Below are 72,089 nucleotides of genomic sequence, written 5' to 3'. Positions count from 1 at the left end.
GAAGCAGGGCCCTGCTGTATAATAATTAGCAAGAGTTTTTCTTATTTATTTTACAAGGTTCATCAGTATGTACTGTTTTATATTGATTTCTGCTTATGTGAATTCACATTTTGTGTACTTTAGATGTTTTTGCATCACTATTATGTGTACTCATTCAAGTTGTGTTATTTCCACTGCTTGTTTATTTGTGTATTATGTTTTTATAGGTTCTAGGAATGCTCAATATTGCTCGGTTAGGGTTACTAAGTGTTCATAATATAGAATATAATACAGACCACCCTCTTCTACTTCACATTCTCCATACTCTTAGTATTCGTAACAAAGCTATATCCTCTATGCTGACGACATACAAATGTACTTTTCAACCCCCAACCTTTAACCTGTTGCACAGACCAAAAGTTTCTGAATGTTACTCTGGGATATCATCATGGATGGCCCTCCGCCGACTTAAACTCAACTTAAACTCAACATGGCAAAACCAGAGCTCCTTATACTTCCTCCCAAACCTGGCCCTACTACCTCCTTCCACATTACTGTTGAAAGTTCTGTCATTCACCCAATAGCCCAAGCACGCTGCCTAGGGGTCACACTCGATTCCTCTCACATTCAAAAAGTTTCTAAAACTTGTCGCTTTTCCCTCCGCAATATTACAAAGATACACCCTTTCCTCTGTTTCACGACAGCTAAAAAACTTTGGCTCAGGCCCTCATTCTCTCCGGTCTTGATTACTGTAACCTCCTGCTGTCCGGCCTTCCTGCCTGTCACCTGTCTCCCCTACAATCTATCCTAAACGCTGCTGCCAGAATCACTCTACTCTTTCCTAGATCTGTCTCAGTGTCTCCCCTCCTGAAATCCCTCTCCTGGCTTCCGATCAAATCCCGCACTCAATTCTCCTCCTCACTTTTAAAGCTTTACACTCTACTGCTCCTCCTTACATCTCAGCCCTAATTTCTCGTTATGCACCATCCCAACTCTTGCGTTCTTCTCAAGGATGTCTTCTTTCTACCCACTTTGTATCTAAAGCCTCTCCCGCCTTAAACCTTTCTCACCGACTGCCTCGCACCTCTGGAATGCCCATCCCCTCAATACCCGACTAGCAACCTCTCTATCCACCTTTAAGACACACTTGCTTAAAGAAGCATATGAATAGCACAGTGGATAATACTGGACACATGATACATAAAGCTTGGCCCCCTGCAGACGCACTTACCAAAATGCCCTCCTACTGTCTCTGTACGTTCTCCCTACCTACTAATTAGATTGTAAGCTCCTCAGAGCAGGGACTCCTATTCCTTAATGTTACTTTTATGCCTGAAGCACTTATTCTCATGACCTGTTATTTATATTTTATGGCGCTATACAAATAAAGACATACATACATCACCACGTGTATTACTACTGTGAAGCGCTATGTACATTAATGGCGCTATATAAATAAAGACATACAATACAATAGAACAGCTGATTCTGATGGCCATTACAGGCTATATAAGGTACATGGAAAGCCGTATACTTCATTCCCCTGACGAAGTCATGTGTGTGACGAAACGCGTAGGGACCCGTATGCTGAGACGTATTACGTCACCACGAGGAGTTAGTGTATCGAAACACGCATTTCCAGCTGGTAGTAGTTTACCAAGGACACTTTATAGCAAAAAAGTTGCAATTTCATCTCATTGCCCTGCTCTGATTGTGGAGGCTTAAGCACTGCTACATTTGTTTCTACACTACCCTCGGAGATCTGATGTAGAGTTTCCTAATGCTGCAGGAGATGTCCCAGATGAGTGTCATCTCGTAAGAGATTGACTGACTAAATGCTTCCATTTAGCTACACGTGAGTGTGCTTTTTAATTATCTACATTGAGAATAAATACACACACAGATTTATGCTATGTGGCACACACCTTCTCTTTTTTCTGATATATATATATTATTGAGGCTCGGCTAACACGGTACAGATAATATATATATATATTTATTATCTGTACCGTGTTAGCCGAGCTTCAATAATCAAAAATGAATAGACGATACCGTTCTGTGGCTAACGAAATGCTTTTATTTGTGCGAGCTTTCAAGATACACTGATCTCTTCTTCCGACGATGTTACAATGAATAAAGCAAGCAAAAGGTATACTTAAAAACAGTGTCTCTTGGAATGTTATCTGTAAATATCCCTCCCCCCCTGTGTAGATGTGATTTATGGCTAGAGGTGTTAAATGGTCCCTTAATGTTAGTGATGTAAGAGTGTGTGTGTGTGTGTGTGTGTGTGTGTGTGTGTGTGTGTGTGTGTGTGTGTGTGTGTGTGTGTGTGTGTGTGTGTGAATATAAATGAAGAGCCCACAGTGTATACAGCGCTTTACAAAAAGGTGTGTGTGGAGTGGGAGTGTATATCAACGGCGTGGGTGTGGAAATGTGAGAGTGTTGCATTACTAAAAGTGTGTGTAGATACTATGTGCTCCCTATTGGTATATAGGGATGGAATAACATGGAGTATTTGTATGTGTAAGAGACAGCTGTGTGTGCATACATATAGCACAGTATGTACAGACATGGCCTTTAGCAAGTGAACAAGTGAACTCTCTTCCAATGAGTGCTAAAGGCCATGTCTATACATACTGTGCTACATGTATGCACACACAGCTGTCTCTTACACATACTGTATAATTACTCCATCCCTATATACCAATAGGGACCATATATATATATATATATATATATATATATATATATATATATATATATATATATATATATATATATATATATATATATATATATATATATATATATACACAGTGGTCGACAAATCACGAAAAAATCTACTCGCCGCCTAGTACCACACGTGTGCTGCTTGGGCCAATAGGAGCTCGCCACGATGTTAAATCCACTCGCCCGGGGCGTGCAAATGTATAGGTTTGTCGAACACTGTATATATATATATATATATATATATATATATATATATATATATATATATATATATATATATGTATATATATATGTATGTATATATATATATATATATATATATATATATATATATATATATATATATATATATATATACACACACACACACACACACACACACACACACACACACACACACCTCCATCGCCCTTTTCAAGGGCTTCAAGGGCCCACCCCTATGTTAGTGGCTTTGGAAAAATGTAATGAAGGATCTTCCTCCCAGATTCAATAAGCAGCATCAGTGAAACGAATACAACTTTAACCAACACAGTAAATGGCATTATTGTTCCCCGAGTAAACTTCATGTTCACTAAGCCGACTGTATCTCCTGGGAAACGAGTCATTAGAACATGGTTAATGGTAGGAGTTTCCTCCGTGTGTACATGCACCAATAGTTATCAGGTCTACATGAAACCACTCGCTTTAATACAGAACTATATCATAAAGTCACTAGGATTATTATGCCACGGCGCGCCTTAGCCACAAATATCGATATTTATATCCATTTATTTTTTTATAGAGGACATACAATGAAGTATTTTTATTATGTGGTCTATATATGGTTCTCAGTAATGTGTCAATACAGAGGTTCTAGATGGAAATACTGAAAATGGTTCGTATTTTTCTGACTTTGGGACTATTGCTTTAATGATTCAATCATTTCATAAATTCCTGATTATTCTTACAACAACTCTACTTTCTCCAGGACTGGAACAGTGCAAATCTGTTAATTACAACAAAAATAAGGAGGAATTCATTAACATGGCGTTCTTATACAGCATTAACCAGTTACTACTTCATGAATCTGGAATTATTATTATTTAGCATCCCATTTTACATAACGAGAGTTAAAAATAATCCGTTCTTACGCCAATGAAATGATCATCTATTTGTGTGGAACCAGCACTCCGCAGTGCAGTACTGGTAACTGCACCGCTGCAGTACTGGTAACTGCACCGCTGCAGTACTGGTAACTGCACCGCTGCCGAACTGGTAACTGCACCGCTGCCGAACTGGTAACTGCACCGCTGCAGTACTGGTAACTGCACCGCTGCAGTACTGGTAACTGCACCGCTGCCGAACTGGTAACTGCACCGCTGCCGAACTGGTAACTGCACCGCTGCCGAACTGGTAACTGCACCGCTGCCGAACTGGTAACTGCACCGCTGCCGAACTGGTAACTGCACCGCTGCAGAACTGGTAACTGCACCGCTGCAGAACTGGTAACTGCACCGCTGCAGAACTGGTAACTGCACCGCTGCAGAACTGGTAACTGCACCGCTGCAGTACTGGTAACGGCACCGCTGCAGTACTGGTAACGGCACCGCTGCAGTACTGGTAACTGCACCGCTGCAGAACTGGTAACTGCACCGCTGCAGAACTGGTAACTGCACCGCTGCAGTACTGGTAACTGCACCGCGGCAGTACTGGTAACTGCACCGCTGCAGTACTGGTAACTGCACCGCTGCAGTACTGGTAACTGCACCGCTGCAGTACTGGTAACTGCACCGCTGCCGAACTGGTAACTGCACCGCTGCCGAACTGGTAACTGCACCGCTGCCGAACTGGTAACTGCACCGCTGCCGAACTGGTAACTGCACCGCTGCAGAACTGGTAACTGCACCGCTGCAGAACTGGTAACTGCACCGCTGCAGAACTGGTAACTGCACCGCTGCAGAACTGGTAACTGCACCGCTGCAGAACTGGTAACGGCACCGCTGCAGTACTGGTAACGGCACCGCTGCAGTACTGGTAACGGCACCGCTGCAGTACTGGTAACGGCACCGCTGCAGTACTGGTAACGGCACCGCTGCAGAACTGGTAACTGCACCGCTGCAGTACTGGTAACTGCACCGCTGCAGTACTGGTAACGGTACCGCTGCAGTACTGATAACGGCACCGCTGCAGTACTGGTAACTGCACCGCTGCAGTACTGGTAACGGTACCGCTGCAGTACTGATAACGGCACCGCTGCAGTACTGATAACGGCACCGCTGCAGTACTGGTAACTGCACCGCTGCAGTACTTGGTAACAGCACTGCTGCAGAACTGGTAACTGCACCGCTGCAGAACTGGTAACTGCACCGCTGCAGAACTCGTAACTGCACCGCTGCAGAATTCGTAACTGCACCGCTGCAGAACTGGTAACTGCACCGCTGCAGAACTCGTAACTGCACTGCTGCAGTACTGGTAACTGCACTGCTGCAGAACTGGTAACTTACGCAATGGTGAATAATGCATTCATTAGCGAGTGCACTATCAGGGGTTAACGGCCCATTAAAATATGCTAGCACTGCTTATTTAATCTGGACCTTATATTCTAAACTGTCGGGGAAGAAATATCCCTTTCCAAGTCCCTGTGGAGCAGGGGTTCCTGCTAACATCATGCGCTGAAGATAAAGTGTAAGCTTTTCAATAGAAAGAGACTACCGTTTAGCGGTTTCTGAAGGTGAAATTGAAATAGCCACAACGGTCCGCGTAATAACCGCTTGTATCGGAAAATTAACAAGACAGAAGAACCCTGATGCGACATTGAACATGACAAATCGTATAGATAGAGCTGCAGACCAAGCAATATCCTACCTGTGAGTTTTGAAATAAATCGGTTCTGTACTATGAGACAAAGCATTTTCTTTTAAAACAACTCTGAATTACATTTTTAATGTATTATGATATAACAAGCCTTTTGTGTTTCTATAGCAACTATTTACAAAGTCAATCCCCTTCCTCTTCAGAAACAGGCTCTGGCACATCCCTTTTTGAGCCCTGCCCTCCCTCTAGCAGTGCACCAATTGTATCTAGTGACTGCCTGGTCACATGATCTTCTCTACAGAACTTTGCATCTTTGGTCCTCTTCTGCTGCACCGACAGCCATTTAGTGAACCCCCGAGCCGAATCTTCGCCTTTCGATCACAGGAGAACAGATCGATCGGTAATTTAGTTAATTACTTATTGTTTGGATTGTATTGATGCACATATTAAAAAGGAAAAAATATTTTTAACAACGGTAGCATGGACGGCTACTTTAAATACCTATCTGTTTTTTTCTCATAAGCGAGGGTCACTTAGTTAAATTATTTAGCCAAAGCATTGTAAGCTTGCAGACCATATCAAGGTGTGCCCTCTTTCTGCAGGTAATCACACTATCCCTGCAAACGTTCTCTTTACCTAATATGAGGAAGAAGTCTTAATAGACAGGTCATTCACAGCTGCATCTCAGCACTTGCTATTTAAAGGTGTGCAGGCACGCTTGGTAACAGGGATGAGGGGTCACAGACCTCCAAACCCTTGTTTATCAATGGTTGTCCCCAAACGTTACCCCTGTTGATTTCATGAACGTGAGCAGTCCAGGTCCCTGAACCCCCACATTTCCATCACGTTTATTGGAAGAGGCAGGGGGTAGCGGCTGTAGTACTTACAGAATCTGTCCCTGCTGCTTACCGGATGTGCATTTCCACCATGAGTCAGCATTGTATCCTGCCACAGGCGCTGTTTAAATACACACAGTGCTGATTTGTTTACATTGGGTTCCACTGGGTGAAACGGACATGGCTCTCTGATGGCTACATGTACAGGAATACGAAGAGTAACACCGGTCTTTATGAAGGGTGTGGATGTTTTATAATATATGTGCTTGAAATACCCAACACTGACTGTTCTTTTATGATTTTACCTCTAGTGCTCTTGATTAATTAATTAAGATAAACAGAACACATCAGCCGGTAGCGCCATCTTTACATTGAAAAATAAAAAGGGGAAATGGAAATGTCCTGTCAGGGAAGGTACATGTGACCAAAAAACCCACCTACAGTACTTGTCAAATATCATTACTGTATACCAAGCACACATTTAAAACAAATATAGATCATTAAGTCATTTAGCCAATTGCTTATATGGAAAAAAAAAAGTATTCAGTTTGTTTGTACCTACGTTAAAGATGCAAATAAGAGTTAGAAAATAATCACCAGGTACTAGCCAGTTCTACAGATTTATACTACATATAGCAAGCTTTACAATCCCCCACAGCAGGCAGGATGTTTGTTACAAAAGGTAACAATTTTTATTTAAACTAGAGTCTGCACCTTAAGCAAAAAAAACCAGTGGGATAGAAGGGGGAACACGTGAGTAACAATGTACGTCTTGGAACAGCACATCACTTCCTAGGGCACTTCTCAGACTTCCGGCTCACAGATAGCTCTAGTCCATAACCCATGCCACAGCTCTAAACAGGATACAACGTCCAAAAGGAACAGCAGCAAATGAGGTGCGTAGTATTGTTCTTTTAAGCCCAGGAACTGTGTTTATGTTCAGAAAGCCAGGATTACAGTGCTGGCAGAACAATGAAACGGAGTGAAAGAAATACTATCCACTCGCTCCTCTGAACGCCTCTGGAGGAAATCTCATACGCTCGCAGACTTCCTTCACTACAAATTTATGCTGTCCTGTTTCAACTCTGCCCTCTCTCAGGCTAAACAAACCTACTTTTCTTCACTAATCAACACGCACAAGTCTAACCCACGCCGACTCTTTTCTGTCTTTGACTCTCTATTCGGACCACCTTCGGCTTCCTCCATCTCACCTCAGGACTTTGCTGACTTTAAGGAAAAGGTGGAATCCATACGTCAGAACATCCCATCTGTTGCCTCCTCCCATCCCATACCGCTTCCTAACTCTCCTCCTGCCTTTCTGGACTCTTTTTCTGCTATCTCGGAGGAGGATGTGTCACTGCTTATCTCCTCTTCTCCCTCTACCACCTGCCCTCTTGATCCCATTCCTTCACATCTCCTAAAACCTCTTGCTCCTTCTATGAATCCCCATGCTCACACAGATCTTTAACTCTTCCCTCTACTCTGGTACTTTTCCATCCTCCTTCAAACATGCAACCGTGATACCATTGCTCAAAAACAGCAAGCTTGACCCTACCTGTCCTTCTAATTATCGACCTGTCTCCCTCCTGCCTTTTGCTTCCAAACTCCTTGAACGTCTTTTATTCTCTCGATTGCTACACTTTCTCAACACCTATTCTCTTCTAGACCCTCTACAATCTGGCTTCCGCACTGCTCACTCCACTGAAACAGCCCTCATTAAAATAACTAATGACCTCCATGCTGCCAAAGACAGAGGTCATTACACTCTGCTCATATTACTCAACCTCTCTGCAGCATTTGACGCCGTGGACCACCCTCTTCTCCTCCACATTCTCCATACTCTTGGTATTCGGAACAAAGCTCTATCCTGGATCTCCTCTTACCTCTCACATCGTACTTTCAGTGTCTCTTTTGCTAACACCTCCTCCTCTATCGATCTCTCTGTGGGGGTACCCCTGGGCTCAGTCCTGGGACCCCTTCTCTTCTCTCTTTACACACTCTCTCTAGTTGACCTAATCACATCTTTTGGGTTTAAATATCACCTCTATGCTGACGACACACAAATTTACCTTTCAACCCCTGACCTTACACCTGCTATACAGACCAAAATGTCTCTGGAATATCATCCTGGATGGCCATCCGTCGAATGAAACTTAACATGGCAAAAACAGAGCTCCTTATACTTCCTCCCAAACCTGGCCCTACTACCTCCTTCCACATTACTGTTGGAAATACGATCATTCACCCAGTAGCCCAAGCACGCTGCCTAGGGGTCACACTCGATTCCTCTCTCACATTCTCCTCTCACATTCAAAACGTTTCTAAAACTTGTCGCTTTTTCCTCTGCAATATCACAAAGATACGCCCTTTCCTCTGTTACTCGTCTGCTAAAACTCTGACTCAGGCCCCCATTCTCTCCCGTCTCGATTACTGCAACCTCCTGCTGTCCGGCCTTCCTGCCTCTCACCTGTCTCCCCTACAATCTATACTAAACGCTGCTGCCAGAATCACTCTACTCTTTCCTAAATCTGTCTCCGCGTCTCCCCTCCTGAAATCCCTCTCCTGGCTTCCGATCAAATCCCGCATCTCACACTCAATTCTCCTCCTCACTTTTAAAGCTTTACACTCCTCTGCCCCTCCTTACATCTCAGCCCTAATTTCTCGCTATGCACCATCCCAACTCTTGCTGTCTTCTCAAGGATGTCTTCTTTCTACCCCCTTTGTATCTAAAGTCCTTTCCCGCCTTAAACCTTTCTCACTGACTGCCCCGCACCTCTGGAATGCCCTTCCCCTCAATACCCGACAAGCACCCTCTCTATCCAAATTTAAGACCCACCTTAAGACACATTTGCTTAAAGAAGCATATGAATGGCACTGTGGATAATCCTGGACACATGATACATAAAGCTTGGCCCCCTGCAGACACACTTACCAGAACTCCCTCCTACTGTCTCTGTACGTTCTACCGACCTACCAATTAGACTGTAAGCTCCTCGGGGCAGGGAATCCTCTTCCTTAATGTTACTCTTATGTCTGAAGCACTTATTTCCCATGACCTGTTATTTATATTATTTGTTATTTATATGATTGCCACATGTATTACTACTGTGAAGCGCTATGTATATTTATGGCGCTATATAAATAAAGACATACAATACAATACAATACTATCTAGATACAAAGGGAGTAAATGGAGAATTTACTCCTGGGTAGGAGCGCGCCGACAGGACCAGGATATCCCCCAAGGTCAGCAGTGAGTAATTCATTTACTTCATTTATGTGATCAGTCCCTCACATTGCCCAGACTACCACACAAGATCTACCTATACAGGCTAGTGGCAAGCTTATGGGAGTGTGTTTATTGTTGGACTATTTGGATTCCTGAGTCTCATGAACTGTCTCATGCAATGAAGATGTTTATATATTATAAATAAGGCATATGTCTGCTCCTGGTTAGCATCACAAGAGGGAGTTTCCCCTCCCCTTTCCTTTTGCATAGATACAAAGGGAGAAAGACATTCATCTGTGACAGCAATCGGGAAAAGGGGCTACACGTTTTTACCTTATACCTAAGGCAACTACGCGTGCTGCTGTACTGTACCTGTCTGCTCACTGGAGGCCTAAGGCCTCGGACATGGTCAAAAAGACCGTGCTGAGGTGCGCTGAGCCGCGCTGAGGGGAAACATTATTCCCATCAGCGCGGCTTTAGACGGCGCTTCCGCAGGCGTGCGGAGGCGTGTGGAAATGCAGGAGGGAAGCGCAGGGCCGGTCACGTGACTGCCAGAAGCCAATGGCAGTTCGTGCTAGCCCCGCCTCCCGCCCGGCACACAAGCGCGCTCGCTGACGCTCATGCAGGGACACGGAAAATCTCCTGCTTGAGCAGGATAGCATGAGCGTCAGCGCTGCCCAGCGCTCTTCACTACACTATGTCCCAGGTTTAAGCCTCCGCCTCTGGGAGCCTGGGGTGAGCTCTCCTTTGCGTGCAGCACCTCCACCTATGAGGGATCCCAGCATTGGCGGATAACCCCTCACAGGAACCAGTACACAGTAATAAGAAATACACCACACAATGTATATAACTAAGCTTTACTGTACACAACACCAACACAGATAACACAATATCAAGTACCAACAGTATAATGCAGTGACCCAAACACTTGGTGGTTCCCCCAAAGCACTGAGGGTGCCGTGGCACCAATAACCCATGGTGTCCTGTCCCAGCAATCCCACCCAAATTTGAGGTAGCGCTACCCCCTGCAGATGTAGGTGCACGTTGGGTACCTGCCTGGGTACTCCAGTACCCAGGTGCTGCTTGGAGTGGTGTGCTGGACCGGGTCCCACGTAGCAGAGCCTCAGACACAAATCCCCTCTCCTAAAGGTCCTGATCCTCCTCGCAGTGTGAGCTCCAGCCGGAAGGTCTCACACAATGTCTCAGGGTCCTGTGGCATGGTCCCAGGCTGCAGAGCGCCGTGTGGCCGTCCGGTCACTGGCGTAGTAATAATACTACTGGGAAGAGTCCCTACCTGGGGCCTTCCCCACAACACTCCTCTATAGGTGTCTCAGGGCCTAACTGGGGCCTAGGGGCAAAGTCCAGGCCTAGTCCAGGAAGCACTGATCCCTGGACACTACCTTCTCCTTTGGCTCCTCTGTCAGGACTGCAGCGCGTGCACCCCGCATGCAGAGGATATTCTGTTCCACACTCCTACGTGAATCCCATTGGCTGGGACAGTCCCATGTGTCCAGTCCCTCCCTCTAAGGATTCTGGGACATGTAGCCCCCTTGCTGCATATGCGGAGCCAAAGCCAAAATGGCAGGCGCCCTCCTTACTGCACATGCGCGCCTCGCATCTGTGCGCATGCGCGACACAAAATGGCCACCCCCACCACCTGATCGCGCGTAATTCCGGGTGATAGCTGGGCAGATCCCCCATACCAGAGGCAGGGTAGGGGACTCTGCTACCAACACAACATGGCCTACCCTGGGGGAAGTATAACAAAGATCTACCCTGCGCCCCGCAACCAACGCAACATGGCTACCCTGGGGCAAGTATAACAAAGATCTACCCTGCGCACCGCAACCAACGCAACATGGCTACCCTGGGGGAAGTATAACAAAGATCTACCCTGCGCATCGCAACCAACGCAACATGGCTACCCTGGGGCAAGTATAACAAAGATCTACCCTGCGCACCGCAACCAACGCAACATGGCTACCCTGGGGGAAGTATAACAAAGATCTACCCTGCGCATCGCAACCAACACAACATGGCTACCCTGGGGGAAGTATAACAAAGATCCACCCTGCGCAATGCAACCAACGCAACATGGCTACCCTGGGGGAAGTATAACAAAGATCTACCCTGCGCATCGCAACCAACGCAACATGGCTACCCTGGGGGAAGTATAACAAAGATCTACCCTGCGCATCGCAACCAACACAACATGGCTACCCTGGGGGAAGTATAACAAAGATCCACCCTGCGCAATGCAACCAACGCAACATGGCTACCCTGGGGGAAGTATAACAAAGATCTACCCTGCGCAATGCAACCAACACAACATGGCTACCCTGGGGGAAGTATAACAAAGATCTACCCTGCGCACCGCAACCAACGCAACATGGCTACCCTGGGGGAAGTATAACAAAGATCTACCCTGCGCATCGCAACCAACGCAACATGGCTACCCTGGGGGAAGTATAACAAAGATCTACCCTGCGCACCGCAACCAACGCAACATGGCTACCCTGGGGGAAGTATAACAAAGATCTACCCTGCGCACCGCAACCAACGCAACATGGCTACCCTGGGGGAAGTATAACAAAGATCTACCCTGCGCACCGCAACCAACGCAACATGGCTACCCTGGGGGAAGTATAACAAAGATCTACCCTGCGCACCGCAACCAACGCAACATGGCTACCCTGGGGGAAGTATAACAAAGATCTACCCTGCGCACCGCAACCAACGCAACATGGCTACCCTGGGGGAAGTATAACAAAGATCTACCCTGCGCACCGCAACCAACGCAACATGGCTACCCTGGGGGAAGTATAACAAAGATCTACCCTGCGCACCGCAACCAACGCAACATGGCTACCCTGGGGGAAGTATAACAAAGATCTACCCTGCGCACCGCAACCAACGCAACATGGCTACCCTGGGGGAAGTATAACAAAGATCTACCCTGCGCACCGCAACCAACGCAACATGGCTACCCTGGGGGAAGTATAACAAAGATCTACCCTGCGCACCGCAACCAACGCAACATGGCTACCCTGGGGGAAGTATAACAAAGATCTACCCTGCGCACCGCAGAATAGAAAAAAATTATACAATTACCGGTGCGCCTGGTCCAGGGAAACCCTGCCAGTGATCCAAAATCTGCAGGAAAAAGGAAATCGGGGCACCACGGGTGTGCTCCAAACTCATTTATTTAGCCAGCTTTGCGACGTTTCCACCGATGCAACGGCCTCACACTTTCACTTGAGAAAGGCTGTCGCATCGGTCGAAACGGCGCAATTGTGGCAAAATAAATTCGTTTGAAGCAAATCCGTAGTGCCAATTGACTTTTTCTGCACACTTTGGGGGAAACCAGTAAGAATTACTATATTCTGCTGTACTATAACGTCTCCGCGCACCTGTGTTTCTTATGATTACGTTCTTCAGATGACAGGCAAAAAAAATAAATGATTGTAGGAATGGTGATGTGAAACACTAAAATGTCAGAGGTCATTTCGTTTTGAGATGCAGACATAGAAAGCGTTAAGAAAGAAGATTGCCATGACACCTGGAAAACGTTGGAGCTAAGCATGCCGTCCAGGCGCCCAGCAAGATCACCTGACTAAACGGAGGGATGGTCTGTGGTTTTAGAAGGTACACATTGGTAATACAGCTGCCAGTCACAATACAAAGTCTAGGACATTTAGCCGCAGGCATTTAGATGCAGCCGTTTCACCGCCACGACATTTGGTCACAGGGACATTTCGCTGCAGCAGGTAATGTATTCCATAACCCCTTACCCTAAAAAGCTTATCCCCTAATCCCAACAATAAATCACCTACCTAAGGGATGAAACGGCCCCTTTTGCCAAAGTTCTGCCCCACAATGCTCTATAAAAAGGGCTTCGGCAACTAGAACAGTGACTGACAGCTGTTCCACCAATGTGGTCTTCGCTGGCCATTTTGTTTTTTTTTATTTTCCTGGCAAATAAAAATGGAACATCTCGGAAACAGGGAGGTCCAGAGAACAAGATTTATATTAAAACAATAAGAATAATATATATATATATATATATATTTTTTTTAAATAGCCACTTTAAAATTTTATCAGCCCTTCGATTGTGAGAACGTTCGGTGGCACACTTTGCCATGGACAATATTGCCAGGAGATAACTATTACAGGGTTCTGCATCCTAAGCCTCCCCCCTCTGCTTTAAATTATAGTGCATATCCTTCTCTTTCATTCATATCGCTGACACATCTGAGAGCTGAGGCAGCAATCAGCCGCAAGAACACGCGGACACGTGCAGTTCTTGAACTCCACGCTTATGCTAATCTTGGATCAAAACAAGGGTACCACAGGGCTTTTCAGTCACATTGTAAAACAAATGGAGGGGGTGGGGGAATATATTACATATCTGCAGGCAAGTGATGGTAAGCCATTATGCACTGTGTTGGTTTGTCAGTTGTACAAAACCAGTATGGTTGAGGGTTGCTAATGTTTGGGAAAGAGAAAGTTTTGGACCAAGAAACACCAACCTACAGTAAATAAGTACTTTGCTGCTTTTGGACTTGAAACAGCAATCTCTAGCAAATTAATGTCAAACCCTCCAAATTTCAGAGCTGAGGAGGGGCTGCTCCTTTAAACAAGTTATAAATATGCATGCATTTACCCCAGAGCTAAACGTATTCCTTTGTCGCCTCTTAATTTACATTTTTAAACACAGGCTAAAAATAACCGATGGTTTGTGCTTTTTTTTTTTTTTTTAAATAGATCTTAAAAAATGAATGTTGTTACTACTGATCAACCCTCTTATAACGCTGTGCTTGGAGTCCAAAGAATGACATTGCGTTATAAGCGGATCGCGTTAGAAATAATGTACAATTGTATGCATTGTACAATAAAGTATTTAAGACACCAATAATCGCGTTGTAAAGTATTAATAAATACGAAAATTGGGAGCCGCGCGTGCATCGCGTTGTAAGCGAATTCGCGTTGCAATGGATCGCGTTACAACGGGGAATTATGTATTATTATTATGTTACTTAATAAAATATCCAACCTACAGTAGCAGAACCCACACAGCTCGTCACAGTTTCATTCTGACAGTTTAGGATTTACAAAGCTATAAATTCAACCGCAAATACACTACAGCTGTAACCATCCAAATCTGCACTGAAATATAAAAAGGCCATTTAATTTATTCCAGTAAAAAAAAATATATATATCTTATTATGGAAATTGAACATACTATGCAAGTAATTAGCAGCCAGACCAATCCTTTTTCTCTTTATTTATGTTCTTGCCAAGGCAACTGGCAAACGCCAAGGGAAAAACAAGCACCTGCTTCACTTTATGTAAACATTGAACAAAGCCCCAAGCCCTGCAACGCTGCTCTCCTTTCTATGCACACTTCACCAGGCCACTGACCGTCTCACTGCCACTTTCCTGCCACTTTCCCAAATGTACTAAGGAAGCATTTGCATTCATAAGGAAGCTCTTTAACGGGGAACTTTCCTTTCCTCTAACCCCGACGTCTGTTCCTGATTCATTGTACATTCTATTCATATTGCCATCCAAAAGTACTCTGTGTGACAGTACAATGTGTTATCCAGGAAGCAAATACATTATCGTGCAATCACTGAATCATAAAGTCATTGGATAAACAAATAAGACAGGCTACACAGACAAGGAGAAAAGAGGTATACTTTGAATGGAAATTCATTTAAAGAAATATTTCTGTTTTAACGCAAGCGATTACCAGGAAAGGTACAGAAATTAGATTTAAAATAGATATCGATATATCTTTTAGCAATCTGTACCTTTCCCGATATAGATATATAGATATATATCGCATCTGATGCACAATGGTATATATTAACATGTAACAGCATGTGTGCTTAGTACAGGATGTCAAAGTTTTGTTCCCTTTAGAAAAAACGTAAAGCTATTAAACCAACTATTTTGCTGATCCAGTATTTGTGAAGGATTTGAATGCACACAGTACTTGTTTCTGAAGGTTGGCATCAACGTATCAACCTAGAAAGGGTTAAACCCCTATTCTTTTATCATAGGTCATCTGTGTGTTTGTTGCCACTCTACGTAGGGTTCCTTTACACACGACATGTGTAGACATACCAGTAATCCTTGGAACACGCAATGCTGAAGGGCAACTACAGCAAGTGGACTTCAATAAAAGCCCCTCTAATGTCCGGACAGGTAACGTTTGCGTGCGTTAAGAGTCGCACTGAGAAACCGAGGAGTTTTCAGTAGCTAGGAAGTGACACGCACGTGTTTTCCCGAATACACACACCGATTTCTATGGTAACTACTTAACAAGGCAACTCAGACTTCCTGGGTTATGAAGCCAACACAAGCATGCGAGTAAGCACAGTGCTGGAAAGCAGCAGCACACTAACCAACGCGGCTTTGAAAGGGGACCATGCATTGAATCTGGTAGATGGGTAACAATGGTCAGTGAGTTATTACACATTGAGTGATTGATCCTTTGCTGCCAGAAGGGTTTGCAGGAGTGAAAGCTTCTTGTCTTTTGTATATGCCCAATACATTTTATAATTAAAGAGAAAAAAAATCTTATATGTACACAGCTGTGCACATGATTTTGCAGGACTGCCCTGTAGAGCTCAAAATATAATTGTGGTGCCTGAGGCAAAGGGAAATAGTGACTTGCCCAAGGGAACAATGAGAGGTGACACTGGCATTCAAACAGGGATCCCTGGCTCCAAATGCAGTTACATTATCACTGTATTTGCCCTTGATCACAAGGAGAGCCGGATTCCCTTGTATTTGGCCAGTTATTACCACTGAACTACTCAGGACGAGTTCATCAAAAAGCATTGGTTTCATTTTAATCCAAATATATCCCAGTACAAAAGAGTTGAACCCTTAAGTGCCACATACTGTATCTACTGGAAAAACATCTCACATCAGTTCCAGGGTCATGTGGCTACGATTACAGCACTTCCATGGCCCTGAATGCTCACACCACTCGCTTTCCCGCTGTTGGCGCAGTAGGCCGTCCGCGAGAACCATGACCTCCCAGATCAGCAGAATACTGCGTGCCGTTCCCAGATCAACACAAGACCAACTAAGTGATCTAATCCTGCTCTCCTCCAACAATACAGCCGCCTTCACTCCCTGTACTGGCTACCTTACACTTATACTTCAGTGTGTATATGTATAAGTGCGTGTGTGTGTATGTATAATATGTATATATACTGTATATGCATATGTAACGGGGTACCCCCTGGTTACTATTCCACCCAATGGGCGGGCAGTAAACCCTGGTACTACCAGGTTGCCAGTAGTTGGTATGGGGTTTTCCGCTTCACCTTTGGTACTGCACTTGAGTGACGGCAGGGGGTGGTACATAGTGTTGTAGCTGGGACAACGTGGTGCCCGCCTCCTGGCTGTACTTAAGGGTAGGACCGCCCTAAATTTAGGTTGTTCCTTCCCTCTGAGGAAGGCAGGCCAGACGACTGGGCGCCTGAGATTGGGGCCTTCCCATGTGCTCTTCCCCACGGGGGAGAGAGAGTGTGGACCATACCTCTGCCTCCGCTAGGGAGGTGGGGAAGAGCTACGACGGCTGCTGGTGCCCTTGGCCTGTAGTGGCGGTCCAGGGACCATCTTCAGTGATAGCCTGAGAGACTGTATCTGGCAGAAGACTGCCGAGTACCTGTTGTGTTACTGCAGAGTGTCGTAATAAACTGTTCCTGTTTTGCAATATACCTCCTGCCTGGTGCGTGACCTTACTGGGGGGGGGGGGGGAAGGTAATAGTTCTACCGTGGAAGATCACCTTCAGTTCCTGGAGCCTACGGCAGATGGAGGCGCTGCACTGCTGAAGAGATATGTGGGGTATGAACCCAGAAGCCTGTTCCTGTGTCCCCACTACCATCGGCTAACGACTCAGCCCTCCTGTTGCCAGCAGGTATATGCACCATACACCCATTAATGCCCCCTATCTGCGATTGGGGGGGTGGGGGAGGGAAACACAGTTGCATAGATGTATGTGTATATGCATGCATGTATGTGCATGTATATGTATGTAGAGCCTTTAGCACTCATGGGAGCGTTCTCGTGTCAGGGTAGTGAATACAAATGTATGCAACTGTTCGGGACACTTAGCAGTGGCCTAAACCGAGACCGCAGCTTCATGAGTCACTACCCTGACACAAGAGAACTCTTCCCATGAGTGCTAAAGGCCATGCCAGTACATACTGCGCTATATGAATGCACACACAGCTGTCTCTTACACATACATATGTACAATGTAATTCTATCCCTATATACCAATAGGGACCACATAGTATCTACACACATTAATAGTAATGCAACACCTTCTTACATTTCTACACCTACCCACACCATTGGTATACTCTCACACACCTTTTGTAAAGCGCTGTACTGTACTGTATACACTGTGGGCACTTTATAAATTTATATTTACATACACACATCCCACACCAACATTCAGGGACCATTTAACACCTTAAGTTATAAATCGCATACTTCACAGGGGGGGAGGGATAGGCTTTAGTCAGATACATTCCATGATGCACCGTTTTAAAGTAAAAACCTTTCTTACTTTATTCATTGTAACATCGCCGGAAGAAGAGATCAGTGTACAGCAAGGCCCCGCTTCTCGGCGCCCCGTTTTTCAGCAATTCGCCGATACAGCAGTACCGAGAAGGGGGCCGCCATGTCCGCGCATGCAGAGAGCGGGGAAATCAGAGTTTGCGCATGCACAGAACGGGGAGTGCCGAGGTTGAGCATAACGGAGGTTGCGCATGCGCAGAAGGGGGAATTGCCGGACTGCACATGCGCACACGCTGAAACTCTCCGGTTCCGCTTTCCGGCGATTTTCGCTTTGCGGTGGGCCCTTAGAACGGAACGCCGCATGCTCGGGGCCCTGCTGTATCTCAAGAGCTTGAACAAATAAAATCATTGTGTTTGCCACTGAATGGTATCGTCTATTCATTTTTGAATACATATACACACACACACACACATCTCTCTCTATATCTCTGTACACACACATACACACACTTTGTGTGTGTCTGTATGTGTATATGTGTGTGTATGTGATTGGTTTAAGAAGCACTGTGATTGGTCGTGCTATCCACGTGATGCAGCAGTCGCTTGTGAAAAACAAAATCTCGAATCTGTTCATGAGACAGAAGCTTTGCAGCACATTGCGGCGCTACCGTCGCGATTGGTATGTGCGCTTTCATTGCATTTGATTGTTTTGAAGCTGTGCGGCGTCACGCTCTATTTCTGGTATAATCACAGCTTTACTTTAGTTATCATAAGTCAATTTCAACACAAAAATAAATAAAATAAATTACTCTAATATCTTTTCATTGAATTATACACACACACACACACACACACACACACACACACACACACACACACACACACACACAGTGATGTAATTAGAGTATATGATTGTACCTAATTGCCTGGAGTTGGCAAATGGGTGCAAGCGATGTACTAAGGATAATTTATATCATATAGAGGAGCAACTGGCTGAGGGTCAGCTGAACACCTGAAGTACATTTAATGGTGCACACTTGGGCTATTAAAACTTTACATTTACTAAATACGAATGTAGCCCTGTTTCCTATTGAATACAGTACGCTACCAAAGCTGTGTAACCGGTTGGCTCACAGGGACTGAGCCTCTGCCACGGAGAGCCTGGGGCAGTTTGTATTTAATACTGATACCTCTTACTTGGTGAAGCGCCTCCACCTGCGATGGCTCCCAGCAGAGTGGAAGTTGTTCCTCGCAGGACAATAATGTATTTCACACACACAGTGTGTGTGTGTGTGTGTGTGTGTGTGTGTGTGTGTGTAACACAACCATAACCTTGCATATAATCAACAGGTGTCCCTCCTTAGAGGAGACACTATACAACTGCGTCTCAGGAAGCGACCCCCTCACCGTGTACCCACACCGTGTCCACTTCCCACACTCAATATTGCCCCACCCCCAAAGTGAGGTATACGTGTGTGACTGCGAGCCACTGTGTTCGGATATGAATATATGTATACAGTTGGTGCACTTGATGAGATTACCTGCCGAGTGCTCCAGCGCTCGGGCCTGCCAAAGAACTTCACAAAGGATCAGACGACAGATGGATTCCCCAGGGATACCTCCCGGGGCGATCCCACCCGGGTGGCTGTGCTGTGCAGCCGAGGTCTGAGCCCAGACCTCTGGTAAGATTATACAATAATCTCTGAATGTATCACTGTCCTGCTGAACTAAGGGGCTGTGCCCTATCTGATGGCCAGTCCCTAATTCCGCTCCACTCTACGGGGACTCGGGGCCTAACTGGGCTAGGGTATGAGGCCTAGTGTAGGGGGCTACCGGCCGCCCTACACGCAGAACTCGGTTCTCCCCAGCGTGCTCCCCTGCGCAACCTCCTAACTCTTCCTCCCGACTTTCCGCCCGCCCTATAGGCTCCCTGGCATCATCTGGTCTCGCTCTGGCAGCTGGGACTCGTAGCCCCGTGCGCTCCACCTATAGGAGCCGTTCCTCTTTCGCGGGCTCTCGCAACCTTTGTTCCCTCACCACCTCCACGGGCTCACCGCGGATGCGCGAACACCAACATGGCGGCGCCCTATCTGATCGGGTCACTGCGGAGCCTCCGATGTCCCGAAGCACTTCCTGCGCACTGCAACCTCCCTATTCTCCCAGCCGGCGGAGATAAGGGTATGCCTGGGGGACTTGGCTACACTGATAATAAATAATAACTACACATGCTGAGTGAAATACATGACAGTGTTACTAATAAAATCACATGACGTGTGGCTGACCCCAATAATGGCTGTTGGGAGAGACTGAAAAACCCTTTGTATAAGGGGCTTAATAAATGATGTCTACCAATTGGACCATGAATAGGTTTGGTAGAAATAATGATTACATCAATTTTCTCAATCTTAATGGTGTTAATAAACCAATGGTTTGTATTTACTATAGTAATGTGAAGCTCATAAATATAAGTTTAAATTAATTGTATTAATCACACTGTGTCACTTATTTTCACACCGCATGTGTAGTTATTTATTATTAGTAGCACTCCTGTTTTTTACCAGTGGTAACTGCACTGTTGCTCTCATATTATGCCTAGATTGTAGCCCCTTAGGCACCACTAACAAGTCACACATCCCATGCTACACTGGTTTGATTCCCCCTCTCTCTATGCAGTGGAACATCTAAAGAGACCGGATACAATTGGTATTGTAGGACCTGCTAAAAGGGTCTAACCTTGACGTGGATGCAGGCTTGAAATGTTTTGGCCAAAGAATGGAACTAAAAGACCCTTACTTATGAGGAAAATAAAACAGCAAAACTACAGTAATGTACTAAATATAAATAATGTGTCGTATTGGATGTGCATTGGGGTTTGGGTTGTGCGCTTGCTGAGATTGTGCATGTTTAAATGCAGTAGAACATTTTTTTACTTTAACAAAGGGCCCTTCATTTCAAACCCCTTTCCATGTCTGCACTCCACCTTTTCTCACTTAAACTGCTCCACACCCTAAAATTCCCCTCATTCATCTCCCTCATCCCATCACTATCACCCACAGATATTCCCTGCATGTAAAAACAAATTTTCTTAAGAATTGTTGGGGGGGGAAAAATCTGCTTTGATTAACTTAACATTTTATAAATTAAATATGTTTTTAAATGGGAGTATCTACGTGTAGGGGTGAGTGTGATGGGATGTTAAGGTGATGGAAGCAGAGCGGGAAAGGTAAATAAATAAGGGCCCGGGTGGGGGGGGGGGGGTAGGGTGGAAGGGCTAAGCGATTAACGCAAGTTAACAAGTGCAGAGTAGTTCTTCCCTTTCACAGCAGCCGCTACTCTTACATGCTCATTTCTCATGCTGCCTGAAACTCGTCACCTTCCCTCTGTATCAGCATTCAGAAGTAGGATGGTAGAGGGACTAGGTGGGAGGCATCACAGCCAGCTGCTCCCACACTGCACATCTGACCACAGGAGCCAGCACCCCAAAATGGACACGAGTGACGCCGGCTGAGTCAAGGTAAGTAATAGCGTTGCAGAGGCCTCACATGATACCCCAGCATTTCATTTTAATGTGAACAAAAAAGTAATAGTGCGCAAAAACTAAATCGTGACGTGATAAAGTGAAGGATAAGTGAAATAAATAAATAAATAACTTAACCTAAAATTGAGCGTCTGCAGCTGTGATGGAATGGGGGGGCTCAGGATCCCCCTGGAGCTAGCAAATGGATACAAAAAAGACACAGCGCACAACGCTCATAGTGCATTACAAAATATTATTGACATATATAATAAATGGGTGAGTAATGTGCGTACATCAAATGCAATAATTACGAGCAGTTTCGGGATATTTTACCCAACGCCTCCGGAGACCAGAATAGATGTCCTTGCAGGAGTGATGCTGCTGTCCTCGATATTGCAGGGTCCTATTGAAATTGGTGTACAACCTCTGCTGTTCCTTGCTCCCCTAAGCACAGGTAGGCTGGGAGATGCTGATTCCTGCAGTGCTTCAGCAGGGCAGTCTAAGGCAGGGCAGACTAAGTCCCTGAAGAAGAAACGTTCCGTTTCGAAACGCGTAGGACAAGGTTTACCAGTGTTCTAGCCTCATACTAGCACCCCAGTACGCGACTTTGACTGTTTGTGAGCGGCGCCGAAACCCCCGTGGTGACGTCACGATCCAGGAAGCGCTTCACACGGAGGAGAGTGCTGGCGCCCAGCTGATGCCAAAAGACTGCCCTGCTGAAGCACTGCAGGAATCAGCATCTCCCAGCCTACCTGTGCTTAGGGGAGCAAGGAACAGCAGAGGTTGTACACCAATTTCAATAGGACTCTGCAATATCGAGGACAGCAGCATCACTCCTGCAAGGACATCTATTCTGGTCTCCGGAGGCGTTGGGTAAAATATCCCGAAACTGCTCGTAATTATTGCATTTGATGTACGCACATTACTCACCCATTTATTATATATGTCAATAATACCTTGTAATGCACTATGAGCGTTGTGCGCTGTGTCTTTTTTGTATCCATTTCATTTTAATGCCTCGGGGAAGAGCGCGGGGCCCCAGCAACTGCCGCACCCCCCCCACCCTCCAGTAAAATCTTGCGCCTCCCACTTTTCGCACCTCTGCGTGTAATCTACCTAAATCATTGTTTCACACTGGAGTGTTAACCCGGCTGCAGATTCTTGGCGGGATCAGCAAAAAGGCTAGGAAAGAGATAAACACCGAACCTAATCAGGAGAACTAGGAGACGGTATTACACAATAACCCTCAAGCCAGGGCAGAACAAACACCTTGCTGAATTTTATTATAGCGAAAATGTGAGTAAAGCACCAAGTTTAAATCCCTTTGTCAGGTGGAGATTGTGATGACAGCTGCCCCCAAACCGCCCCTTCCCCCCCAAAAAATTGTTATATATCGTATGGTTACTGTGTGTATATAACACCAGTGCTTCACAGCAGTAATACACGTGACATAATATAACACAATAGGAATAAGCGCTTCAGATAAAAGTAATACTGTATTTGGAAAAGGAGTCCCTGTCCTGAAGAGCTTACAATCTGAGTAGGGAGAATTTACAGAAACAGCAGGAGGGTGTTCTAGTAAGTGCGTCTGCAAGGGGCCAGTGTATACCATCGGCCACAGATGCCCATATGCATCGTTGAGGTGAGATGAAAAGTCCTGTAACTGCTGAACAAAGCAACGCAGAATAATAGGACGCCAATAACAAGGTTTTAATCATTTATTTTGATATTTAATTTTTTCTTGATATTTAGAAAACGTTGTTTACGCTTTACAACAAAACATCCAGATTACATCTTAAAAATTGTGGCGAATCCTGATTTTAGCATAAGTGCTCAGTGTCAGGCAGCAGTTTCAAAGGCTAGCAAAGAATTAGGCCTTGGACATGGTCAAAAAGACCGTGCTGAGGCGCGCTGAGGGAAAACATTATCCCTATCAGCGCGGTTTTAGACGGCGCTTCCGCAGGCTTCCGCAGGCGTGCGGAGGCGTGTGGAAATGCAGGAGACAGGCAAGTTTAAATTTTGCCGCTCATCCAAGCGCAGGGCCGGTCACGTGACTGCCAGAAGCCAATGGCAGTCCGTGACGTCGGCGCTGTGACGTGGAGCGCTAGACCCGCCTCCCGAAAGCCTCCCACCCGGCACACAAGCGCGCTCGCTGACGCTCATGCAGGGACAAGAAAAAGGAGAGCATGAGCGTCAGCGCTGCCCAGCGCCGCTCCCTGCACCATGTCCCAGGCCTTAGACTGCATAATTGGAAACGCTGTCGCACAACACGTGTGTGTCAGATTCCTTGTTAAACATGGAGTACAATTTGTCACAACACTGTAAAAAAAAAAAAACCCATCAGGACTGAACCTAGTAGTTTGTTTATTGTAGATCAACATCTTCACCACACGCACACCGCCACGCTTACCAATGAATCCCGTATACATCAGTAAAGTGTAACCTTGGGGCATGAATAGAGATGAGTGAACTCTTATCTGGTTAATATAGGTTGTTTAAAAAAATAATAATAATTGCCCTTTTGTGTAACATTTTTTCAATCAGAATATTTTGGAATGGTTATAAAAAGCATGAACTCAATGTAATGCTGCGGCCCTGCTGGTGGAGCTGAGCACGCACCTGCTCTCCAAGCAAGAGCGCCGGGTGTCCTGGCTATTTTGCAAGCGCGCGCGCGGAGAGGGGCGTTGGGGGCTTGTTGAGTGCGCTTCAAATTCTCTTTTTTTTGTCCCCCAAGCGCCAAGCTTGGGAGAGCGTTGCGTGCCCGAGCGCGCGCAGACACAGCGTGAGCGGGGACGGGACAATTTAAATTGCAGAAACTAAACTCGGAAAGCGCCGGACGCTCAGCGCGGTCGCAGCCTAAGGCTGCGTCCATGGAAGGACAGGCAGCGCTGAGCCATGCGGACGCTCCGCGCTGAGCCCCGGCATCCTCAATGAGGATGTCTTGAGGGGCCTCACGCGAGCGTCCGCAGGCGTGCTGAGGAGTTGGGTTTTTCAGCCGACAGCCAATGCTGTTTTTCTGCGCGCTGTCTGCTGAAAACCTCCAATCACAGCAAAGCAGCGTCAACATCACGGCGCCGTGACGTTGGTGCGTCGCGGGCTATTGGCCCAGCGACGTCACTGCCCCGCCTCCCAATCGCGCACGATGGCTCCCCTGCCAGACCATGGGATCGCTGCTGACCGGGCATGCGAGCCTCAGCGCGGAGGAGCGCGGGCTGAGGCTCTATGGACACAGCCTATGTCTTATAGCCAGTGTTCGACAAATAATTATAACCACACGCCCGTGGCGAGTGTATTTAGGCCGCTGGTGAGCCGTGCTGCGGCTCTATGAATTCCCCTGCTCGTGCCAAATTTTTTTTTTCTTTTTAAATAAATAAATAATCCCTCTCCCTGATTGGGTTAACGCGGGGAAGAGGGCCGGCAGGCAGCTCTGGATTAGCCCCTTCCCCTGATCTCCTCCCCCCGATCCCCGCTTGCTGCCCGGGGGTGTCCGTCTCTGAAGGGGGTCCGCTTCAGGGCGGGGGGGGGGGGGCGTGCTGTGGCGTCGGCCACTTCAGGGGGAGGGGGTGCTGGGAGGGCGTGCTGCTACGTAGGCCACTTCGGGGAGAGGCGGGCTGCGGCGTTGGCGTCTGCTTGGGGGGGGGGGGGTGCTGTGGCGGTATCCACCTCTGGAGGGGGGGCGGCCCCTTGCAGAGGCCCTCCTGCCGTGCGGAGGGCCCTGCTGCACTGCGGAGGCCCCCGCTGCCATGTGCGACCCCCTGCCTTGCGGGTGTGTGTGTGTGTGTGACAGACTGAGTGAGTGAGTGTCTGTGAGTGTCTGAGTGAGTGAGTGTGTCTGTGTGAGTGTGTGTGTCTGTGAGTGAGTGTGACTGAGTGAGTGTGAGTGTGGGTGTGTCTGAGTGAGTGTATGTGGGTATGTCTGAGTGAGTGTATGTGGGTGTGTCTGTGAGTGAGTGTCTGTGAGTGAGAGTGTGTGCGAGAGTGTGTGTCAGTGTGAGTGTCTGTGAGTGAGTGTGTGTCTGAGTGTGTCGCCCTCTCCCTGTCCGTGTCTCCCTGCATCGCCCTCTCCCTGCTTCGCCCTCTCTGTCTCTCATTCTCTGTGTGTGGTGTCTCTCTCTCTCTATCTGTGTGGTGTCTCTCTCTCTCTCTCTGTCTGTGTGTGTGGTGTCTCTCTCTGTGTGGTCTCTCTCTCTCTCTCTCTCTCTCTCTCTCTCTCTGTGTGGTGTCTCTCTCTCTCTGTGTGGTGTCTCTCTCTCTGTGTGGTGTCTCTCTCTCTGTGTGTGGTGTCTCTCTCTCTGTGTGTGGTGTCTCTCTCTCTCTCTGTGTGGTCTCTCTCTCTCTCTCTCTGTGTGGTGTCTCTCTCTCTGTGTGTGGTGTCTCTCTCTCTCTCTGTGTGGTGTCTCTCTCTCTCTGTGTGTGTGGTGTCTCTCTCTGTGTGGTCTCTCTCTCTCTCTCTCTCTCTGTGTGGTGTCTCTCTCTCTCTGTGTGGTGTCTCTCTCTCTCTGTGTGTGGTGTCTCTCTCTCTCTCTGTGTGGTGTCTCTCTCTCTCTCTGTGTGGTGTCTCTCTCTCTCTGTGTGGTGTGTCTCTCTCTCTGTGTGGTGTCTCTCTCTCTCTGTGTGGTGTCTCTCTCTCTCTCTGTGTGTGTGGTGTCTCTCTCTGTGTGGTCTCTCTCTCTCTCTCTGTGTGTGGTGTCTCTCTCTCTCTGTGTGGTGTCTCTCTCTCTGTGTGGTGTCTCTCTCTCTCTGTGTGGTGTCTCTCTCTCTCTGTGTGGTGTCTCTCTCTCTCTCTCTCTGTGTGGTGTCTCTCTCTCTCTGTGTGGTGTCTCTCTCTCTCTGTGTGGTGTCTCTCTCTCTCTCTCTGTGTGGTGTCTCTCTCTCTCTCTCTGTGTGGTGTCTCTCTCTCTCTCTCTCTCTCTGTGTGGTGTCTCTCTCTCTCTCTCTGTGTGTGGTGTCTCTCTCTCTCTCTCTGTGTGGTGTCTCTCTCTCTCTCTGTGTGTGGTCTCTCTCTCTCTCTCTGTGTGTGGTCTCTGTGTGTGTGTGGTCTCTGTGTGTGTGTGTGTGTGTGTGTGTGTGTGTGTGTGTGTGTTTCTCACCCACACTCTGGATCTCTTATTTACCTTATATATCTTAACTTCCCTATACTACACCAAAATAACCTACACTGCTTTATTCCAGCTCTAACTCACGACCTTCACACGGGAGACATGGGAATCCCCCTTAACCCAGAAGACAGGTAGGGAACACCTCCCCTCCAATGTATAACATTGTGGGAATGAGGGTACCTGGACATTGAGGGACTGCGGATCAGGCAAGATCCCAGGCGGGATTGCTGCTTTAGATATTGTGATGCGGGGAGGTCCCAACAAAAAAATTAAAGCGGGTCTGGGGGCAGGACTAGGGGCAGGGCTAGGTGGCGAGTAAATTTTTGGGTAATTTGTCGAACACTGCTTATAGCCATTGTTTTTTGGAAAATGTGTCTTGAATACTTATTTGTTACAGATAAGAAACTTGGAAGTCGACCTAGAGTTAACTTTAAACATCCAATGTACACAAAGCAATAGGGAACACCCCCCAGTGATGGTTACTCACAACTCCAACACAGTATGGCTGAGGCACAAATGATAGTGCCATTCACTTTGCAGAGTAGTGCAGAACATGAATGTGAAGTCAGAGCTAATACAGGGAATGCTTTTCTTTGTACCACTTGCTTGAGAACCGGTCATGTGACCAGAAATGTTGCTCTTTGTTCCTCTGAACTGGTTTGCAAGACAAATTGAAGTAACCAGTTGCATAACCATGTTTTGGAGTAACCACCCTTTGCTTTGCGTCTTGCTAATGTGGTGTTTAGCAGTTAGGATTTAGGCCCCCCTGTTATTTTTCGGACATTTTGCGTTTACGGATTTGTGTCTTATGTTTCTGCTTAACTTATGTTAATATTACAGATAATTGATTAAATATCGCTATCCCCTCTGATAGGGAAGGGGTGAATAAAATCCCAGAGAAACAGAAAACACCACACTTTTCTTGATTTCAATGGAAGGTTGTCCAGGGTTTGAAATAGTCTTGGACTAAAATTATACATTACTTCCACCTTTACAATTTTATTTCATGATCGTTTGCTTTTTAAAGAAATGGCAAAAGAGGGGCAAACTATGCGTCACTAAACATAACTTAGCATTTCGAAACAGTGTGTCGAACAATAACATTTCAACGGTTTTGTGAATAATTTCTTACATTTGTTATGAATAAGATCAACTTTGTTTTAACACACAATATGCCATTTATTCACAAAGGCATGCAGATGCCATCTCATGAGTTTGTATAATAATTTGGGACGTAGGGGGGGGTTTCATTATAAAACGAAATCATTGCTTATTCAATTCCCTAGGAATATTTGTATTACCATTTCCATTCCATAGGCACCAAAAGATGTGCCACGGTCACCATCAACTTCTCCCTGTGTGGGCTGCCGAGAATGCTTTTGTGAATGATATTGTTTTCTTACATAGCACGGACATTGTATGTTTATCTATACATACATATTTTGCTGCACAATGAATACCTCCCCCGAAGAGCTTACAATTTAAATTTCGTGTCCAAAGTACAGGGAGATGAGAACTGGGATTAGAACTTGGTTTCCCAACTCCAGAGGTGGTCCTCTGTCCTGGAACCTCTCAGTTTATTTTCTCAGTTCTGAGGCAGGCATCACTCCTCAGTGTTATGTTGTTACAAATGTAACTATTTGTTGGCTTCTCAGCCAGTTGCCTTGGCAATGCCCCTCCCCCCCCAGTAAATTATGGTATATGGTATTTACTCCATAAACGACATTGCTTCATCTTTTATAAGGTAAGGAGCGATGCGTGTGGAGGCAGCGGCAGGATGGTCAATCCGTCTCTAGTGATTCCGCGCCACTGATCTCGGTTTAGGGCGGCTTTTTGGGCTTCGGCTACTGTGAAGTGGAGCGGTTTGTGATCTTGCGTCACCTGGTTCGACCATGTTTTCTTTGGCGCATCTCGGTCCACTTTCCAGCCTATGGGTGGTGTGGTGTTGAGGCGCTGGTATGGTAGTCTGGTGATGTCCATACGGCAGACGTGGCCAAACCACCTAAGTCTGTCGCTTAATGTACTGGTCCATTGTGGATCGAATTATGGATTAGCGGATACAGCCCAAGAGGCACAAAAAACTTTGAACGACATGCAAGCCAATGCAAAGAAGCTCGGAAGATCCATGAATACGGAAAAGACGAAATACATATTTACCGGTACCAAACAGATTCAACTTCAAGTGGACGGCAAAACAATCGAGCGAGTGGACTCATTCAAATACCTAGGGTCTATTATTGATAGACGAACGACATCAAAAGCCGCATCGGTAGCGCCACTGCAGCGTTCGCCTCCTTAAAGAAATGCTTGTGGAACCAACTGGACGTGGCAAAAGTAACCAAAAAATTAGCATTTAACGCCTCATTACGCACCATTTTACTGTATGGTTCAGAAACATGGACACTACTTAAAAGCGATATGAACCTGTCTTGAACGATTCCAACTAAGATGCCTACGTAACATACTCCATATTACGCTACGAGACCAACGGAAAAATTAAGATGTACTGTACGGTTAGCCTGTCAAAACCAAGCCACAAATCGACCCAGTAAGTTGTTCAGTCCCTTCCTCCCCCTGCTAGTTGGCATAGTCCTAGCATTATTTCCTGTTTGTCCAGGCAAGCATGCTCTCTTTCAGCCAGCAGCATCTTGGAGCAGTCACCTTACTTATCGCCTCTGGTAAAAGCTATTGTCATTTACCTATCCAGATACTAAGCTACCCTTATTACCTAGCATTATCACACATGCCATCCTAGTTCCCTTTCATTTCCATCCCAGTGTTTTCCCTCAGTACCTTTTCACCTTTTTATTTGTATTGTTGTAGCCCAATAAACACTTCAGCAAATAAGAAGCTTCCCCTTGCGTGATATATGGGATTGAGTTAAGCTGCCTGACTCTACTCACTTGCATTGTGAGCTTGGGACAGAACACTAACCGAGTAGTCCTTTAGCCTGAACACAAAGTTCAGTTCCCTTGAAAGAAATAGTTAACAAAACCTCTAATTTGATAAATACATATTAACTACAGATAAACAGAGCACTTCATAAGAAAACAAAAACGTAACTAAAATAATGAAACCATTTTACCAGTATAATATTTTATTGGCCAATAATATAAAAACAAATTAATAAAATATATTAAAATATTGCAACATTTTAAAATCAGAAATGGTCAATTCAGCGTACTGCCCCTACTGTAGCGCCGACGAGTATTCTAAAACAAATCTGGGGCAATCACCAACAAGACCCAGGTACATGCTGGGTACATGCTGCAACATTTCTGCAGAGACTAATAGCCCATCGGATTAACAGCAGGGGTCCCTGGCAGTCCCATTCAAACTGAATGGGACTGCCACGTACCCCTGCTGTGTTAATCCGATGGGCCATTAGTCTCTGCAGAAATGTCACTGAAATGTTTGCAGCATGTACCCAGCATGTACCCAGCATGTACCCAGCATGTACCTGGAACTTGTTTGTGATCGCCCCAGATTTTCCAAGGCAAGTTTAAGGCAAGTTTTAGAATACTCGTCGGCGCACCTGTAGCTACAGTATATACCGTTAAAATAGCTTCAAAAGCTAGAAATAGTATTTCTGCACACACGACTCTCCAAATAGATTTATAGCATGCATGTCCGCCAAACTCTCCCCATCGTAGGACTGAGCGTTCCATTTCCCTAGCGTAGCGGGCAAAAAGGCGCACCAGAGGTAAGTAAATGAAATTATATTGATAAACACACAAAGCATCCATCACTTACAGCTAGGTAAGCAACAGCAAGCTCCGACCGGCAAAACGAAAGGTCTCCCCTGATCAAGGACATCACTCAGTGTAGGACCACCCATGCTGCAGTCCCTGGACACCTTGTGGCAGCACCGGGTAACCTGTGTGACTTCAACACGTGAGTGCTTCATCAGGGCATCCCTGGGTACACCTCGTACAAATATTTGGTATAAAAATATATGGGGGGGTGTAGGAGTGGGGTGTATATTTTGTTATATTAACAAGTCTAGTAAAACAAATTAGTATCATTTAGTATTTTTAAAGTATGTTTCATAAGACAGCCATCTGAATATATGTACTTTACATAATAAAATGTAGGTTACAGTATTCATAAGTTAACAAAAATAGCCTACAGTACGTTTCCTTCCCCAAATTAAATAATCACCAGTCCACAGATAAGTGCCTAGAGTAGCAGGACGCTGCAGATTAGGAGCAGTACATGAAAATGTATCCTAATGGCCTGGCTGACATCTAAAATAGTCAGATAATCTGGTTCTATTTTGAGCTTCAATTTGCATATCACCGGGAAAGCCCTCTCATCTGTGTGTACTAATAGAATGGAGAAGTGAGACACAGTGCAATCTCTCTGCATGTGCCAGCTGCTCCAGTGCACATCATACTAAGGAGAAGCTTTCCCCCTCCGCTCACTGCTATGGGTTTTTAACTCTCAAACTGGTCAGTTGGTGAAATCCAGTTAACCGTGGATAAGGATAAGGATGAACCATCTCCAAGTGCACAAGTTCAAGCACAGAAGGTTGCATAGCATCATATTAAGTCCATGTGTAAAGCATGTAACCAGGTACACAAAAGCAGTTTAGGACATTTGGCTGCGGCCTTTTCGCTGTGACCAAATAGCCACCGGAAGCCACCACCGCTAAAGTAAACTTCTTGCCTTAAAACCCCCTAACCTAACCACTAAACCCCTTAAATTAACCCTGTCACGGTAGACCAGGTCTTTTATCACCATTTATATTTAAGGGATCAGTCACAGGGCAAAACAAGGCAGTGAAATATAATGAGGTTTATTTTGGATAAGACTTTGGAAACACACAAGAGTGCAAGATACAAAAACATACACACTTACGGGGGTCCAAGGAATTAGATCTACCTTTCCTAGGTGCAGGGACCCACTTCAAATGGGTTTCCCCTGTCCGCTTCTCTGCTTCAGGATATCAGAGTGCTGAACACACAGCAGCCCCTCTGACATGCATCTCCAGCTGGTCACAGTCCAACTCCACACTCCTTTCCAGAGTGTCTCTCCCTCTGAGGGTAACTTATGCTCTGATCAGCATCCCCCTTTATTTAGCCTTATGTGGCTATCCTTTACATGGGAGGGGGCTGCTGGCCAATCAGAGCATGGATTAAGTTGATGCCACAAAAGCCAGAGGAGGGCGTGCTAAGGCACTCAAGACCCCCCACTGGCTAGGAGCCTCAGAGTCTGGACAGTACAATGCCCTTACTTCCAGATCTTATCAGCAGCCTTTCACCTCCCTCCAGGCGTCCTGACACCTAGCTGTCCCAACTCTGTTTTTAATCCTATTATTTCTATGGAGAGCTTCAAATAAGTGAATTGCTTAGACTTTCTCCATAGAAATGACTAAGTGGAATATCTAATTTACTTTCTTGCATGTTAATTCCATCACCACACAATACCAGGTATCTTATCTGGGAGGAATTGCCATCACAGGCATAAATACAGACATAAGGTAATTATGTAAAAGACAGGACTTAGAATTACACACAGCTAGCCCAAATCCCATCATAAGACAATGCCGGCTTTCTAAACTGGGGGAAGGATTGTTACAAGGAATAAAATAATACAGGCTTTGAAATACATTCTTGCAAACTTGGGTTACATTTACACATTCCCTGTTTTCCCCCAGATATTAAAGGCATTTGGCTGGATGAAATATTACTAGGACAGCCAAGTGACACTTTTTTTTTTTAAAGGGGTAAATAGCTGGGATTTCTCTTTTAGGTCCCCCAGCTACCACGACCATCACACACCCCTTGTGCTAAAACCCTTAAATTAACCCTGTACCGCAACCAGTAATAATACTTGTATTAAAAGCGGCCGGCGGCAGAGATTCCAGCGGTGAATGGGCTGTGGCGGAGGGGCCTTCTGCAGCGATTGACATTTGTCATGGCGAAACGACCACGCCCAAATGTCCCATTCCGCCCCAAAGCATTGAGAGAAATCTTTGCTTGGGTAGACACTATAAAAGCAATATATTTTTTACTCTGATATCTTCTCTTTTTCCCAGTCCCTTTGAATGCGGCTTACATTCGACTCCTGCAGACCTTTTGTCTGAGATCCTCTCTAAATACTCTGCCTTTATTCCAATAATATTCACTGACCCACCGCCTCAGCAAATGTTGGTTACGACTCATGACTCCTCGCTACTAGTCATGGAATAAAAGACTCGAAAGTTTAAAAAGGGCACGGATGTGTGTGCCCCACTTCTATAAAAGGTGTTTCTATGCATAAGCTTTCCGGGCTGAATATTCCTTCAGCAGCCTCTAAAGCTTTTGTATACAGACACATTTTTATGTCCAATATAGGTATCACAATCTACAAAGTATCTTTTTATCTGGATCACTCATGCTCTTAGAACTCTTCAATTTACAGCAGAATATTAATCACACCTCTTATTCCCATTAATAAAAAAACCCTTCCTTTATTAATATAATTATAATTTATTTATAAAGCCCCACAGTGATATAAATTACATAAAACAGAATGACAAACTAAATTAGGATAAATGCTACAGATACATAAAGAAGAGGGCCGGGGGTAACCGGTCTGCATAATAAAGGCTAAGCCCGACTGGTTACCCCTGAGAACCATGGGTCCCTGGCAGCCAAGTAGCACCATAACAAAAAGGATGGCACTCCAACACTCCCAATAAGTGCTCAGTGCAAACAAACGTGATAAAATATTTAACGAATAAACCTTATAATATTAGTGTATAATCCAATATCACACTCCACCAATAAGTGTAAAAAGTGAAAAAGTGAAAAAATAAAGGGCAAACCAACTTGGAGGGGAGGGAGACCTGGAATTGACGAGACGTGAAACCGTTTGGATTTTCATGCTCAAGACTTAAGCTTCAGGGGGACTTAACGCCGACATAGATTTGGGAGCTTTTTTATGACGATCATATTACTATTTTAGTTAGTGTTATCTCGTATCAGCTTGGTTTTTTCCTATTCTTCATAAGTTTTTCATTAAGTATTTTTAATATGCATTTGTGATTCTGTGTATTAATATACTTTTTCTTCTCGCTCTTGTTTTTTGCTTCCATTTATGAGGAAAACATCAATTGTCAAATTATTAGTATAGGAAGTTAGGTATATGGCTATGTTGTTTGGGAGCAACACCCATTGGCAGATATTTTATCCATTTTTATATATGTATTTTTAATTTAAGATGTAGGATATACACACAGGAATATATTGGTATTGTTTATGTATTCCTTATATATGAGATATTGGTGTGTGTATATTATATATATTACGATGGTGATTTTTATTTTATTTTTATTAGCTTTGCATATTTATGGCATTTTTATTATATATTACGTTATATATATTGTGTAATAACGTGTATTTGTATAGATATTGTAGACAGGTGTGCTTTTATTAGATAACCTATAGAGATAGAGCTGCGGGTATTTAAACCTCGCATTAGGTAGTAACCAGCCACTCATGAGGAAGCCGTGAACTCTGAACGGCGAAACACGTAGAGCGTGGCTTTGAGGCTGAGATATGTGCGGGAACTAGAGGCATCCCGAGGTGTTCCCCACGTATACGGCGGTGACCGGAAGTGCCGTGAGGACCTAAACGGATGCAGAAGAGACTGACGGCGTGGGTGGCAAAACCATGGAGCGGGGAGATCGCGACTCACCTGATTACCATTGTTTAATTCCATCCTGTCATTTTTTCATCTAGTCTCTGTAAGCCTCCATTTGTGAGTTTTTATGTTGTATAAATAGTGTTTGTGACCTGCACTATGGTTTGTTTTCTCTCTGTCAGAGACTGCTGAGTTTTACTACCTGCACCATCCAGGAATAGAACTACTTCTGGCTGGATTACTGCTCTTTATTTCTGCTCAATTGTGAGTACACATTTTGGAGCCTCCCTTTTCATGTATTATTTCACTGTGTGTAGCATATTGCACTATGTAATTTATTCTTTATGGCTTACATCATCGCTCCCCAGGGATTTGGAAAGTAGCACCATAAGCCAGGGGCCATGTATTGTATATTGTACAAGGTAAATATATATTGTACAATGTAAAAGTCAAAGCATGCCCTGCTTTTCCACTTAACCTATTCCCCTTGTCGCAGAAACATAAGAATTCAGGAGTGTAAGTTTTAGGTAGGATATTTGGGTAGAAACACAGTAATTTTGTTTGAAGTAGTTCGGGTGACAAAGTTACCAGTAGCCCCCTAATTCTCCCTGGTGTACAGGCAGGATTTGCGGGTATGTTACGGGAGACCAGGCATTTAAACCTTAATACCGGGATCCTGCAATGAGCAAAACAAGATAAGTGAAATAAATTGGAAATGTATTCGCATAAACAGGCAAACACACAATGGAACACAAACTACATAAGAAGAACACACTTACTTGGGACCTAGGGAAAAAAATAGACTTTCGTAGCTTAATATGACATGAAACAAGTCTTTAGTTGACCAGGACTTAACCGAGATGTCCTGGTACTTAAATAGGCAAGCAATTCCAGACGCCACCGTACTGTAGACTTCCGAGGACTTGTAAAATCCTGACCGGGAGGTACGACCGATTCCCTGGAACTAAAATCAGCATAAAATTCCAGCCACGACCGCTATGGTCCTTTTCGAGAACTTGGCCCCGGAAAGTGGGACTTAGAAAATATTTCAAGTCAAATTTCTGAAGCCGGTGCCTTTGCCATTTCTTTCAGAGCATCTTTTGGACATTTTAAATTTGCCGCTGCTGTTCTGGCGCTTAGAATCTCCCGTCCGGATTGGCTGAGGGTTTCTTATAGTATTTCTTAGTTCATTCATGAAATACCTCAGCCAATCATAGAGTGAGAACTTTATTAACAGCCAGAGCGATGCCATCCAGTGCACGGGAATCCTCTGAATCAGCCATGGGCATGCACGCAAGATTGCCACCTCAGCCACTTGGTATTCAGAGGTTACCCGCTGGGCTAGGTGCCGCCACATCTGGGAAGACAAATGGACGTGGATACTTCACCTAGCCACCCTGCCCAGATGGTCTTCACACCTCTGGTATCCTCTGTGGCTTTAAAGTCCAGAGTCTGAGTAGACACGCTGGCACCAAAGTTAGTAGCCCAGTGACTTACTCAAAACTTTGGATATGAAAGTCACAGCTCATTACTGTGCACAAGCATATATGTTTTAAAACACAGTTTAATAAACTATACACTAAGTCTCGCTGGTATGGGGGATAGAATAAGAAGCTGCACTTTATTTCTTACCAGCCATATTCCCCACACACTATAAACTGGACTTGGAATTTTAAACCTCCTCACAACCTTATGTAGGGTTGGAGCACCCCAGAACATCTATATAGGTTCTGGGTGACCTGGGCATTAACTGGGTATCCCCCTTAAGTTCAGGCATACCACACATCCCTATGCCCCATTTAACTTTCTGGTCTGTGCTGAAGCAGGAAATCCTAGCGGTGAGTCGCACAAGCATTTTCAAGGGAGGTTCTGCCAAAGCAATGTGTATACATGTATCAGGGAATCCGACCTGATTCCCGGCTACATTTTTGGAATATCCAGCAACGCTGGACCCCGACTAGCTAGACACATTCTGACAGCACTTTCTCCGTAAAATCGCTCTTGAAACTCATAGCCCAACAATCTCTGCTTGCTGGCACTCCTGGAAAGGTAAAAAAACAGAAAATTCTTTGTCGCATAATTTCATACAATGCATGTACAATCCCAAACCCTAATACATGGATCAGGGGTAACCAAACGGGCTTAATATTTTTTTGTGAGCCTGGTTACCCCCTCACCATCACAGGGCATGCGGGGTGAGTTACACCGGGGCTATTCAGTGTCTCCCAAACTCCTGGTTTTCGAGCCCACATATCCCAGACAAATTTTCCTCACGGGTATAAGGTTCCCCAAAGTCTATACTTTAGTAAAGTATGTTTTATACTGTATGTATACGTATCTATGCAGTCAGCCCGGTCATCTACATAGGTGCCAGGATGTCTACATTGAAATATGGACTCTAAGGAGAAAGTATGTCCAGAGGTGAGAAAACTGTTTGGTGGGCAAGGAACGGTGATTTGCCAGTCCTGGAGAACCAAGGGCACCATGTGGGGACACCTTTTGAGTCTGCCAGACCTGGTGGAGCCTGCCCAGTGGGTGGCAGTTAGCCGAGGGAAGATAGAGCTCATAGGCACAGTTCCCATTGGCTAATTCATATTTCCCGCCCACTCTGAGCCGGATTGGCACACCTCCTCTGACTTCAGCCAAGAGACGAGCCCCTGTTTCTATTGGCTGGTGGGAAGAAATTCCCACACACTGATTGGTCGCTCCTACTTAATGTTAGAGATAGAACAGCGGATTGTATGTATGTAATGAGTTGGCAGAGTCAGAGAACCAGACGATCTTGTGGCTTGAGTCGATAAAGCGCGGGCGGACTTTAAGGTCGCGCCGTTACGAATGGCAGAGCAACCGGCTTAGTTTCTGAAGCTAAGAAAGCCTGCCCAGCAGAGACCAAGTCAGACGTGAGGTCCAAGTTCTCATTTTAGAATGTAGCCGGCGCGGCTAGGGTTTCTAGCTGAAAAGAGGACCAGGAAGCCGGGAGGGATTTCCCGGTCAGGGTAACCCTTCCGAAGCAGGCGCCCTGCATCTATTTGAGCCTAGTTTTGACCTCCCTCCCCCCCCCCCAATCCCAGTGTGTATTCTGTATATTCATTGTGCGTACGCAGGTTTACCAAAATAAACCTCATTTTATTCCACTCCCTGGTTTTGCCTAGTGAATGATCCCGGTTAAAAGGTGTTTAAAATCCTGGTCTCCCGTGACACCCAGGCCACGAGAGCTTGCAATCTTGAGCTTTAACAATTTGCTTCTCAGTGACGGTCATTTTTTGAGAAGAACCCTATTCACACGTTGTGCACGTGACAGTTACATTGTTACAGTTACATTGTTACGTTACATAGTTGAGGGTAAAAAAAAAAGACTTACTGTACATGCATCAAGTTAAACCTATGCTAAATTTAGACAGACTAACAATATACTGTAAGTACAAATATAGGATAAAGAGGAAGGCAAACAAAAAATCCCCAGTAAAATATTATCTAAATGATCTCATAAGAGATAAAATTAATTCCTTCCAGACGATATGGGCAATGTGGCCAGCATATTAAAGGTTAAACCCAGCCATTGCCTCCGTCAAAATGGAGGCCCCAGTTTGGGTTTAAGTTCCCACCTTGAGGCAAAAATGGCTGACCAGTATATATTCCCATGTGTTTGTGAACATTGATTTCCCCCTGTATTATGTAATGCTGATTTCTATTATCAGCCAGGCTGTACACAAAGAAACATTAGACATCCAAATGTGGGTGGTTTAAGTGCTCAAGACATTGTTGGAGTTGGGAGGGGTTTGTACTCAGGTCTTCAGAACGTTGGCTCGAAGAGCCGAGCCTTTATTCATCCCAGACTGAGGCTCCTATCTCTGCGGGAGATATAAAGGTCGGCCCTGGGTACAGTTGCTGATATTAACCCGGTAGGAACGATTCCGATTGGATGGTTAAAATTTTCTACTTCACTTAATCCTACCACTGAGATGTCCTAGCACGGTTACCGCCCAGGGCCCGGATTGGTCAATCCCCAATGAGCCCTCACTCGGATTGGCCAGCGCGTAGCATACACGCACTCATTGGTCAGTACCTCCATCTTCCATGCTTTGCTATTAAGACGGGGAACATATATTAAGTACTGCCGATTTCAGTACGACAGACTATTCTGGTTTATTAGACGGTGTATCTCTGAGGTTTTTGCTGGGGACACCCAAAATGAGGCTCGGTCGAGTAGACGAGCCGGAAGTTTGAACTTGCTATTCTCTGAATAGCATCCTAGAGGTATTGAGATAGCAGAGACCAGCAGAGAGTGGAGACGGACCTGGGTAAGCTATTTGAAGCAGCGCCCAGCACCTAAAAAAAAAGGAAATGTGATGCAAAAAAGCGCTAATGGGAATATATACAGTAAACCCTGCTAAGGGGAGCCCTAATAGGTAGGAAGGCAGCCTGGTGGAAAACTGATGGTACAATCAGATAAGACAGTATAAACAAAAAGATACCGGCGCCTACTGAGTCCAAAATAGATGGAAGTCCAGTTGAAATAGTCCCAATCCCAAGATGATCTACAGTCACTAAATCCTTAGGTGCTCCGTTAGGACTACATGCAGGGGAAGTGGAACATGGAATGAAAGGAGAGAGAAATTTAGTGCAACACAGCTATACAGATTACACAGACATACAAATGCAAACTGGCTGCCACATGGGGACAAGACAAACAGACACAACTAGACAAACAACATTAAAGCAAAGCTAATGATAAAAGTTAATTTATTAATAACTAAAAAATAATAAGATAGGACAAGATGTTGATGTGCCGCTCCGGTGGATTAAAATCTAGATAACACTCACAGGACAGCAGATGTAAAATCGCATTACACCAATGTGAGCTGGTAACCACGTGTAGGGGGTTCGCAGGGTATTCAGGATCCCGTGCACTCCTTCCGTTTCTCCTTGCTGGCAATAACCGGAAGTGACGTCTCCGTCGTGCCGAAACCAGAAATGGTGTCGCCGGATGTGACGTCACGAACTGGCAATCTCCAGTGAAGCCTCAGGAAAACGGCAATCCGCACCTACTTGCCCCTCTCTCGCTCAACCAAGGCACTCAGCGATTGAGACTGAGGAAGTGTGTTTAGACACATGAAACGCGTAGGGCTATTTTATTTCTATTTTGGACATATTTGCTGAATAGTACTACAAGCAGTACAATCGCTGAGTGCCTTGGTTGAGCGAGAGAGGGGCAAGGAGGTGCGGATTGCCGTTTTCCTGAGGCTTCACTGGAGATTGCCAGTTCGTGACGTCACATCCGGCGACACCATTTCCGGTTTCGGCACGACGGAGACGTCACTTCCGGTTATTGCCAGCAAGGAGAAACGGAAGGAGTGCACGGCATCCTGAATACCCTGCGAACCCCCTACACGTGGTTACCAGCTCACATTGGTGTAATGCGATTTTACATCTGCCGTCCTGTGAGTGTTATCTAGATTTTAACCCACCGGAGCGGCACATCAACATCTTGTCCTATCTTATTATTTTTTAGTTATTAATAAATTAACTTTTATCATTAGCTTTGCTTTAATGTTGTTTGTCTAGTTGTGTCTGTTTGTCTTGTCCCCATGTGGCAGCCAGTTTGCATTTGTATGTCTGTGTAATCTGTATAGCTGTGTTGCACTAAATTTCTCTCTTCTTTCATTCCATGTTCCACTTCCCCTGCATGAAGTCCTAACGGAGCACCTAAGGATTTAGTGACTGTAGATCATCTTGGGATTGGGACTATTTCAACTGGACTTCCATCTATTTTGGACTCAGTAGGCGCCGGTATCTCTTTTTGTTTATAGCGCCCAGCACTTAGTAAGATACGATTCCCCCCAGAAGCCCGGTGTTGGGGAGTTTGCTCCTCTGACCTGGTCTAGTGTTGTGCTTGTTGGCTCTGGGACCAAATGAACTTATTTTATTTAACTGCTTCATCCTGGTCTCCCGTGACAGTGCACATACCAACAAAACAATGTATTCTAATCTACAACATACAGTACGCTGTATTGCATCAATGAATATATGAGCCATATTAAGGGCTCACATTCTCTTTCAGTGGGAACAACTTTTTGGGGCTATCCATCTCCCTTTATTCCCCCCCCCCATCATACTGTACTTAGAGACTCATATTCTTGGTGCCTGGCAAGAACATTCATGGAAAAAATAAATAAATAATACATTTCCTACCATCGATATTCAGCAGCATTCATGTCAATGAATGCAGTGTATTAATATCGGGGACTTTGAAGTGAACCCGTTTAGATCCAGTGTGAGGTCCTTGTGACCCAAGGCAAGTCCCTTGACAGAAAAGGGGAAAAATGATAAGTGCAGTGAAAGGACGTGTGTATTAAACAAATTTGCATAAGAAATAAAACATTGTGGCAGCAAAAACAATTATTTCAGATGGCTTACACAGCAATTTCCATGCCATGGGAAAACATAACAAATGACCTCATGCACTGACAATACAAATTATAATAAGTGTTCTTATTCTCCGAGGAACACAAATGAAACAAACTCACGTCATTACAGACTCTAGAGTAGAAGGACTTCAAAACAAAGAACATTTGACAACTAATAAATTGCAGGACTGACCAGGTCATCCACAGCAGAATGAAGCACAACGAGCAACAAACAAAAATGAAAGCAGCATTAAAAGGCGGCTCTGCGCTGGCAGTTACACGGGCGGAGCGCTGAAACATTTCACCCGCCGTTTCACTAGTCCTTATATACCTTAATCTCCTCTCCCATAATACCCAAGCATTTCCATTAATAACGGATACAGCAGCTTTCTGCTTTCATTTCTTACACACCGTAGTACTCCTTCGTATTAACAATTCGTGTACAGTAGACACATACAGTGTAGAGGCAATCACAGAGCACATGGTCAGCACCAAAACAAGATAAAATCATTGGCGGAACCCTTTTGCTGTTTGGGGCGCAAGCAAAGCAATGCTTACCAATCCATTGCTGCACCTTGTTGTAGCAAAATGGTTAATGATCTGTGTCTTCTGGCAGAAACACACACACACACACACACACACACACACACACACACACACACACACACACACACACACACACACACACACACACACACACAGTTCCTTGCAGGGAAACAAAGTTCTATACTACAATAGTCTCCCTATTAACAAGATAATTCTATACTCTACTCTCCATCCATTCCTGCTGATGTTACAATAAATCCCACTGCTGGGTGTGAACATGATTTTCTTACTTAATATAAACACACGTACGTACTGTATGTGGACACTATAAAAAGAGATACAAAATGTTTAGTACTGTAGCTTACGTTTTATTATGCAAGGATGCATGAGAACTCAAATCCAAAGCTTGGCACATGCAACTGCTTGCATAAAATAGGAGACCCGTGTAATTAAACAGTAGGAATTATCTTTCTGATATTGAACAATCTGGTACTCTGGTCATTAGATATCTCAGTTGAATCACATTGTCACAGTCGTGTCATTCACAATTCCAAATATATCCTTACATTACATGTTATGACTTCGAGATCAGAACAAAATTTCGGAGGCGCATGTGCAGTGACACCTGGTATGGCGGCTTAGGGTAGAGGCTCCAGGATACCAACAGACCAATTGCCCCTCAATGGGGCTGGCCCCACTCGCTACCCTGGTGTGCAATTTGCCGCCGCCATGCACGACCAGATTTTCTGAATACTAGGAAATTGTATCCAGAACTGGCGACGGAGCGCTGCACGCCTCCCCAGTGGTTCAGCCAATGAGGGCGAACCAGCCAGGTGACGTCATGACCGAACCCCCGTCACCCCCCCTGGAGTGGGTTGTAGAGGTAAAAAGGTGCAAAGATGAGACAACTTTGGGTAGAGCGTAAGAGACGAGTAGGTCAAGAGTTGAAATATATAGGGATGCAGAGCACTGTAGAGCTCCCTCAAAAAATTGTAGTCCATACAGAAATGAAAAGGAAGCAGCAGAGTAAAGGAGATCGGAAGCAGATACTTGCCTAGAAGAGCAGGAGATAATTGAGGCAGCAGCAGCAGCATTTTGAATAGATTGTAATGGAGAGCGATGAGGCAGAGTCCAGATAAAATAATGTTGCAGTAATCCATATGGGAGAGGACGAGGGCATGCATCAGTGTTTCAGTGGTAGTGGAATGGGCATATCTTAGCAATGTTGAAAAAGGAAGAAGCGTCAAGATTTAGTTACAGCGTTTGTGTGGGCAGCTAGAAAGGGCGCCATCGATGGAACCTCTAAGCAGAGTGTTACTGACTAATGGAGAAGGGAACAATGGGACATGGCTTGTGAATATACATGAGAACTTCTGTCTTACAAAGATTGGGTATGGTGGGCCCTCACCGACTAAGAATTCAAAATTTTAGAAAGGTGCTAATACAAGTAGGATGATGACCCATGTACCCATCCGGAACTAATCAAAGACGAGGGGGGCTGCAGCACTCAAGGGAAAAAATGGCAGAAACTGCTTCCAATTTGAAGAAAACAGGTCTTTATAAAATAATCAACTGTGTACAGCATGTACTGTAGTGCCCACAGTTATTCTAACACAAACCAGTGGCAATCGCCAAAAAGACCCAGGTACACGCTGGATACATGCCTTAAACTTGCCTTAAACTAGACCCAGCATTTCTGCATTGATTTATGGCCCATCAGATTAACAGCATGGGTCCCAGTCAGTCCCATTCAAACTGAATGGGACTGCCAGGGACCCTTGCTGTGTTAATCCTATGGGTCATTATTCAACGCAGAAATGCCTTAAACTTGCCTTAAAATAGCCAGGTTAAACCCAGCACATACCCAGAATGTAACCGGGCTAGTTTAAGGCAAGCTTTAGGTCAGTAAAAGTAAAAGTTATTTTCTTCCCGCGGTTCGGGGGGCAGCAAGTCTGGCTCCAGTTGTATGTAATATGTATATGGAGGAAATTCAAAGGACAGTATAACATTGGTAGTGTCACATTGGATGTGCATTGGGGCTCCTTTGTTTACGGTTCTATATTTGAAGTCACTTTCCCATTAACATTCCAGTTGGTACTATTAAGTCTATAAATATACAATACTGTGGATTTGGGAAGGTTTTGCACTCGCCAAGGTTATGTATTTCTAAAAGTGTATACCTACAACAAAAAACTGCTAGAAAGTGGCATTAGTAGTAGTAGTAGTAGTAATGTTATTAGATTACTGTATTACAAGTGGATTACCAATACTGTATGTGTTTTTCAACACGATGCTTGGGGTCACTATATTGGCAGTATATCATTGGCAATTGTTATTTTTTACTTATAACTTGCATACAATATGAACTAAATGTGTGAATTCAAATGAGTAAATGAAAGGCAGCATTCATTGCAGCGATTAAGGAATCAGTAGATTGCTGCCGTTTTACTGCATAGTTGCAGAGGCTCATAAACAAGTGTTACTATTACTCAGTGAGCTCACCATTACCCAATATGGCAACGCTTTATGTAGCTAAATGCAGTTGCATCTACTAAGAACACTGCTAAAAAAAGAAAAGATGGAAGTACACCAGGGAGCAGTATAGATTGTTAACAGTGTATTATTTAACACACATGTAGCAAGACTTGGTTTCACATGGTCAGAGAGACAGCAAGTGTAAATCCCTGGCATGTATTTGCGTTTTGCGGACGCAGCGGCAGTACCGCTCTGCTGTAATTATAGGCGGCACTAGTGTTTCTTAATCTAAATGCAATGTAACCCTTTATGTATTCCTATACATTTCATATGATATCCGATTCATTTCAATGTAACCCACCACTTATTCCCATAAAAACTTCAGATGACTACAAAATATTTTGTAAAGTATGACTTTTTTTTATTAGAGTACATACAGTAAGAGACAGTTGATATTTTTATTAAAGTATTACTTTTTTTTATTAGAGTACAGTAAATGACAGTTGATATAAAGACTGAAATACAATCTTCAATCTTCTTACAATACAATCTTAAAACTTCATCTGGTTGCCTCATACAGTTTGACCTGTAAAATAGAGACAGTTGTTTATTAATAAAGAAATAGATGCATCAATTACACTTTTTGAAACACAACAATGAAACTGCTCATGCGTGTACTATGCAACACATGCGTGTCACTGATTTGCTGAGCATGCAAACTTTACGTATGCGCAGTACAGGTATTGCCAATTGAATGGAAGGCATACATTACCTTCATTATATCTGGATGTGCTTCCTACACGGACAAAGTACTTACTACAGTATGTAACTATGTCAGCCTACCAAATATGCCAAAATAATTGAAAACAAGAATTAAACAAGGACTAAAATTATGCAAAGACATTTTGAAATACAAATCTTCAACCGACATTCTTGCGGTCTCTTTTACAGGTCAAACGTAAAAAAGTGTGTTTTTTTTTAGAGAAGAACTAGATGTAATTCATGCATTACCTTATAGTATCGCTGGATGTGTTTCCTACACGAACATGGCGTTTATGTTCATCCGCCTGCAAACCTGAAACAAAATGATGAAAACAAGGATTAAAACATTGACAAAATAAATTCCTGCATCAAAACCCATTATAAACTGTATTATTCAATAAATTCATGTTTCAGTCATCAGTTTCAATCACCGATTAGTCCAGCCCACAGTTCTCCGATACCGTAAAGTCCATTGATTGCGCCTTTCACAGCCTTTAATTGTGCCGCAGTGTACTTAAACTGCTTCTTCAGTTCGTCGAAAATAGCTCTTCAAATTGTCGGGAATAGCCTTACACCCTCGGCGCCAAAGCTCACGTTATTGTACCACTGGCAGTGTGATCAAAATTCAAATATTAGCTTGGCAAATAGAAACGGCAAGGGATAGCCGAGTCTCACAAATCTCTGCTCCACAGGCAGTGAAATCAGTGCGTCTTCGCTTTAGTAGTACCGCAGGTGTGCTTTGGAAATCAGGCAAAGGTAACTTCTCCGGGATGTCACTTTCCGGCAGGTCGGTTTCTGCATCACCTGGGCTCATAGCCACAATTTCCTCATCACTGTCTGGGATTGAATAGAGACCGGTGATGTTCCTCGCCATTTGGTCCATCTGCTCTAAAAAGGTCAATTTTTCCTTCCATTGTGTCTTGTACGTGAGGGATCAGAATTGTACATTACAAAGTCACTTGCCATTGCCAAGCTGCGTCTGAATAAGTCACCGGTTACAGCAAGGCTGCAGCTCTACTGTGTGGGGGGTTGGTTCAAGTTCGTCTGAGCTGTTTTTGGAGTCAAGTGAGCAGTGTTCAGGGTGAGGTAAGCAGGATCCTGGGTGAGCTGAGCAGGGTGTGATGGATTGGGGTACAGGTACCTGGTGCAGAATTAGCTTTTCTGGGTACACAAATGGCAAGGCTTTTGGCCATCTTTCTCCATTTCTCCACATGGGTGTGGCTACGGCAATGGGGCATGCATGTGACACTACGCTGCGTTCGGTATCATGCCCAAGGGATAACAGATTTGTAAGATGGTCCACAGGGTCAGAACCAAGTCCAGTACACACACTTGACGCTCTTCACACAGCCACACAGCATGCCTATGCATCTCACCCTTAATCTTTTTCATCTCCCTTATTTTTTCTTTCACAGTGAAACGATTCAGCTGGTGGATGAGATCAAGAGTGAGGACAAAATCTCTTTTTAGGAATGATGACCTCAAGAAACGGGAGACAAAACATATAGAACACTGCAATAGTGCATTACCCAAGGATGATATGTTTTGCATTTATGTCTTATTGAATTGCTCTGTTTATATATCATCCTTGGGTAATGCACTATTGCAGTGTTCTATATGTTTTGTCTCCCGTTTCTTGAGGTCATCATTCCTAAGAAGAGATTTTGTCCTCACTCATTCCCCATCCTATAGGGCACCCTTTGCCTTAGCGCCACAAGAAGTTCTCAATCCCTACATCCTTTCTGGTTGTGAGATAGCCAGAGGAACCTTTTGGGCAGCTCCAGGACTCTTTTTGGACTCTATCACAGGTTTTTCATTATATAATTTTGTTGTCACGCGAGCGCTATTGTACACTTATTTTTATCACTTGGTGGATGAGATCAACCTGAAAAATGACGAGCAATCTGCTGCAGAAGCATTCTATTTCAGTGTCCGAGACTAGCATCAGGCTAATGAGACGCTGTGACAGTAAAGGGGTAACCAGGCAATACAATAAAGCCCATCTGGTTACCCCCTGAGACCTGTGGGTCACTGGCAACTACCTAGCACCATAAGCCAGTGGCCAGGTATTATAACATCTAAAAGTTAAAGTGTCTCCTGCTTTTCCACGTTTCATGTTCCCTGTGCCCCAGACTCACGAAACTATGTGTGTAAATTTTAGGTGAGATATTTGGGTAGAAATGCAATTGTTTTGTTTGCAGGAGTTAGGGGGCCAAAGATACCGGTATTCCCCTAATTCTCCTCGGCGAGCAGGCATGATTTGCCGGTACCCGGGTAGAATTACTCCGGGGCTGCCCAGTGTTCCTCAGACTCCTGGTTTTCGAGCCCAGATATCCCAGTCCTATGTCCTGCATATATATATGGGTCTCCCCAAGTGATCCTATGTATTAAAGTATGTTTTATTTTAGTTGTGCTTTTACTATAAAATGTCTATTCTGTCAGCTCGGGCATCCATACAATTGCCGTGCAGTCTGGATTGACATCTGAGTTGAAAGGAGACGGGATATTGAGGTGTCGAGGTGCTAAGTGGCCGGGGCAGGGCGGAGTACTGGGTCCAGAGAACAGAGACCCCCTGCGGGGAGGACACTTCAGTCTGCTAGACTCATGGGAAACTGCCCAGTAGGTGGCAATGGGTTGACTGAGGGAAGCGGCAGAATGATGCCCTCGGGGCATCCCGAGCCAGCATAGCACGCCCCCTCCTCTGACAAAGGACAAGCCCCTATTCCTATTGGCTGGCAGCCGGGAATTCCCATGCTCTGATTGGTCGCACCTCCTACCTCCATGCTGAAGATAGCTCAGCAGAGTGTGTAAGGAGAACCCAGAGAATCAGACGATCTAGTGGCTTATGTTGATGAAGCCAGGGCAGGCTTTTCAAAGTTGCTCTGTTGCAAATCGCAGAGCAACCGGCTTCGTTTTGAAGCCAGGACAGTCTGCCCTGCAGAGACAGTCAGACGCGAGGTCCAGGTTCTCATTTTAGAAAGTAGCAGTCGCAGCTATTAACTGAAATTGAAAAGCGAGCCAGGAAGCCCGGGTCAGGGTAAGCCTACCAAAGCAGGCTCCCTGCACCTAGTAGAGCCTGGATTTCATCCCCAGACCCTCAGCAGGTGTGCTTGTATCTGTATTTTGTGTATTCTGTGTGTTGTACGCTGGTTTACCCGAATAAACTGCATTTTGTTTTTACTACCTTATTTTGCCTAGTGAATGATCCCGGTATAAAAATTAAGTGTCAAAAGTCATGGTCTCCCGTGACAGACGCAATTTGGGCTGGACCTCTGGACGTGAGGCAAAGTGTTGTACTACACAGAGTACAAAGTTTAATGTCTCTCTGCTTAACATGTAGCATGTTTATTATGAAGAAATGTCTCAATGTTACACGGAGGTGCTTTTTTCACTAGAAATATTGGGAAAAGGGAACCACCTTTATTACGTTGTGGTGTATTAGATCTTGCAAGATGCGCTGCAATGCTTTGTTTCTTGCTGCGATCATGGCCATGTGCTCGTTACAAAGTTTTGACATAGCTCCTGTATGAATTCTAGATGGCACCCAATGGATATGACTTGTAGGACCCACCTGTCTTTAATTCAATGAACCTATACAGATTCCCCTGACTGCGCACTGTGGGGCACTCATTTCATGCAAACTTGCCTCTTGGAAATTATTCTCTGTGACCCCCTGAACAACTTATCTTGCCAGAAATGTTCTTCCTCTGGATCCTTTCATTCTAGAGCCTCCATCGCTATAGTTTAGGAGTCCACCTCTAGTCTGACTTTTGCTATGGTCTTCTGGTCTGATGAAAAACCATATTCACTTTCTGAGAATTGCTGAAACTTCCCCGATTCATCCAACGATCATTCCTTTTGATCCAGGGTCGTCTGACGTAGATCTTTTCTGGCAATGTCTGCTTGCCTATGATCTCAATGATTCCACACTTTGGGAGACTGTGCGTTTCATTCAAGACAAAAAAGTGCTCATTTGTTAATTAGATTCTGTAGCAGTGGTCCTTACACAATCTTATTTTTGTGCGTGTCTAGTTTCGATTTATCACAAGCCACACAGATACGACTTTTTAGTCACCTTTCTCATTTTGTGTAATACATCCATTTCTATCTTGATGTCTCCTAGTTGACATCCAGAGGTTCTGCAGTAAAAAAAAATAATCTTCACTTCATGTTTTGCACACGACAGTAAATCTACCAGCATGTGACTCGCCCAGATGATTTGGGCAGCGACCATTTGCGTGATGCAGTTTCACACATCCCGCTTCCGTTTAAGCCGATTCCCACGCTCGACAGTTCCTTGAGACCTTTTGCAGGTTCCTGGGACGTCTGACTGCAACTGGGCACCAAGAAGATATTGCGCCCTTAAATATGGGCAGGCCGGGACTACTTCTGATGACATCATAGGCGCTTGCTGCTTTAAGAAGCTCTGTTTTGCGCACTCTTGGTACACAAGACCACGTGTACAACCCAGGTGGTCAGCCGTCTTCCCTCCAGCCTGCATGCTTTGCAGACACCTTCGTGAGTATAGCTGGTCACTGGGGGCCTTCAGCGGCAGTCACAAGGGACGCATGGTACTACTGGAGCCTCGGGGAGAAGAGGATTGAGAACCACCTGGATCAAATACACTAGCTGTAATCATGGCGAGTCCGTCTTAAGAAAATAACAAACTACTGCCAAGCTGTAGGACAGGAAGGAAAAAAATAAAAAGAAGAAGAGACTGGCCTGCAGGTGGAGGGGGAAGGGCTTATATGCCATTTACCTGCAGAAGTTTCCTTTCCTACTGCGCTGAGGGGAGGAGTACTCCCATTCATGTGGAGATCAGGAAATAAACATCTTCAAAATCCAACAAAGGATTACACGCCCCATGCAGTGCAGAACTACATTTATTTTTCTTCAAAACTTGACCAACTAGAAAGCGGCTATATTCGAGGCACAATGCAGCAATATGCTGTTTGTAGACGTACATTTTTGTGACAATTCTGAGACTCTGCGAGACCCTTCTTCCCATTTACAGCACAAATGTACCATTCAAATTTAACCAAATTGCAAACCAATTACAACCCAGTCACCACAAATGCTAAAATCCGTCACGATCAGATTTCCACAAATCATTTTATAGTATGAATAGGCGTTCACCATTTGAGTGCCAGAGGGTCCGCCACACGAGAGTGCCACAGCAGTTCCGCAAAATTTGCCAGTAGCGCAGACTGCGGTTTTAAGTTCTGGTTGGCACAATGCCAGGCGCAATTTGTCAGAATAAGAATGACGCCCTCTTAAAGTCCTATGTAAGTTTATATGAGTCATCACAAGGCAATGTTACATTTACCACTGGTGCCGATCAAAGCTCCCGAGTTTCACGTTCAAGCATTTTTTATGACATTACCAGTGTTTAAAATGACTGTGTGAAAGGGGGAAAAAGTGTTTGAAACTGGCGAGAAAGGGACATGCCAGCTCACAGACAAGAAAAATGGAAGCGTTAGTTCTCTGGGGCAGAGCACAGCGGGGCTTATTCAATAAAATGCAATAGCGCAGATTCCACTGACTTTAATGTGCGTTTCTGTGTGCCAAGCCGGCACTACTGCAGTTCAATGAAAACCCCCAATGTGTCTTTGTAAAAGTCCCTCACTTTACAGATTTTTCTACAGCGATATTAACACTGTAGTTGTAGCATGATTGTCTAGCATGATCACAAAAAACACATAGCAAAAAAAAGTATAGCAGGGTCCCCCCCTGGGTCCCGCTTATCTCCGCTACAGCGGGGAATGTTGCTGAGGGGTGCAGACAATCAGGATGGCGAGCAGGTCACCAACGGTCTGCGGTGGCTCACATAGCAGGGCGCCACCATGATAGATGTGGCCGTGCAAGCGCAGAGAGCAGGAGAGGGGTAGCCATTGCCTAGAAACCTTGCAGGAGGACTACAGCTCCCAGAAGGCCATAGGGCTGAAGCACCACATGAGCTGCAGCAGCCAAGAGTCTCCTGCTCTGGAGATTGATGCTTTGCGCATGCTGAGGCGCACGCCAGTCGGAGCTGGGACAAGCTTAGGGTAGGTTGTGTAGGTGCAGGGTGTCTGTGACCCCTGCACTATTCCAGAGACCGTCTAGTCCCCGACTCACTGTGATTGCTTGTGGCTGCTCCAGGGACCCCCATAGATAGGGACCCTGTCCTGTAGCTCACAAGTGAGGGAATAGCCAGGACACGGCTGTGACGTGGCCCTTGACGATCCGAGACTGAATCATACCCATACGTACAGAGACATTCTTCATAGTGGAACCGTTCACGCGGGACACCACCCAACTTAGAGGCGGAAGCTTCGCGGATGACATCGCTGGATCCTTCCTTACAGTATCAGCGCAACCGGGTATTGGAGCACCCAGCAGGTACCTCACCCCGGCAGGTGTACAAACTGTACACACGCTAGTGGGGCAGCGCTGTCTCACACACACACACACACACACACACACTTGGGTGGGGATTGCTACTTGGGGACACAAGAGTGGTTGGGTGCCCAAGGTCCTCAGGACATTGAGTGACTATCTCACCTGTGTGAGTGGACTTGGCAGGGAGGGGATTATTGGAGAGTACCGGTTGGTGGGACTGTGTACTGTATATCTGCTATTCTTTTGCATGTAGTAAAACTGTTACTCTTAGCCACGTTATTGCATGGGTTCTTGTAACAGGGTGGGTTCAGTGTATGTGGGTGTTAAATAGTAGGATCCTGTACAGGTGGAGGCGCTAGCAATTGGCAACTCTGGCACATCCCAGGCTTCCAGCAGCGGAGACTCGGGCATCCTGCAGGTAACGCACCACATATGTAGTAGCCATATCTCCCAGGGGGTGGGGGGGGAAAGTGCATTACATATGTATATACTGCACGGTATGAAGGAAAGATTAACAAAGCACGATAATCCAGACAGAGCTGCTCTCACATGAATCATTTCCAAGAATGAGTAAAACGGTTCTAAGCAGATAAATCCAGAGGTTATATAGGAATACAGCGAGTCACAGAAAATCAAATCAACAGGATTGAAGAATTAACCAGGATGAAAAAGGTTTTACTTTTGTCACTGCCACTAGAGAGTTTACAAGTTAAAAGTAGACCCATAACTCAATCATCATCCTCGGGAGTAGTTCACAACGGTTTCCAAAAAATCTTCACATTAGTAACTAACAAATGTTAAACTATTCTCCCTAAACCCTCATTTATTCTTCAATATAAGACCGTTTCGGGACACTATCCCAAAGCACTAAACACTCAAATATTGTCTCATCCGCACTTTATGATTCTTGTTATTTGACAATGCTTTGGAAGTGTATTAGCAGTAGAAATAAGACATTAGAACAGACACATGAAAAATAAACATTATGCATTACACCACATCATTTTTATTTTTTTATGCGACCATCCCACCCGGTTTGTATACCATTGATTTAGAAATAATTACAGTTCTAAAATCTATTAGATCTTTTTAGATTTCAAAAACTTTGTGATTGGGCAAGTCTGATATTTTCATACAGTATGTCAAATATTAACACCTGCGTGTTCAACTGTGCAACAAATAGCCCCAGCTGTTTTTTTGTTTTAATTTCCAAACTGGGTCGAGATTTACTCCCCAGCCAAAGCAAAGGAAACAGAAGTTCCAAATCTCTGGAAAAAATACCTGCTCTGGTGCATGTTTGGAAATCTTCTAACTTTTGAACCAGGCCTAAAGTGTTGGGTTAGATTAGGCTATATAGTGGTTTGCTAGAGAAGCTTAATTTTAGGCTAGCGCAATCATTTTTTTTTCCAACCAAACACTCTTCGAAATACATACAAAATATATCATTTACTTTAATATACAATACAATGACACAATCCAAACTTAGCAACTTGACTAGCAGAGCCTTAAGTGCAACAACACATGGCCAGTTCTACTTCTCATGGTAAGTGGGAAAACCGTGGTGATAGAAATTTCTATTTTCAGCCTTGGAGAAATAAAGAGAGTAAATGACTGACACCCTGGAAAACCCTCGTCACCATGCATCCTGCAAATGTAGTTTGTGCAAAGTCTAAAAAAAGAACCACGAAGCGTGACCTACTCAGGAATATGCCTCGTCAGTATATTCCCACATCACTGGGCTATTTCAGGTAAAAGAACGAACAAGTATCCGCAATAAGAATAAAGGCATGAAGCAGAAAATGGTGAGGGATATTATAGCCAGATGTGGGATAAGCCAAAAGGCTGCAAGAAAAAAACAAAACACAACCTTAAGTCCACATGTATAAGAAACAGCGATCTCTGTAAGAAATGCAGGTGCACATGTCACGTGACAATGGAGATCAAAATACATTAAACACAGACATATTCCAAGAGCGTCGTACACTATTTACCAAGTTAACTATAGAATTCCCTCTATCCATCTTCAGGACACATTCACAGTGTGAGTGCAGTCCAATTGTACCTTTTGATGCAGTACACAGAAAATATTTCCTTTTTATCGTGCATCACTTCAGATACATTGCTTGGGAATTGACAAGCGCTTCGATCACTTCTAAAGCCTTGGCCATGTTTAGCGCTTGCAGGGGGAAGCGTGCTAACGCACGCTCCCGCTCAGCACTGAGCCCCTACAGCCGCAATTAGAGCGGCTTTAGTAGGGGCTCACCTGCGCTTTCGCGCGCTTGCGGAAGCGCAGGTCTTAGGGGAATTTAAAATTCCCCCGCTTGCCGGCGCGACAGGCCTGTCACGTGAGCGGTTCGCCCAATGAGGGCGAACCAGCTCCGTGACGTCACTGGCCCGCCCCCGGCCAGTGATGTGCCCCGCCCCCTGACGGCCCGTTGACAACGCGTGCGGTAAGAAACCGCCAGGCCAGGGAAAGCACCCGCTTTCCCTGCGCCTCAGCACGCCTCAGCACGCCAGCAGGCCTCGGCCAGGCTCCCCGCTGGCGTGCTGAGGCTCAGGGAAAGCGGGCGCTTTCCCTGGCCTTGCAATTGCTTGCCCTGCGCGCCGTCAGGGGGCGGGCCGGGGCAGGCCAGTGGCATCACGGAGCTGGTTCGCCCTCATTGGGCGAACCGCTCACATGACCGGCCCTGCGCGCAGGCAAGCAGGGGAATTTTAAAATCTGCTAAGACCTACGCTTCCACGCGCTTGCGTAAGCGTAGGCGATCCCCTACTAAAGCCGTTCTAATTGCGGCTGTAGGGGCTCAGTGCTGAGCGGGAGCGCGCGTCAGCAAGCAAGCACTTACCATGGACGAGGCCTAAAATGCCTGAAGTTTCCTTTTGTAGTAGCAGTGGATAGAACCTGTGCCATTAAATGCTTGTGATTAAGAATTGGAAAGAAAAGAGCTAGAGTTTACATAATTAAAAGCAGTTCAGTTCTCCTTGTTACAATTGGCGAGCATGCACACTATTAGGAAGGATTAAGACCCTTTTTAATCATCTAGGCATAGTTTAGCTGATATCAATCAAAACCACACTCTGGAAGGGTCTGGGTGAGCTAAAGTACTACACCCGTTCTACTACGGTGATCATCTCCCTGCCTGGTGTCATTGACAAATTCCGGCTCACTATTGCAACAAGAGCCTGCTCCATTGAATTTGGAACTTTCTGTGCTGGACCGAGTGTTAAACCAGCGATGATTTCAAGTCTGCCTGCCTCCCACCATCACGAGTTTGGACATTAGAGCGAGGACCGATTCTGATATCCAGGCTTATGGTTTTTATACCTAAAAGCTTTTAACTGCTGTGTTTTTTGTACTGTACATGTTCATTAGCCCCCCCCCCTCTCCCTTTTTGATACCACTTACAGTAACATTTTCACCACTATAATAGGAAGGTTATGTGCTTTACTTTTTATATTCTTAGATTGTGATGTCCAAGCCATCCAATAGGTCAGCAGCATACCCCCAATCACATGGAAAGTTTTGTGTCCTTTCACAAATCATTATTCACCTAACACACTGTTGTCACTTGCACCAGTGGATCTGCAGTATTTTCACTAATAATATTTACTTCAGTGACACTCACTTATAAAATTGAGCGCACTTTTCTACTACACCTGAGATACTAGAGAAAATTGTTAACATTTTTAAATGTAAAATATATCACATTTTCAATCTACTTTGCTCAAAAAAAACATATTGTATGTAATGAACCTATGCAGCTACCTTCAAGCATCAGAAAACACTAACCGTAAAGGGTGTAACTTGAACAAAAATTCTGCTACAAACAGGGGTCATTTTATTCAATTATATTACATACCATTTCTGACACAGATTAAGTCCAATCATATTGCACAGGAAACTTCTCTTTTCGACAAGCAACATCAAACAACCAAAGTCTTATTTCAGCACCCATTAAATGTTCCTTGAACTAAATTAACATCCACTGAACCCACTTAATGCAATATTGGATGCATATTAGTGTATTACCTATGCATGCATTTACACAAACCTCCAACAAGCCCTGATCGGGAGATACAGATATCTATATCTCGCTATGTGAGGGGGGAGGGATAAAGTGAATTTTCTCCCCCCTGAAAAAGAACATGTCTGCTAACCCCTTTCAGCTGCCCAAAGCAACTATCCTCAGCATTGCAAGTGCTCCAGTATGGAAGTGTGTAGTAGTTACACTCAGTGTTAACCATTATAAAACACAGGATGTTCCGTTTTAGTGGGAGACCCAAAAATATCACTTCTTTCGTAATATTTGGCATAAACCAAGAGAGCATTATTATGTTCCATTACCATAAAACAATATACTGCAACATGTATAATACATGTATAATACATATTATTGGTGCAGAGGTGGACAGAGAACAACCTCACGTGTCTTTGGCCTTGTAACGTGTTGTACACCCCTCTGGCAGAGAAAGGGTTACATACCAGCTCTTTTTATTCAGTAGTTGAACAGAAGGTGCATTCCTGAAAACACCTGCCCGATCTGTAACCCTGCGGTGTTATGTGGAAGGAAACCCACAGGCAGGAATGAATACACTGTGTACAGAGAGCATGGAAGGGGACTGAGGAGGAGGAAGGAAAGAAATCTGTGTATCCCGAGAAGAGATTAAGAGCATGACAGAGTCACAAGAAAAGTAGCAGATGGACGTGGGCTGGGACATGTAAATTAGTGAGAAGTCACATTCCTAATTACACGAAAAGTGAGAAAATAATTCGCCACATGACCCCTCCCCCCTCCACGCCCCAGAAACATTTACATTTCATTTCTGATGGCACACCCAGGGCTGTGTGTGCACTTCTGTGAAATGATGTGCTAGATTAACAAATAAGATGCCTGCAGGAACTGAAGCTGAAACGAATACTTTCCAGGAGCCAAATTACACACAGAAGGGGATTAACAGAGGCTGATCTGATTGTAACGAATACAGTAAGCAGCAGAGAAAGATGCACAAACGTACATTCAAATGCATCCGAACTCAGACTGTGCATTACTCCTTGTGCGACATCTCTACACCAGGGCTGGGAAACGCCAGTCCTCAAGGGCCACCATCAGGTCAGGCGTTAAGGATATCCCTGCTTCAGCACAGGTGGCTCAGTCGAAGATAGCACCACCTGTGCTGAAGGAGGGATATCTTGAAAACCTGACCTGTTGGTGGGGTTTTGAGGAGCAGAGTTTCCCGCCCCATATTGAACACGGTAGAACGTAGAACGTATAAAAGGACATGTGCAAAGAGAAAAGCAGCCGTGTGCGTTAGGGTATAACCTCCACATTACAAAACTAACTCTCCAGGCCAGTTCGTCTACGTTCCTGGGCAAGCGACACAGAACAGATTGCAAGCTCTTGCGGTTCAGTTATGTCGCTATGAATTGCGCTCCTTACACTGATAGTGAGAAGCAATTGGAGCTACTGGGGTTTCTCATTGTAAGAGGCGAGAGAGGCTCATTTTGTCCGCCCGTTAGTTGATTTTTGCTACACAGTTACAATAAATGTAATGTTGATCTCAATACAGAACGGCCAAGACTGCGAGTGAAGAGGTCACTCAACTCCTGCAGCATCTTCCTATCCCAGCCAGGTGCGACACCTCAAAACACAAGAAATCCCCCAAACTACCTGTGTTCCAAAGTTTCTCTTACAGCCAACATACAACAGCTCCATGTACCGAGCAATACACAGACCTGGTTACACACACACACACGTGTGCGCAGATATACATCGTACTTTCGATAAGGTCTATTATCCACACAAAACCAGATCACAGACTTGATATCACATACACATCGTTATAGACACACGTTTCAGGAGAAAGTGGTCCACATTACAGGCCACGTATCCTGCTCACCCCCCAGCGGGGATGTTGCTCAGAGAAATGAGTGGTACTGCGCGACACGCATTGGGCGAGACGCAAGCCCGGCCGCACATTCAGGAGCCCATTTTATATATTACACATGAAATGAGAGTTTGTGTGAAATTATCCTTAATAAAGGGACACACATTGGAAGTGTAAGTTGGTATGTTACTCTGGCCTGAGAAGCACAGGGAGCAGCAGTGCTGTGCCTCACAGAGTACTGATACTCAATGTATTACTACACAGCCGTGTGGTACCCCCCCCCCCCCCCCCCCCCCCCATAGTATCAGAGTAAGGTGGGGGTCACTCACCTCGGACACACAGGAGAGACATGGCCGCGGTGTGAGGGGGGTCACCCCGGGGGGCATGCCCTGCACAGAGAGGAGGGGGGAGTCCCGGGATTACCCGCAGTATTAATAGCTCCCGGGCATCGCTGACAGGGGGGGGGGGGGCTAAAAGAGGGCACCAGGCGGATGGAGAAGAGAGAGCCCTCCGGTGAGGAGAATGGAACCCCAGAGAGGGGAGGGGGGGAGAGGTACGGAGGGTATCCGGGGGGGTAGGAGGTGCCACGGAGGGGGGGGGGGGGGATAGGAGAGGTGCCCCGGAGGGGTGGGGGGGGGAGGTACGGAGGGTATCCGGGGGGGTAGGAGGTGCCACGGAGGGGGGGGGGGGATAGGAGAGGTGCCCCGGAGGGGTGGGGGGGGGAGGTACGGAGGGTATCCGGGGGGATAGGAGAGGTGCCCCGGAGGGGGGGGGATAGGAGAGGTTCCCCGGAGGGGGGGGATAGGAGAGGTGCCCCGGAGGGGTGGGGGGAGGTACGGAGGGTGTCCGGGGGAATAGGAGAGATGCCCCGGAGGGGGGAGGTACGGAGGGTATCCGGGGGGATAGGTGCCCCGGAGGGAGTACGGGGAGATAGAGGGAGGAGAGGGGGAAGATGATGAAAGTAAGGGAGGGGAAAGTGGCGACCCCCGGCGGGCTCGATAAAGTTGTAGCCAGGTGAGATAAGCGGCCCCGGGGGTAAGAGGTAAGGGGCAAGGGAGTCCCCAGGGGTAAGTGGTGAAGGGCAGGGGGGTCCCCCGGGTCACCACCACCTCCTCACTGACCCCCGCGAGCTTCCGGATCCTTCTGCGCCTCGCGCCGGTGAACGTTGGGCAGCAGGTGCGGGCAGGCGGGGGAACAGCGCGAGCGCGACTGAGGCGAAAGCGCCATCCACCAAACTGAACACACATATACACACACCCCTCTCCGCCCTACTTGGATCAGCTCACCTAGAGCGGCCCCGAGGGACGGCCTGGCCCATCCCACAACGGCAGGAGGGGTGTGCGGGCGGAGAAAGGGGGCGGGGCCGGTGAGAGGAGGCTGAGTTGAAACCGCACAGGTGACAGAGATGATTGACGTATAACAAAGTGTGTCAGCCAATGAGAAGTGGGGGGGGGGGCGTGTCCGGGAAGTCAGAACCGGCCTGCTCTGACTGACAGGAGGGCGGGTCCCAAATCATTTTCTCATATGAGGTGGAAGGGAGAGGACGTGTCACATCTGGGCGGATCCCTGCGCCAGGCGGGGCACACACCTGAGAATATCCCTGCGCTAAACAGTGACTAGCACACCTGAGGGATTATTTTACTCAGGCATTACCAACACAAGCTGGGTCATTGTTACTGCTGAGTACCACACACAGTACTAGCACATGCTGGGTCATTGTTACTGCTGAGTACCACACACAGTACTAGCACATGCTGGGTCATTGTTACTGCTGAGTACCACACACAGTACTGAGTCATTACTAGCACAAGTTGGGTCATTGTTAGCACAAGCTGGGTCATTGTTACTGCTGAGTACCACACACAGTACTGAGTCATTACTAGCACAAGCTGGGTCATTGTTAGCACAAGCTGGGTCATTGTTACTGCTGAGTACCACACACACAGTACTGAGGCATTACTAGCACAAGCTGGGTCATTGTTACTGCTGAGTATCACACACAGTACTAGTACCACACACAGTACTGAGGCATTACTAGCACAAGCTGGGTCATTGTTACTGCTGAGTACCACACACAGTACTGAGTCATTACTAGCACAAGCTGGGTCATTGTTACTGCTGAGTACCACACACAGTACTGAGTCATTACTAGCACAAGCTGGGTCATTGTTACTGCTGAGTACCACACACAGTACTGAGTCATTACTAGCACAAGCTGGGTCATTGTTAGCACAAGCTGGGTCATTGTTACTGCTGAGTACCACACACAGTACTGAGTCATTACTAGCACAAGCTGGGTCATTGTTACTGCTGAGTACCCCACACAGTACTGAGTCATTACTAGCACAAGCTGGGTCATTGTTAGCACAAGCTGGGTCATTGTTACTGCTGAGTACCTCACACAGTACTGAGTCATTACTAGCACAAGCTGGGTCATTGTTAGCACAAGCTGGGTCATTGTTACTGCTGAGTACCACACACAGTACTGAGGCATTACTAGCACAAGCTGGGTCATTGTTACTGCTGAGTATCACACACAGTACTAGTACCACACACAGTACTGAGGCATTACTAGCACAAGCTGGGTCATTGTTACTGCTGAGTACCACACACAGTACTGAGTCATTACTAGCACAAGCTGGGTCATTGTTACTGCTGAGTACCACACACAGTACTGAGTCATTACTAGCACATGCTGGGTCATTGTTACTGCTGAGTACCACACACAGTACTGAGTCATTACTAGCACAAGCTGAGTCATTGTTAGCACAAGCTGGGTCATTGTTACTGCTGAGTACCACACACAGTACTGAGTCATTACTAGCACAAGCTGGGTCATTGTTACTGCTGAGTACCACACACAGTACTGAGGCTTTACTAGCACAAGCTGGGTCATTGTTACTGCTGAGTACCACACACAGTACTGAGGCATTACTAGCACAAGCTGGGTCATTGTTACTGCTGAGTATCACACACAGTACTAGTACCACACACAGTACTGAGGCATTACTAGCACAAGCTGGATCATTGTTACTGCTGAGTACCACACACAATACTGAGGCATTACTAGTACAAACTGGGTCATTGTTACTGCTGAGTACCACACAGTACTGAGGCATTACTAGCACAAGCTGGGTCATTGTTACTGCTGAGTACCACACACAGTACTGAGGCATTACTAGCACAAACTGGGTCATTGTTACTGCTGAGTACCACACACAGTACTGAGGCATTACTAGCACAAACTGGGTCATTGTTACTGCTGAGTACCACACAGTACTGTGGCCCGTGCTATGCCGGCAACGCGACCATTGGCTCAAAACGAATGCATTGTCGCCGCTTATAGTGCACGCGACGGGGAGCGACAGCGCTACCAATAATCTGGTAGTCCCTGTTATTTGATTTTTTTTTGGCGACGGTCTCCCATTGCGGCCAATCAGGAGCTTCTCCGTCCATCTGCCCTCCCCCTACAACGCCAGCGCCGTCGCCCAAACATGAAATATAACTATCACAATGGCGACGGATGACGTCATTGGTCGCGTCGCCGGCAGTATAAGCGCAGCCTTAGCTGGAGGTATTCTATCTGTAAACAAATAATTTTTAAAAATGAAAATAATAAAAGTTGAAACATAATAACAGTAAAGAATATGCGGACACTTTCTGGGGCCCAGCTTTATTTTTTGCACAAGTGAAGAGAACGGGCGGGCATTTTTTTTATTGGGGTATGGCACATATCTAACATGGTCTAACAACCCATTGTCATACATTGATGTCCATAGTCCCTTTTTTTTTCTTTTTCCCGGTCTGAACAAACTGCGACATACAAGGGAGACCGACTGACATACAGGACGAACAGCACTAACAATTGGGGGGGGAGAGAGGGGTGAGGGGGGCGGGGGAGAGAAGCCGCACAGGGAGAGCCCATCTTCTTGTCCTCTTCAGGTTTCTCTTCGTCCTGGCGCGGGACCACTTTGGAGAGCCCTACCTCACTCTTCGGAGAGTGCCTGTCAGCCCTATCTGTACCCACTCTATTTACTGTCAGTACTGTTACTTCAGCGGAGAATGCATCTCGATCTATCGGGGCAATATGTTGGTGGCATCTACCCCGGGGATATCTGATTGGGCCAGCAACGGGGCCCATACTTTTAGGAAGTTTGTGCCGGTGTCATTGACCAGACTCGTCAATTGTTCCATCCGGCAAACATACCAAATTCTGTTCAGAATTTTCGTAATCGTACTGTAGGTAAATCTGGTTGCTTCCATAATGCGGCGATTTCGCACCTCATTGCTGTTGCAAAATGTGCAATCAATTTCTGTGCCGGTCTGCTTAGCCCCCGGGTGCGTCTGCCTAGCAGGAACAACCAGGGGTCCAAGGGGACCGCAAACGGACGGGTATTTTTGTATATTATGCTACCTATGGAATTGTGAAACACAGGTGTGTATGTTACAAAGGCGTTGGAGCTCTGCGGGACGTGAAACCTCTCTGGATTGGGGGGAATGGGGATATACAGTGTTTATAATAATCAATCTGTTCCGGTGTTTTTACACAATGTTGTAACTTTTATAAATAGAACAACTGAATAAAAGATATTATATATAAATAGGCCTGCTTATAAATAGAAAGGTTAGAACTGTCCTCCATGTTAAATATCGATAAAGATACTTGTTAAAGCAGCAGTCCAAACTCCCGTTCCCCCCCCCCCCCTTTAATATGTGCATCAATACAATCCACACAATGATCTGTAATTAGCTAAGTTGCTGATCGATCCGTTCTCCTGTGATCGATCGACGAAGATTTGGCTCGGGGGGTTCACTAAATGGCTGTCAGTGCAGCAGAAGAGGACCAAAGATGCAAAGTTCTGTAGGAAAGATTGTGTGACCAGGCAGTCACTAGATACAATTGGTGCATTGCTAGAGAGAGGGCGGGTTTCACAAAGGGGTGTGCTGTTTCAGAAGAGGAAGGGGATGTGACTTTGTTAATAGTTGCTATAGAAACAAAAAAGGCTTGTTACATTATAAAACGTTAAAAATGTTTTTTTTTAACTGGTACAAATATTTTCTCATAGTACAGAACTGATTTATTAAAAACACACACGCTGGATATTGCTTAGTCTGCAGCTTTCAGAGGAGTCTTGTTAACTCAGATTATCTGGGGGTCTCTGATTTGGTGTCTGTGTCACAGATGTTTAGCCTCAGTGTCTGAGACGTCACTAGAAGTCACACGGACCGATCTCCCTCTTTATTACAAAGATTCTGTACCATGATTTTTATCTGAAATAATTTGTACATTTTAGAAATGTTTCCGAACTTTTCCGCTGTCTGCGATTAACCAAATGTGGCTAATTCTGCAAACTTTCTTTATTGTTTACCCTATCTGTAGGGTCATTAACCATTGTGGGTTTAAATGCGTTGCAAACACAGGACAGGAACTGCTCCCACTGGAGGCAGGAAACGGTGCACAGCCGTAGAAAAACGGAGGACGGCTTCAGATGGTGACTAAAAAGACTTTATTGTAACAGAGTATACAGCTGACGGATCCTCTGACGCGTTTCAGCCCTCAGGCCTTTGTCAAAGAGTGATCCGTCAGTAAAACCGGAAGCTCTGATATACACAGTCCAAACTAAAACACCCGTGTATGTTGCTCATCAGCCGATGGGCAACAGGTGAGAAGAGTGACGTGTATAGCAGAGTTAAACATATGAATGTATACAAGATAAAATTGAGACCAGATACACCAGTTCTGTAAAACATGTATATATCAGAATAAGTAACAACCCTAAAAGATGTTTAAATAAGGGTATGAATAACTGGTCAACAAAAAATGATAAAAACAACAACTATATCAGTGAATACACTTATGTTACACAAAAATATATTTATGTGGATTCAAAAATAAACAATATACCAAGACATATATTGAGTAACAATGTTAACAGGTTGAACAAATATTAGAATAGATATGATTGAATATCCGTTATAAAAAATGAAAAATGAAAAAATGAAAAAATAAAATATATATGTGTCCAAGAGAGGGGAAAGGTGGAAAAAAGGGGAGGGTGGGGGGGGGGAGGGGGAAGGGAGGGGGAGAGGGGAGGGGGAAGGGGAAGGGAGAAGCCTACTTCTAGGGCTCAGGAGAATCCTCGTAAACTGTTCCCCTTCTCGGCAGACCTTTTCCCCAGTAGACACTGGGTTCCAAAGACTCGAAAGCAGAGACGCTCTGACAAACAGGACTGGTTGCAGAAATCTGGGTCTCAAGGTGACTAGCCAGAAGTCACAAGTGATGGCTGGGGATGGCCAGAAGGAGGGGGATATGGGCCCTGGAGATTTACCAGACCTATACCTCCCTGATTTTCGCCAGAGGCAAAGGGAAGACCCAGTCCTTGCTAGACAATATGATAAAGTGGTAAAAATTGATGAGCAGATATTGAATGCACAGGGGGTGATGGTATTCCCCCATTTTGAATTGTCAAATGATATCCTGTATAGGGTGAATAGGCAGACACAAACAGGGGAGGTAACCAGACAAATGTTGGTTCCCAAGGTGTTTGTTAAATCTGTGTTCACCCTAGCCCATACTGTCCCTTGGGGTGGTCACCTTGGTAGGGATAAAACCTTGGACCGTATTTCGTCCCGATTCTATTGGCCAGGGATGCATAGTGATATTGCTAAGTTATGTGCAGCATGTCCTGAGTGATAGCTAACTAGTCCGAAGGGACAAAAAACAGCCCCCTTGGTCCCTCTACCCTTGGTGTCAGTTCCCTTTCTGAGGATTGGAGTAGACTTGGTAGGACCTCTAGAACCTTCTGCGAAATGACACAGGTTTATTCTCGTAATAGTTGACTATGCAACAAGATATCCTGAGGTGTTCCCCCTGAGGACAACAACGGCGCAGCAAGTAGCCAACAAGTTGTTGGAACTGTTCTCACGGGTTGGACTTCCCCAGGTTATGTTGACAGATTTGGGTACAAATTTTATGGCTAAACTGATGCAGGATGTCTTAAAATTACTAGAGGTCAAGCCTGTTCGGACATTGGTCTACCATCCACAGACTGACGGATTGGTGGAAAGATTTAACCGAACTCTAAAAGGGATGCTGAGAAAATTTGTAGATTCAGAGAAGAGAGCCTGGGATGAACTTCTCCCTTTTCTGCTGTTTGCAGTGCGGGAAGTTCCCCAGGCCTCCACGGGATTCTCTCCATTTGAACTGCTCTATGGCCGCCAACCCCGGGGTATCCTAGAACTCCTAAAGGAGTCCTGGGAGGAACAGCGGTCCCCTTCTAAAAATACCCTGCAATATGTATTGGACCTTAGGAAGCGCCTAGATGTGGTCGGGCATTTTGCTAGGGAGAATCTTAGATCAGCCCAGGACAGTCAGGAGAGACATTACAATCAAAATGCTCGTATGAGAGTGTTTCACCCGGGAGACCAGGTGATGTTATTGTTACCCAGTTGTGAGAGTAAACTCCTGGCCAAATGGCAGGGCCCATTCGAAGTACTCCGCCGTACGGGTGATGTGGATTACGAGATTGCTCAACCAGGGTCCAGGAAGGGTAAACAAATTTACCATGTGAACTTGCTGAAACCCTGGAAGGTGCAGCGGTCTCTATTCATCCACCCGGTGGAGGAGGAAATGGACCTAGGTCCTCAGCCCCCATGGAGAACATCTGTGGTGACGAGAAAATCCCAATGGGTAGACAATTGTCCTCTGAACAAAAAGGGGACTTGTTAGAAATAATTACACACTACAATGATGTTTTTTCTGATTTACCAGGGCAAACTAATTTAGTTTCACATGTGATAGAGATAGCACCTGGGGTAAAAGTACGTTCCCGTCCTTATAGGTTGCCTGAAAGCCATAAGGCCCTGGTAGAGAAGGAGATACAAGAAATGTTACTTAGGCGTGATTGAGGAATCATGCAGTGAGTGGTGTAGTCCACTAGTTATGGTCCCTAAACCCAATGGGAAGGTAAGATTTTGTGTGGACCTCCGAAAGGTGATTGCGGTATCCAAGTTTGATGCATATCCGATGCCAAGGGTGGACGAGTTAATTGACGCCCTTGGTAACGCGGAATATATATCCACGCTGGACTTAACAAAAGGATACTGGCAAATACCTTTAGAGGAAAAGTCCAAATGCAAAACAGCCTTTGCCACTCCCATGGGTTTATACCAGTTTGTGACAATGCCATTTGGACTGCATGGAGCCCCAGCCACGTTTAAGAGACTCATGGATAAAGTGCTGAGACCTCATAGGGCTTATGCCGCAGCCTACCTAGATGACATTGTCATTTATAGTAAACACTGGCGGGCCCATCTAAATAGGCTGAAAGCGGTCCTCAAATCTCTAAGAGAGGCAGGGCTCACAGCCAACCCTAAGAAATGTGTCTTAGGTAAGGCGGAAACCAAATACTTAGGGTATGCAGTGGGAGGTGGAAAAGTAAGGCCACTAGCCGATAAGGTAGCTGCCTTGAAAGAAGTTCCGACCCCCAAAACAAAAACGCAGGTACGCTCTCTGCTGGGTTTAGCAGGGTACTATCGGTGGTTCATCCCCAACTGCTCGGAAGTTGCAGCCCCATTAATGGACCTCACAAAAAAGTGTGCCCCTACACAAGTGGTATGGTCAAGGGAGTGTCAGAGAGCCTTTGAGGACATAAAAAGGTGTCTATCAGAGGGTCCCATCCTTAGAAGCCCAGACTTCAATAGGCCTTTTGTAGTGCAAACCGATGCATCAAAGATAGGGCTAGGGGCAGTGTTGTCACAACAGTTTGAGGGAGTGGAACATCCGATCCTGTTTCTGAGTAGGAAATTGTTTCAGAGGGAAAAAAACTACTCAGTGATTGAGAAGGAGTGCCTCGCAGTAAAGTGGGCAATCGAGGCTTTGAGGCATTACCTGGCAGGTGTCCATTTTACTCTGGTGACGGACCATGCTCCATTGAAGTGGTTAAATAGTATGAAAGACTCTAATTAATGCTAGGTTGACCAGGGGGTATATGGCCCTCCAACCCTTCTCGTTTGAGATTCAGCACAGACCTGGAAAAGAAAATGCGAATGCTGATTTCTTCTCTAGAGAAGGGGTGGATGGTCGGGCTTCAGCCGTGCGTGGCCCCAGCCACACACTAACAGGGGAGGAATGTGACAGGGTGAATAAAAGCCACCAGCCATATGCGTGGCAGACCTATGTTTAGTCTGCAGTGCAGCAGTGACTAGGTTAACTTCAGCTGGGAACCTCAGGACAATTAGTTGGATCCCAGCTGCCTAATCAAGGTGTGTTAAAAACCCCAGGCTGTACACACATGGAGGCTAGCTGGTCAGGAGACAGGAGTGAAATGCTGAAGTAAGATTACTGCTACAAGGTCTGTTTTCAAAGTACATGTTTTATGAACTGTCTGTGTCCTGCATGCTGAAAAGAAGCTGTCTTGTTTTTCTATGCTGAAGAGAAGCTATTTTGTTTTTGTATGCTGACAAGAAGCTGTTTGTTTTTGTGTGCTGTAATTTTTCAGGCTCAATAAATAAGCCTTATCAAGAAAACCCGCGTGTGGTTGCATGTACCCTGCAACGGACTCCTTTCCAGATAGTTATACTTACACCTTTGTTTGACTGCTTCCAAGTGAGTTAGACTTACACATTGATCAGACTTCTTCAAGTGAGTTAGAATTACCCTACACCTGAGTTACACTGCTTTCCAGTGAGTTAGACTTACCTTATGCTTGAGTTACACTGCTTTCAAGTGAGTTAGAATTACCCTACACCTGAGTTACACTGCTTTCCAGTGAGTTAGACTTACCTTATGCTTGAGTTACACTGCTTTCCAGTGAGTGAGACTTACCCTACACCTGAGTTACACTGCTTTCCAGTGAGTTAGATTACCTTATGCTTGAGTTACACTGCTTTCCAGTGAGTGAGACTTACCCTACACCTGAGTTACACTGCTTTCCAGTGAGTTAGATTACCTTATGCTTGAGTTACACTGCTTTCCAGTGAGTTAGACTTACCTTATGCTTGAGTTACACTGCTTTCCAGTGAGTTAGACTTACCTTATGCTTGAGTTACACTGCTTTCCAGTGAGTGAGACTTGCCCTACACCTGAGCTACACTGCTTTCCAGTGAGTTAGACTTACCCTGCGCCTGAGTTACATGGTTTTCCAGTGAGTTAGACTTACCCTACACCTGAGCTACACTGCTTTCCAGTGAGTTAGACTTACCCTACACCTGAGCTACACTGCTTTCCAGTGAGTTAGACTTACCCTACACCTGAGCTACACTGCTTTCCAGTGAGTTAGACTTACCCTACACCTGAGCTACACTGCTTTCCAGTGAGTTAGACTTACCCTACACCTGAGCTACACTGCTTTCCAGTGAGTTAGACTTACCCTACGCCTGAGTTACACTGCTTTCCAGTGAGTTAGACTTACCCTACGCCTGAGTTACACTGCTTTCCAGTGAGTTAGACTTACCCTACGCCTGAGTTACACTGCTTTCCAGTTAGTAAGTGTAACAGGGGAGTTATCCCTGTTCAGGAAATGTGCCTCTAATCCAGCAGTGTGGTGGTTAACTGCTGGTAGTCAATTATCCAACACCACCTGCCTGATTAGCTTCTAAGGCTGCGTCTATACTCACACAGACGGAGCTGAACGGAGGGGAGGCGCAGACACGCTGCGATACTCTTGCTAAAGCCTGAGCTTTTTCATGGCTTTGCAGAGTATGCAGCGGGTGCGATTTGGGGGCGTGGCAATAACAAATTGGAGGCGTGGCAATGACGTTCCGGTGCGGACGTCACTTCCCTACCTCACATCCCGATCCACGGGCATTTTTTCAGATTCAGCATCTGAAGCACTGTGCAGACAAGTTCACTTTCCCTCGGTTTGGAAATTAACTTTAATTTTGTGTGTGTTGTGTATGTTGTTTGTGTTGTGTGTGTGTTTACCACCGGCATACAAACAAAAAATGGCGTCACTTTAAAAATGTAATTTCACTTAGATTTGAGGAGACAGATCACGTGATCATGCCATCGCGCAAAAAACCACTTGGCTCAGTCTCCTTCAATTTCGCGCCTTTGCCAACTCCGTCTGACGTGTGCGCTGGCGCCATCTATAGGCATCCTCAAAAGAGGACCATAGATGTGAACGCGCAGCGTGCGCATGCCTCAGCTCCGTTCCGCTCCATCTGCTATAGTATAGACGCAGCCTTAGAAAAGCCTGTCTTTTGAGACAGGGAGGGAGTTTTTTTCCTGAGTCTCACAAGTTATGAGCTAACCATGGGGACAGATGTCTTGAGCCTGCCAGAAGAAACAGCAGAGCTACTTGCAAGACACAGGGGAAAGCACCTCTAAACCTGAATGCTGACAAAACCTGAGGAAAAAGGCAGCAACCCAGGAACAGAGAAGACTTTCCCTCCAACTACAAGGAACAGATAAGACTTTCCTTTATTAGACTTTTGGTATATCTGCTCATATCGAGATATATGTTTGGGGCTGGGAGACATGCTAATCTAAAGGGAGTTGTGGACTGCATAGGTTTCACTAGAAATACTCCCAAGTGAATAGAAGCTTTGTTTGACCCCTTGTTTGGATGATTTTCTGATGTTAAGGAAACAGGCGCAATAAAAGCCTTTAATTTCACCTTAACAAGTCTCCCTTGCATACCTCTGCGAGCGTCCTCCTACAGCAAGCCTTACCCTGCACCTGCATTACACTGCTTTCCAGTGAGTTAGACTTACCCTGCACCTGAGTTACACTGCTTTCCAGTGAGTTAGACTTACCCTACACCTGAGTTACACTGCTTTCCAGTGAGTTAGACTTACCCTACACCTGATTTACACTGCTTTCCAGTGAGTTAGACTTACCCTACACCTGATTTACACTGCTTTCCAGTGAGTTAGACTTACCCTGCACCTGAGTTACACTGCTTTCCAGTGAGTTAGACTTACCCTACGCCTGAGTTACACTGCTTTCCAGTGAGTTAGACTTACCCTATGCCTGAGTTACACTGCTTTCCAGTGAGTTAGACTTACCCTACGCCTGAGTTACACTGCTTTCCAGTGAGTTAGACTTACCCTACGCCTGAGTTACACTGCTTTCCAGTGAGTTAGACTTACCCTACGCCTGAGTTACACTGCTTTCCAGTGAGTTAGACTTACCCTACGCCTGAGTTACACTGCTTTCCAGTGAGTTGAACTTACTGTGCTCGGAGGGAGCTCCTGCAATGATTTATGGCCCCAGCAGCAAAGTACATGTCTGTCTCTTGCAATCCATCACTGTGTCACTGTTCTAAATGGTTTTCCAGCCATTGGGTCGTGCAGAAGAGATCACACCCGTAACTATAAATACCTGCCGTATTAATATCCGTATTCCCCGGAGTATTCTTGTCCACATTAATTACCTGCGCAGCAGAGGCTGTCACTGCGATTCTGCGCTTCCGCAAGGGAGAAGAATCAGCGTCTCACCACATCTGCAGACAGCCAGCTACTGACACACAATGTCTGCCCGTGCGCGAGTCTCACTCATCGGGAGTCAGTCTCACTGATATCTACCATCAACTTATCGTAGACTTTATGGGAGGGATTACAATCAGCACATGCATTAAAATGCCATTTTTAACCCAGAATTGCCCCCTCCTCCTTAATATCGTGCTGATTTTGATCCCGGGAGGTTTACCGCTCTGCAATTCTCTAATTCCACTATGTACTTGTGTAACGCCTATATGCCCGCAGACCTGGCCAGTCCCCAGTACTAAGGTGGGTAAGGGTATAACATGCACCTACAGCAGTGAGGGCGTGCCCGGAGTGTGGTAAGTTGCGTTGCCGGGCCTGGAGAGTAAGGGTTAACATTTATACTTGCTGAGTCCGGGGTGCCAGAGGTCGGAGGGCAGGAGAGAGCAGCGTAGTGATGTCCAGAAGCCAGGGTTCAAGGCAGGAGAGAGCAGCGTAGTGATGTCCAGAAGCCAGGGTTCAAGGGCAGGAGAGAGCAGCGTAGTGATGTCCAGAAGCCAGGGTTCAAGGGCAGGAGAGAGCAGCGTAGTGATGTCCAAAGCAGAGTCCAAGTTCAAACCAAGGGAAATCCAAACAGGGGCAGGGACAGGAACCAGAGCTGAAACAGACAAGGGAGCTAGGCATAGACACTGCACACACAGGAGCTACAGAGAAGCTATGCAGAGCAAGGAATGAGGGGACAGAGTGGGGTAATAAAGGAAAGAGGGGCCAATAGAAGCAAGGGGTGGAGCAGGGGTTTGTCTGGGAGTTTGCAGGGATAGGTGCAGGTGAGCAGGGGAGGAGACAGGGGAAGAATCCACCGCAAAAGCCTGCAGCCGGTGAGGGGCGGAGCCACGGTTGCGAGAGGGCTGGTAAAAGAATCGGGTGCGCGCCCTCTGTAAGGCTGCCGTGCGCGCGCACCGATCGTGTGCCTGGGCGTGCACTGCAGAGGAGCGGCTCGGAGTGGAGGAGGTAAGGGAGCGAGAGGGTGAAGGAGCGGAGCAACCAGGAGCGGTGGGAGCTGAGGTGACGGGGACACGCTGGGAGATGCGTGTCCCCTGATCCGTCACAGACGATTGGGTACGCGGTGCCTTCTGCGAAGCTACTGCGCGCGCGGCCCGATCGCGTGAGTGGATGTGCGGCGTGCGCCGCGGAGGGACGGCTATGTGAGGAGGGGGTAAGAGATTGAGGAGGCAGGGAATCAGGGCAGGAGAGCGGAGTGGGGATTGAGGTGGAGGGGACGTCCTGAGAGGCGCTTGTCCCCCGATCCGTTACACTTCAAGGCAGTAAAAAAGTTAAAGAAAAAAAGAATCTGTGTGTGACGGTGAATTCACAATTCCTGGGAGACCTATATATAGTTCTGGAGTCCAGCAGTGACCTGGTTAATCCCAGCTCGAGAAAAAGCTGGGTTAATTAACCAGGTCCCAGCTGCCTCGTTAAAGGGCTTTAAGAACCCAGAAATCTCACTTGTTCAGGGTTCCTGTCTGAATCAGAGAAGCATATCCTGAAACTCTGGCGGGAGAGCAGCCTGCCATAAGGTCTGTTACATTGGAACACTGATCCTTGCTATATGTTTCTATTCTGGACGTGAACCGCCCGTGCCGGAAAAAGGGCAAAGCCCTGCTCAGGACCGATCTTTACGTTTGTACGTACGGTCTCGTACAGCTCTGGTAGAGAAGGAGGTACAGGAAAAGCTAAATATGGGCGTGATTGAGGAATCATGCAATGAATGGTGTAGTCCAAAGTCATGGTCCCTAAACCAGATGGGAAAGTAAGATTTTGTGTGGACCTCCGAAGGGTAAATGCAGTATCCAGGTTTGATGCATATCCGATTCCAAGGGTGGACGAATTGATACGCTTGGTACGACGGAGTATACTGTATATCCAGTCTCATAAAAGGATATTGGCAAAAACCTTTAGCATGGCCTTTGCCACTCCGATGGGTTTATACCAATTCGTGACAATGCCATTTGGACTGCATGGAGACCCGGCCACGTTCCAGAGACTCATGGATAAAGTGCTGAGACCTCATATGGCTTATGCCGCAGATGACATTGTCATATATAGTAAACACACTGGCAGGCCCAGGTAAGCAGGCTAAAAGCAGTCCTTGGGTCTCTACGAGTGCAAGGGCTCACAGCCAACCCTAAGAAATGTGCCTTAGATAAAGCAGAAACTAAATAATTAGGTTATGCAGTGGGAGGTGAAAAGTAAGGCCACTGACCAGTAAGGTAGCTGCCCTGAAAGAAGTTCTGACCCCCCAAACAAAAACGCAGGTACTCTCTCTATTGGGTTTAGCAGGGTACTATCGGTGGTTCATACCTAATTACTCTGAAATTACTGCACCGCTAACAGACCTCACAAAAAAATGTGCCCCTACACAAGTGGTATGGTCTAGAGAATGCCACAGAGCCTTCGAGGGGGCTCATTCCGTTGCCAAATGCTACAAGAGAAGTGGGCGAGGAGGAAGGACGCCAGCGCAGCAGACTTTGGCAAAGGGAGGCTACTCTAGTAAGTGCCAAAATGATGGCGCCATGGCTGGGTCTCAACCCCAATAAGGAGGCGCCCGCTGTGGTACAGGGAGACGTTCAGGAGGGGTTTTGGATTCCGTGGGAGGAAAAGGATAGGGGGGTTGGGAGGCGAGGGATTTAAAGGTCAGTCAGGGAGAGGGAAGGCATCGCAAGAGAGAAAATTGCGAAGGAGATAGAGTTAGGCAGGATGGCGGCCCATTTAGTTCCCCGCCTATGCCTCGGCTGAGAGTTTCCCCATTGGGCATAGTGTAGAGGGAGAAAAGGGGTGGCCCGGGATTAAAG

The 72,089-nt window shown here is 45.8% G+C and overlaps 1 long non-coding RNA gene across 3 annotated transcripts; it reads right to left on the bottom strand.

Annotated features, from left to right (window-relative positions):
* Positions 1 to 43,674: 43,674 nt before the first annotated feature.
* On the bottom strand, positions 43,675 to 58,088 carry LOC142473268 (uncharacterized). 3 transcript variants are annotated; one of them, XR_012790034.1, is made up of 3 exons: positions 57,141 to 58,088; positions 44,561 to 44,863; positions 43,675 to 44,374 (listed from the first exon to the last, which is right to left on the bottom strand). It is a non-coding gene; the product is annotated as an uncharacterized LOC142473268 (long non-coding RNA). The 3 variants fall into 3 exon arrangements; XR_012790045.1 differs by having other exon boundaries at positions 43,675 to 44,627; positions 44,800 to 44,863; XR_012790027.1 differs by having other exon boundaries at positions 44,800 to 44,863.
* Positions 58,089 to 72,089: the final 14,001 nt, after the last annotated feature.

This window comes from Ascaphus truei, chromosome 1, assembly GCF_040206685.1.
Source record: "Ascaphus truei isolate aAscTru1 chromosome 1, aAscTru1.hap1, whole genome shotgun sequence".
Lineage (NCBI taxonomy): Eukaryota > Metazoa > Chordata > Amphibia > Anura > Ascaphidae > Ascaphus > Ascaphus truei.
The sequence above is the reverse complement of the archived record's forward strand: the minus strand, read 5'-3'. Positions and strand labels throughout refer to the sequence as shown.